This window comes from Diabrotica undecimpunctata, chromosome 6, assembly GCF_040954645.1.
Source record: "Diabrotica undecimpunctata isolate CICGRU chromosome 6, icDiaUnde3, whole genome shotgun sequence".
Lineage (NCBI taxonomy): Eukaryota > Metazoa > Arthropoda > Insecta > Coleoptera > Chrysomelidae > Diabrotica > Diabrotica undecimpunctata.
In genome coordinates, this window is record NC_092808.1 from 19,344,588 (window position 1) to 19,404,887 (window position 60,300).

At 32.2% G+C, this 60,300-nt stretch overlaps 4 protein-coding genes across 4 annotated transcripts; 3 read left to right on the forward strand and 1 right to left on the reverse strand.

The window, feature by feature from the left end:
* The first annotated feature begins 1,013 nt into the window (after positions 1-1,013).
* On the forward strand, positions 1,014-24,281 carry CD98hc (CD98 heavy chain). Its single transcript, XM_072534393.1, has 10 exons — positions 1,014-1,479; positions 1,532-1,714; positions 4,587-4,776; positions 8,055-8,134; positions 9,323-9,558; positions 11,690-12,013; positions 12,832-13,032; positions 13,980-14,167; positions 22,660-22,821; positions 24,109-24,281. Exons 1-10 carry the CDS (start codon positions 1,395-1,397, stop codon positions 24,188-24,190), a joined length of 1,731 nt encoding a protein of 576 aa, XP_072390494.1. The 5' UTR covers positions 1,014-1,394; the 3' UTR covers positions 24,191-24,281.
* Positions 24,282-29,117: 4,836 nt separating this feature from the next.
* Rae1 (ribonucleic acid export 1) lies at positions 29,118-41,358 on the reverse strand. The gene is made up of 3 exons (XM_072534396.1): positions 40,919-41,358; positions 29,998-30,362; positions 29,118-29,619 (listed from the first exon to the last, which is right to left on the reverse strand). The coding sequence occupies exons 1-3, from the start codon at positions 41,195-41,197 to the stop codon at positions 29,184-29,186; spliced, it is 1,080 nt and encodes a 359-aa protein (XP_072390497.1). The 5' UTR covers positions 41,198-41,358; the 3' UTR covers positions 29,118-29,183.
* Positions 41,359-41,813: 455 nt separating this feature from the next.
* RpL12 (ribosomal protein L12) lies at positions 41,814-43,687 on the forward strand. Its single transcript, XM_072534397.1, has 4 exons — positions 41,814-41,974; positions 42,061-42,134; positions 42,206-42,386; positions 43,456-43,687. The coding sequence occupies exons 1-4, from the start codon at positions 41,938-41,940 to the stop codon at positions 43,659-43,661; spliced, it is 498 nt and encodes a 165-aa protein (XP_072390498.1). The 5' UTR covers positions 41,814-41,937; the 3' UTR covers positions 43,662-43,687.
* A 1,798-nt stretch (positions 43,688-45,485) lies between these two features.
* Polr2E (DNA-directed RNA polymerases I, II, and III subunit Rpb5) lies at positions 45,486-52,499 on the forward strand. The gene is made up of 6 exons (XM_072536536.1): positions 45,486-45,678; positions 45,743-45,831; positions 45,889-46,067; positions 46,930-47,092; positions 47,573-47,651; positions 52,386-52,499. Exons 1-6 carry the CDS (start codon positions 45,622-45,624, stop codon positions 52,449-52,451), a joined length of 633 nt encoding a protein of 210 aa, XP_072392637.1. The 5' UTR covers positions 45,486-45,621; the 3' UTR covers positions 52,452-52,499.
* The last annotated feature ends 7,801 nt before the right edge of the window (positions 52,500-60,300 follow it).

Genomic DNA, 60,300 nt, shown 5'->3' on the forward strand with positions numbered 1-60,300 from the left:
TTCTTTAATGATGTCTTCTTTTGTTTCTTTGATTTCTCTTTTCATATCTTCCTTTGTCTCTTTGATTTCTCTTCTCATATCTTCTTTACTCACTGTTGATGTTTCTATTTTGATATAAGACACACGAGCAACTCTCTGTCTTCCTGACGGCGTTTCTCTTCAGCTTTCTTTTCTTACAGACGACGTTTTTCTTCAGTTTCCTTTTATTCCTGACTATGTCTCTCTTCAGCTTCTTTTTCTTTCTAACGACATATCCCTTCAGCTTATTTTTCTTCTCTTCGACGTTGTTCCATTGCGGCAATCATATCTCTAATTTCCTTCATCTAAGGTCCCACTTCTTGTTTTGACCATAAAAATTCTCGACAATAACTCCTTTCACTTAATCCCACTTTCTTGTGGTACCAATTGTTACGTTTTTGTGTGAGTTCAGAAATTAAGTGAAGTTCATAGTTTTTAGTTTAACTAATTTTATTTAACCCACTACTACTACTACTACTACTACAAATAAAAACTCACTAATAATAACTTAATAACAAATATCTCATTAATAATAAATTATCATATATCGCTTTACAAAATAAACACTTTGCCTATCGCATAAAAAGTAAACTTCAAACGCTGGATCACCGCCTTAAATAATCAGATCGTAATTTATAGATTTTGCGTTTCTATTAATACTGATACACAAGAACTGCTGACTAGAATTTTCGCTAAAGAAAAGAGCTTCGCCTAGTGAAGTACACGTAATTAGGGCCACATAACAATATAAAATAGGAAATTTACCTATTATATATTTGCCATATATTATAACGTATTATAAAAATATTTATATATATATATTTACTGAAAATGTATTTTAATAAGACCTTTTCATTTTAATAAAATATTTAAAATTGTTGGTATACCTATACAAGCATACCTACCGTATTACATCTAAATCCGAACCAAATCCAAACTTCGGATATTTGAATCTAAACTTTTGTTAAGTTAGAAGTATAACCTGCGGCTGAACTAATTCTTTAGGGAATTTTTTATTTTTGACTTGCTATTTGTACTTTTTTAATTCTTTTAATATTGTCAATTAGCATAATATTAACAGAAAAAATACTTTTATAGTTAATGTTATTAATATAATTAATTCTTTTGCAAACGTGATTTGTCTTACATCATCTCAAGCGAATGCAGAAAGAAAATCGATAAGACTCGGTATCCAGTGTAGTGCATGTGCTGTGGACAAAAAAAAAATAAAAAAAGCACAGCAGAGCAGAAGTTGAGACAAGAACACACAATCGTTGCTGCGATTTGACCTCTCACATTTTATAACGCCCAATATAACGACGGAAGCAGTACTTAAATTAATTTAATTGCTTAATTGTAATTGTGATTACACCAAGATGAATGGGAATAGTAAATTAGAAGATAAAAAGGAGTCGCCAGGCAGTGGTTCATATAAGCCTGTACCAGACAAGGAAATGGAGGGTATGTATTTCAGTGAAATTAAGAGAAAACCATGTAGGCACACTTTCTTTAGTTTTAGGAGATACAGTTATACGATCTAAAGGTGTAAGTAAGTCCAATAATAAAGAAACCGATGGAGCAGACGAGAGAATGCTGCCCAAAGAAGACATCAAAGTGTCCCCAAACTCAGAAATATCCTTAAAGGATGTGAAAATAGTAATGGGGGAGAAAAATGGTGATGCAAAACTCGACATTGGTAAGTAATAAGAAAATTTTATAATGACCTGAAAAAAACCTTTTCTAAAACTAAAATATCTTATCTAAAATATAGGTCTTCCTAAAAGTCTTTGCCACATAATAATGGCAATATGGCATCCATGTTCTTTCTCATAAGGTGTATATTGATTTTTGGTTTCCAATATGTGCCTTTTATTATATATTGATTTATTCTTACATAAATAATAATACTTAATGATGAGGTTAGTTATTTCATTACCTCAATCTGTTTTGGAAATAATTATTTGGAATATTTAGGAGATACCAAGCAGTAATTTGTTTTAACAAAAATATTTCGATTGATAACCTTTCTCTTACACAACTTTGACTAAATATTTATAATACAATATCTATAGTTCTTTCCTTGGACCTGTGTATTATTAATTAAGTTTATTAAATTCCACTCAAAATATAGGTACTAGACTCACAAAGCAGAAAACATAGACATAAAAATAATTTCTTGCTCAACATTCATTTTATGTAACAAATAGTTAGGCATTGTCTTTTAACAAAAGTTTCAACTTTAAACAAATACAAAAAGCTCATCCCCTTTGGAGGTCTTGCCAGGATACCATAAAGACAAAAATCCAAATATTCTAGTCGAATATGAAGTCTGTTTTAGTCTATAGATGGGAAAACTGGGTCGATTTTCACATTTGGTCCCATTGAAGATAGCTATAAGTGAGCTGTCAATTAAAGTTCATAGAATTCATGTTTTTTTAATAAATCGGGAAATAGCATGTGATTTATAATTAATAAAAATCCAATAGAACGTTAACAAACTAACAGTAAAAAAGAAATTCTTTAAAAAAATAATAAGAATAGTATTCAGGTACTTTCCACAGGCATCTGGTGACCATCTGTAACAATCTGGCAACTGGTGGTTTGAGGATTGCCAAATCTATTAGCTTATTATCAAAGGCAAATGCAAAAAAATGTTGTAATAATTAACTGCAATTAATATGAGAAGAAACGAGTATTTATTCGTTCGTGCTGTATATAAAAAAATAAAAAAATTGCATAATTCATATAGTAATATAATAAAAATGTATTTTTGAAAGCTTCTCTATTTGTAATTGAAGCCTACAACATATACATTATAAAGACATGACAACACAGTCAAACGTCAAAAATTTGTTTTGTGAATTTAATTCACAGCTCCTTTGTAGCTATCTTCAATGGGACCAAATGTGAAAATCGTCCGAAAACTGGATCTGGAAAGTGTAAAAAACCCTTATAGACAATTTGCAGGTCTTTGTTAACAAATGCCTAGGAAGAATTGTTGATCTTTTTTCGCCTAACACCATCAGAAATGATGATCTGATACACCTGTTTGATAGAAAAGGGATAGAGAAAGAAATAAAGTCCAGATAATGGTGTTGGATTGGCCTCACACTTTGCAAAAATAGGTTCTGTCTTGCAAAGCCAGCCCCAGATTGAAATCCCAAGGAAAAAGCAAACTTTGAGAAGATCAATTATGGACGAGATAAGAGGTCAAAGAAAGGTGAAGGTCTTGGCAAATAGAACTCGATGACCAATTTTAATTGTTAATATGCTTATGACAGAGTATGCGCTCATTTGTACAATAAAAATTCAAACTTGCAAAAATTTGTGGCATAAATCTTGTTTCTCTCCCTTCTATGTAATAATGATATATAAAATTTTATTTAGAAAATTTAAAAAGACACCTTTATTAAAAAACTTTTAAGAAAAGAAAGTAAAAATTTCTATTAGGCCTACTTTTTTGAGAGATCTAAAAATTCATTTGTTTGGTAATTTTGAGGTTTTAATAAATGTTTAAACAATGATCCCCTAAGATTAAACTGATAGTTTTATGAAAAAAAAAAACATTTCTTTTCACCTAAACCTTTATTGGTAAAAGGTCTTAATTTAAAGCCCAATCATACAAAAATAATTTATTTATTTTTTATTTTGATTGGGCTATTTAACAGTTTATTAGGATATTAAATGGTTTAGATTTAAAAGCGAACATTTCTTCTTTCCTAACTTTTACTTAAGATAGTCCTTGTGTTCACAGAATAACACTAGTTCATATTTAACAATTATTTTCAACTGATGTATGTCAAAACACCTAAAAGTTGCTTCAAAATTATCAAATAATGAAGAATTGTTTACTTTTTGTTTTAAATATTGATACTTATAAGTGTAAACATAATATATTATTATTCTTGCCCCATATTTTATTATTTTGTTCATTTCTATAACAGTAAAAGTGGTTTCTAACATGGATAATGCTGTTGAGGAATTTCAAGGTATTCTTAAATATTTATTTAATTTTTATAAAATATCTAAATGTACTTTCGACCTAATACCTAGATTCTTAGATCATTTTCTTCGTCACTAGTCTCGTATATTATGTTAGTTGTCACAAATTTTGTTTACTTGCTAGTTTTTCACTGTTTTGTACCTTTTTCAGCTTTATGCCTACAATTCTAGCTTTTCCAATTCTACTTATATGGTAATTTTAGGTATATTTTGATTTGTTATCCACCCATTTACATATTCCACAATTTTATGTTCCATAGGCAGTTCGTCTGGGCCAGGTTCTTTCCCATTTTTCATATTTTTGAGCTCATATGGTACTTCTCTTGTTATCTCTTGTCCATTTTTTATTTCTTTTTCAGAGGGTAGTAGTCTGTTTCTCTCGCACATGAATAGTTTTTCGACATATATTTTCCATGTCTTAAGTTTTGCTGCTGTATTCATCAATATATCTTCATTTTCATCATTGTCAATACATTAGCATTCTTTTTTATAATTACCCGTAATTTCTTAACTATTGTATGATCTTTTTAAAACCAAATTAACAGTTTCTCTTATTTTGTTTACAGTTGAGCCTAAGGCCACTTTTGGTGGTATGACCAAGGAAGAATTGATGAAGTATGCCAATGACCCATTTTGGGTACGTCTCCGTTGGTTCCTCTTCGTTACTTTTTGGTTACTATGGGCGGCTATGTTGATTGGAGCTATTATGATCATTTATGCCGCTCCCAAGTGTGATCCTCCACCACCGAGAACCTGGTAAGATTTAAGTTTATATTTCAATTTTTAATTTATATAATAAACAATTACATCATAAACACTGAAAAAGCTATAGAGAGAAAACTTAAAAAATTTGAAATTGATAAAATGTTTGCTACACTTATTAGTTTTATTATAAGTATGTTATCCTTAGTGGCACACCTTTCATACTCGTAGGTTACATTCATCTATATAAAAAGCAACTTCAGTAAAGATTTCAGGACGATCCGCTGAATGTTGAAAAAGTTATGTAGGGAAATGTAACTTATTCTTTAAAATACATGCAGTAAATTCCGCGATTTTTAAATGAAATTAACAATTCTTCGTCTTACAAACTATTAATTAATTAAAAAAATATAGCGCGAGGACATTCTAGTATACTGTTAAATAGTATATTTTTATTGAAAACAATTTAAAAAAATCATTTTAATCTAAAAATCAAAAAGTTGTCTGAAGGGAAATAAGTCATCTATGAAGTTAAAAATAATGGAGATTTCCTCATATATATATATATATATATATATATATATATATATATATATATATATATATATATATATATATATATATATGTACATTCCTGAGAGTCCTAAGAGGAACATAGGGCTTCCTATGTTCCATGAAGTATCTCTAGCAAACTCTATTTCTTGCTAGTGCTTTGATTTCAAGCCAGGATTTTTCCATTTCTTTCCTTTCCTCCAGTGTTGTCCTTTTATAAGTTTTCTTGTCAGTCACACTTTCTGTCGGTCCTCAAGATTCCAATGCAGCACTGTACTGGCAATGTCATCTGGTGTCTACTAAGTGTATGGCCCAGCCAGCTCCATTTTCTTCGCCTTATTTACTTTATGATATTTTCTGGTCTGGTTCCATAAATTTTCATTACATATTTGAAAATTTTAATTTCGTTTTAGTTGGGTAAATCCTGGAAGAGTTAGTAAAAAAATGATTTTTTGAAATTATCTAGGCAAATTATTGATGGATTTGAACTTGTGAAAATTCAAATTAACTGTCTCTTTATAACACAATAGTTTCTCAGTTCAAAAATTGCTCTTAAAAATACTACATTTTCGGACTTGGCATTTGTTTATAAAAAAAATAGAACCGGTCTGACCTTACCTGGATACATATTTTTCATTAACTGTATCTCCCCTATGACTTAAAACGATCAGTTACCTGTAATTTATTTTTTTTTACCTATTTTTTTCTCTAAACTGGGTTAAATCGATAATTCTAATTCTCAATGTGTAAGCCTTAATTTTTGCATATTTCTATTTTTGTTCACTAAAAAATCTAATCCACTATTCTAAATTTATAAGGTAGATTAAAAAAATATGTACATCGATTCTACAGTTCAAAGAATATATTCATAATTTTAATAACAATGTTTATTATCGACTTATGTAGTAGATAAACTTGTTATTAAAATACAGTAAACTCCATGAATATTTTATACTTAATTCTGTATTTTCCACTGTAAAATATTAAAAAAAAATAGATATTTCAGTGTTTTCCACGAGATAAGATTGTTGTCGGCATGTTTATTTCATATGAATTTCTCGTCAAAAGTTATGAATACACGATTCTTTTCAAATGAATGTTTGAAATAATTACTTATTTTCAAATAAATTAACACCGTGCATCTGCTTTATTTCAAAAGATGTCTAACTCAACATTCTTGTAAAAAATAAAAAAATTAACAGCGAGATAATCTCTTGCAACAACTGTTTCATTTAAAAAACTATAACAATAATTTTTTGATTCGTAGTGTGTCCTTCACGACTAAGAGTGTGTGACATTAGACGTGGCGATAACTTTTAACGATCAATTTATATCTACAAAGAAATTTATTTGATTGATTTTTATTTTGTGGTTAATACATTTTAATATAATTGAGTTAACACAAATAAATTAACTAAATGATTTTCATAGATATGAATCAAGGTAATGGGCTGACAAAGTGAACACAATTTACCTGTTTGACCACAGCAATTGGTCGTATTTGTAGTTTGCAGAACGAAGAAATTAGGAAAAAATTCCAAGAACAAATAAAGGGAAAACTATCAGGACAGAAAGTAGGACAAGAAATAACAGTAGGTGGGAACGACTCAGAGAAACGATTCAATCAACAGCCAATTTAGCACTACTAAAACTCTTTCAAAGAAGACAAAAAGATTGATATGATAATGATTGTAAGAGAGCGATTGGGGAGAGGAATAGAGCCAGAATCAATAGCATAAGGAAGAATAATTTGAACAATTTGAAACTATATGCTGAAAAGAGAAGGGAAGCAAAGAAAAGGGTGTACCTGGAAGAAAAATTAAATAATATTGAAGAAGATTTTGTAAATAACAAAGTCAGGAACTTCTACCAATAAATAAAAAAAGAATGAAGTCAATATAAAATCCCACCGAAATATAAAGATGAGAACTTACATTTAGTAGGAGGAATAGATGAATTTTATACCTCGATACATAGTTTTCATTAACTATGCCTCAACCCATGTGACTTTCAGCTATTAGATGACTATAATAAATTTTTCTGTGAAATATCATTTTTCATTACTAGACTGGGTTAGTTATTAGACCAAGCGATAAAGGTATAACATAGGAAAGTTATATGAAAAGACTTAGGAAACTAGATGTGTCATTGTTTTTTTTTATCAGATGAAAAATCGTTACTTTTGTTTGTTGCAATATTGTGAAAAAGCTATATATATATATATATATACAGGGTGATTGATTATTGTGAGGAAGCTCAGTATATCTGTTATAGTAAAAGATACAAAAAAATCATGTACAAAAATTGCAGATACCTTTACATATTTTAAAAGTTGCTACAATCTTACGGGGTGTTTCATAGCAGCATGCCAGATCAAAATTATATTTCTTTGTAAAAGGGATCCCATGTGTTTTATTTTAATTTTGAAATCTACTTCACACTGTAAGCTGTTATACTGGGTGTTTAAAAAGTTAGATCAAAGGAGTATGAGAACAATACTCTATTTCAACGATAATTTTTTAATAATTGTCAAAAATTTTAAGAATGATTAAGTTTGATAATATTTATGAAATAGAATTGAGGATATGTCTAAACTCAATTACATTATTTTCTTGGTTTATTTTAAATTGATCAACCTATATTTTAATTATAATCGAAAAATGCTATTGGCATAATTAAATTTTTATGAAGCAATGTTTTTATTGCAAATTTAAGCGGAAAATGAGCTTTTTTGTAAAAACTGGAGAAAAGCTATATAATCTATAATTTTCTATTTTTAGGTGGCAAGTTGGACCTTTGGCAACATTAGATCCTGATGCTAAACCTGAAAGTTTAGATTCTCTTAACAAAGACATTAAAGGTAAGTGTTAACACGAATTTTTATTTAAATAAAAACACAAGATGCAGGCAAGATGCAATAGATATAACGTTTCAAAAAACAACCTATACATTACAGGTTTAAAGTATCTTTCGAAGTGGACATTGGTTCACGAGAGGGATGGGTAGAGAAAATAGCAGGCTGCGGGGTTATACCTGGTACACAGGCGGGTCTAAAACTGTAGGAATATTCGGTAGTGGTGGAAACGGCATAGCATAGCCAAATTATATCGTATCTTAGGCTATTATAAATGCTTTAATATACTTACAGGAATTATTTTAAAGTAGGGAAAACTTTTGTATTGGCAATAAATAAATAAGTTCTTAAAAAAAATGCTTTACACTATCAAGACACGACCTAACGATTAACAAATCAACAAACCAAAAAACAGCTTTGCACAATAACTACTGTAACTCTTCATTCGACGGACGACGGAAAGGAAACACGAAGTGCGTGCCTGTTAGCCCAATAAAGTACATTCATTTAGCAAATTCCCATCTGTAAACACACACGTGTTGATATTCCCCTCTCATTCGTCAAGAGGCTATTAAATATAATTTATTGCCTTAAGCCAGACGGATTCTCATGGTACAGATCCAAACTTCCCAGTCTGTTTAAATTCAAATTGTAGCGTGTTGGTTTTTAAGTTAATATATTGTGTGTTATAGTTATTGTTAAGTTATTTACTGATCGTGTTATTTTTTAGAGTTTAGTTTAAGTGTGATTTAATGATTAAATTTCAAGAAATTCTTACACTAATAGTTTCAAAAGTAAATATTTTTAAAAATCATATGATACACCTCAGTACGACCCTGTTTGGCTTTCACGTGCGTCTGTTGACAATTGGGAATATGTAAAATGAATGTAGTTTAGTTCGATAATTTATGACCAATAGCCAATACTTTAGAGAGTGCCAAATTCGCTTTCAGTTCTTCTTCAAATATTCTTCATTAAAAAGGTTACCAATCATGATTGAAGCCTGTATTACAGAAGGTTTAATGCTGATTTAATAAATAGAAGACTTTGTAGACCAATAAAATTTGTGATGATTCGAGTTTCCAAAGTACTTTCTGTAGGCGAACTTGAGGGATTTTACATACGGTGATCTTGAAAATATGACAAAATATATTTAAATAATTCATAAATTAATATTAAAAATTATATTTCCAGGTGTAATAATTGTATGGCCAGAGGACTCATATAAACCATTTGATGAAACTCACGACACCATAAAACTTATTAAAAAAGCTAAAGAATTAGGCACGAACATTATTGTAGATTTGGATCCAGCAGCTACTGATCTGTGGTATACAGAGAGTGAAAATTCAAATGAGACCTTCAGTGATTATTATATTTGGTTACCTCCTTCATACAAAAACGGTGTGTTGACACCTCCTAATAATTGGGTAAGTCAAAGACAAAGATATTTTATTTCTTTTTCGGTCCATCATTATCTCTAATACTGGTAGTACATAGTATATAATCAGGCACGTTAGCCTTTATATTTTGTTACAAACTCCGATACTTTCAGACTTCTAACGCATGAATGATTTATTTTTAATATATAGAATAGGCAAAGTAATTAAGAAGTAAGTATAGATTATGTTACAGCTTGTAACGTATCATAATACTAATATTTCTTATTTAATAGTACAGAGTACCTCTCTGTACTATAATTCCCTTCATTATATTTATTTGTAAATGTATCTTTACTGCAAAAAAGGTCGAGATTTCGTTAAATGTCTTTTTTTACCTCATAAATCTCTCAAATTTTATTACCTCAGACTCTTTCAAAGGAAATATTTACATAATGAGGCATTCCGACGCAATATTTTCGTACAAAAAAAAAACAACTCCAACCGATTCTTTTGTTTACACCTGCATAAATTAGTCCATTTTTTATTTACACAATACTCGAAGTGCCAATCTTCGTCGTCAGTAATCTATGTTAAAAATTCATTTTATAGTCATGAAGAATAATTCAAGCCATACATCTGCATTTTTCCTAAATAAAGGTGTACAATTACATTATATTTTCACTAAAAGGGTTCTTAGTAGTCGATCACAAAAGATATTTTATTTCTTTGAAACTATAAGCCGTGAGAGTATTCTAATAAACTGTCACCACTCTAAGAAATGTTGTCACCATTGTAGAAGACGCCTGTCTCAATATCCTTGGATGCATCTACAATTCTTAGGGGATACTTATCCCTGCGAGCGGGGCAAGGCTTACTGGTCCCACTAGTCTGGACTGACTGGTTTCGCCCTCGCGGATTTACAAGAGGGTAGGGAGATTTGGGAGAAAGGGGATTAAGGACTTCTAGGTCTCAGGTCCTGTAAAGAGCGAGTCTATGGGCTTGCTTTAGAAGTCGGAGAACTGCATAAGCAAAAAATGTGTATCTCTTCTAGTCTCTACCTGTAACGGCCGGGAAGAACAATAAAACCAAATTTCGAGTTTACAATGTATTAAATAGACTGTATACTACAACTAAGATAACAAAATATCAGTTAAGACCAATAATGATTCGATCAGGAGCGAATGGAAACGAGAAGAGACAAAGCAAGGAATTAAAGAGTGGACAATTCCGTATTCTTGTATATTCCTTGGGTTAGTATATATATATATCTTAGTTACCTTCGCGTATTTAGGCTCTAACTAATGAATACGCCTCCAGTCCTACAGGAATTCAAGATCAGTCAGTTGAAGTACGGCGCGCTATCACGAACTTTCGAATCTCCAGATACCGGCACTTATACGTCACACTACCCCGTCGAGTTACAATAGTGCGCTCACTGGCTGCGTATCGTCTCGGGTGCCCGTGCTTCTTGCGTGGAGCGCTCTCAAGTGCCTCCTTCTCACTGGTCTCCGCTGGCCCGCTTCGTTCGGTTTTTTATGAGCCCGTATTCTCAATTTCCGATCGTAGTACCAAGGTCGAGTTATTTTTTTTTGCTGACTGAGTCCCCGTGTTATTTTCCAGCGAAGGTCTATGTTTTTAAACGTGATTTTTTTTTCTTTTAAACAACCGTGGCGACCTGATATTTGAGACTCGTGTAATACACTTAAACTAGGTCGAGTTTTCAATCTTTGTTTAATGTAAAATGTATACATTAACTATGTTACTAACTAGCTATGAATTATTTGTTCTTTAATCAATTGGGACTATATAATAATTACTTAAATAAGTATTACTCTTTTCTAGGCTAACTACCCCTTAATTTTTTCTTCTTTATTTCCTTGCTATGTTTACATTACAGTATCACAAAAAAATCTCCCTTTGTTTAGTAACAAACATTCATTCTCTCGTCCTACAAAAATGGTAGAAAGTGACTAATATTTTCAATGTAAACCTTTGCGAGTTTGAGGGGAAAGGAAATCGACGAGTCAAAGGCGTGCCTGTACGTGCTTCGACGAAGATTAATTATTCAGAGTCTTTCATAATGAACCACTTAAATGTTAGATTCTTGGAAAAAGGACATCCACAACGGATCTATATAACACATTATTTGTTACATTTTAACTTTTTTGTTTGTTTCCAGAACTATCTAAACAAGAACTCGTCATGGGAATATTCAAAGGTTCGCGAACGATTCTACTATGCTCCATTAGGCGTTCCTCATCTCAATTTCCGCGAAAAGGCAGTCGTACAAGAATTCTCCAAAATTATAAAGAAATTCATAGGACATGGTGCGTCAGGAATTCGAATTAGAAATGCTCCATTATTGCTGGTAGATCCCAAATTTCAAAACGAAGCCAAATTTGAACACAAGGATGGTGTCGAAATTGGGGATCCTGAATTCTTCACTCCTACCAAAACTATGAATTTATTGGATCTTGGCAAGCTGCTGTTGAACTGGAAAGAGGTTTGTATATTTTAATTGACTTTATTTATTAGGAACTTTTTCTTATCAGTGGCAAGGAGGTCCGTGTCGTCAGCATATCGGATGTTTTAATAGGTTTTTCATTCACCTTTATTCCTATGTCTATATCTTCTAAGGCATCTTGAAAAATGCATGCAGAATATAAATTGAACAGGAGTGGCGAAAGTATATACCGCTGTCATCGACTCGCTTTAGAATTTGAATATCCTATGTTGTCCTACTTCCTAGTTTTATGTGAACTAACTGGTTCCAATATAAGTTCTTGATAATAATAGATAAATGTTTAATATGTGTTTAACCAAAAGTCATTTTTATACAGATGTTACCTATTTTTTAAAACTGAGTCTATAAAAGATCCAAATCAGCTTCAGAATTAAACGAAATATCGCACAATATTTCACTTGTACAAACTTTTTATTATTTTTAAAATAGCAACCGTGGCAACACTGCCCTAAGAGCTTATGTTTGTCAAGGTTTGCGCGTTAAAAAAGATGCTGGACAAGAGAAACTCAGTGTATATGCATGAAACAAGTTACATGTCAATTCCATCAAGTTATACAGTCCACAATTATTGTTTCAATGTTAACCAATGAACCATTGAAAATAACATACACCACCTATACCAAAAATAAACAAAAAATCATTAAACCAACTCGTCATATCAACAAAAAGACAAAATTTTTCATTCTTTCTCATTTTACTTCCTTAGAACCCATATTTTCAATTAAATTTGCGATGCTAACAACTGTTTCATTGTTTTACTGAATTAATTACTTTAAAATCTTTTGTACCCTTTTCAGGTGGTAAAAAATAATACAGCGGATGGCCTCTTAATGGTAGCTGAAGAATTGGGTAAAATTCAATCTTACCAAGTTAACGACAGCTTAGTGGTGGATCTGCCTCTTATGACAAATGTGTTCTCCAAACCCAATGTCACAACCATCGTGAATCGATTAAATCACACATTCAAAATTGATAACGTCAAATGGCCCCTATGGAAGGTAAGTTACTTTGGTAAAAAATTAATTTTATTGAACTCATTGAAAAAGTATAATACTTTAAGGTCAAGCAGAAACATGGGCTACATCGTTTATTTACAGTTTTAGATATAGTTTTAAAAAAAGCTAATCAGAATATTGCTTATCATGTTATAGACCTGTGATGTTTTTCTTCCATTGCCTCACATATTTCATTCATCTATTATAAAATATTCTCTCATCCACTTACTATTTTTTATTCGGTAATTTTTATAATAGCTTTTAAATTCGTTCCACAGTTCTTCGAGATGTTATAGTTTTTCGATATTTAGTCCATATAAATAACGAATACCTTGCTAAAATAAAAATTAAAATTGAAAAAGCATGTGCGAAATATATAAAAATGAAAAAGTTTCATTGTAAGGGAGGTTTGACATTAGTCCTAAAATACGATTGACTAAATGTTCCTTATACAATGTGTTATATTGAAATTTAATCGTGGTAGCAGAAGTCGTGATGGATAACTAAGTCAACATTCTACCCCACGTAGTCAAGAGAAGAATAAATATGTTACTGTGGAAAGAGTGAAACAACAACGCACCGACTAGACTTTGATAAAGAACGGCATTTACTTTAAGATGGCCACTGAAGAGAATAATCAATCTATAGTTAATGGTGCGCAATTCGACAAATTTGGTTTTAAGTGTATTGGAGGTTGCCGACATTTCAGGTCTCCTTTATATTAGCTGTGATTTAGTAATACGGTTAATCATTAAACGTTTTACTTTTATTTATTATTTTATTAATTTAATGATATAATTTTGCACGTATTTTAAACTAACTTGTATTTTATTGATAAACAAATTCATTTAAGCATAGTTTAAGATTCTTCAGTGCCTTTCTTCCACCTCTTTCTATTACTTTCATTATTATAACTAACTTTCGATTGTAATAACTATTTTATTTTATAGGAAACAAGTTCTTCTCTTCCACCAGACGTCATCAGTATCGTGACAAGTCTTCTTCCAGGAGCAAGTTTGGTGAAATTAAATGATACTATAGACCACCAGCTTCTTCAAATTAGGGAATCGCCTTCGATCATGAGGGGCAATTGTGACATGTATGCAGTCAGCAATGATACCGTATTTGCTTTTGTCAGGTAATATAAATTCTGTATATTTTTATATTAATTCATGGTTTCGAGTCACTACAAATAACGGCAGTTTTTTAGAGGTATAGAACTTTAACTCCATTAACGGAGGTTGGTGACAACATTTCTAAAAGTTTCTCTGTCTTTTGCAACGTGGAATAATTCGTCTGCAGTCATGTTTGTCCAGTCTCGAATATTTCGCAGCCATGACTTCCTCTTTCTTCCTATTCCCTTTTTTTGCCATCGACTCTACCCTGCATGATGACCTGCAGAAGACTAAATTTATCATTCCTGTATGTTATGTGTCCCAGGTATGCAGTCTTGCGTACTTTTATTGTTCTCAATAATTTTTTGTCTCAACCCATCCTTCTCAGCACTTCCTCATTGGTGACCCTGGCAGTCCATGGAATTCTCAACATTCTCCAGTATATCCAAAGTTCAAAGGCTTCAAGCTTCTTAACTATTTGCGCTTTTAACGTCCATGTTTCTACCCCGTACAATAGTTGGGACCAGACGTAACATTCAACAAACATCAGTTTCAGCGCAGTATTCAGATTTTTGTCACAGAACATTTTCTTGAATTTTAAGAACGCTGCCCTTGCCATTTCTATTCGTAACCTGATCTCTTGGTCTGGATCTAATTCTGTTTTGATGTAAGCTTCCAGATATTTATATTTTGTCACTCTCTCTATTTGATGTCCACCAAGGGTTAGTTGTTCATTATTTATTGGACTCCTTGATACTATCATAAATGTGGTCTTATCTATGTTGATGTCAAGTCCCATTTGAATGCATTCACTATTTATTGCATCTAGTAAAGTTTGTAGTTCTTCTATACTCTCAGCCATAATTACCGTGTCATCTGCAAATCTCATGGTGTTTACGATTTCTCCACCAATTCTTATTCCCTCTTTTCTTTCCCATAAGGCTTTTCTGAATATGACCTGTGAGTACACGTTGAAAAGCGTCGGAGACAAGACGCATCCTTGCCTGACCCCTCTCGCAATCGGTATATTATTTGTTTCTATATCGTTCACCTTTACTACTGCTTTCTGGTTCCAGTATATAGCCTTAATAAACTCAATGTCTTTTTTGTCTAAATTGATGTTTTTTAATTCATCTATTAACTTCATATGCTGCACTCGGTCAAAGGCCTTCCTAAAGTCTATGAAGCATCATATGTATGCTTGTTATATTCCCGACATTTCTACAAGAGTACCGTCAACGCAAATAATGCCTCTCTTGTACCCATGCGTCCTCTGAAGCCAAACTGCGTTTCATCTATCTGCTCCTCACATTTCTTATAAATTCGGTTTTGAACAATTTTCAAGAGAATCTTTAAAGGGTGACACATTAGGCTTATCAATCTATAGTCATTACATGCTTTGGGATTGTTGTTTTTTGGTAGAGAAATTGACATCAAAGTGACCTAATTCGAAAGATAATAATTTTCTATGTCTATGTAAATATGATCTCTGGCAAATGGCTGCCGCAGTTGACTCGAATGTAGTCCAATCTAACGTTACAATCGATAACATTTGTGGCTGTATATAAGCAATAACGTGGCGAATGTTGTGCTGCAAGTCTATAATCTTTCTGGGTAATCGGCGTAGATTGGTAACTTTACATACCCCCACAGAAAATAGTCTAGTGGTGTTAGATCGGACGATCTTGGAGGCCAATGTACAGGTCTCAAACTTGAAAATATGCGGTCACCAGACATTTACTTCAATTAATCGATTGTATCATGAGCGGTGTGATACTTAACGTCGTCTTGTTGAAACCACAGCTACTCCACTTCAAGGTTATTCGATTCAGGAACCGAAACATCAGTGATTATGGCTCCATAGCGTTCACCATTGACTGTAACGTTATGGTCAGCATCGTTTTTGAAGAACTACTAACCAATGATTCCACCACCCCATAAAGCATACCAAACATCAGTTTTCTGGATATAACGGCTCTTAACATAATATGATTGAGTATGACCTTCACTCCAAATGTAGCAGTTTTGCTTATTAACGTAGTCATTCGACCAAAATAAACAAAATTCGTTAATAAAAATCAGGATTAAGAACAATCTCGTTTTGGACACAATCTTCGGTGACCTTGTTCGGTGATGGTGTACCTTTAATTCTCGCACAAGTTGGATTTTGTAAGCACAGAAACCCAAGATGCGATGGTGGATGGACACATTATGGTCTTCCTTCATGCTACGCTCTACAGCAGCTATAACTTCTTATGTATGCATTGTACGACGTACCATTTAGAGTAAACATGATGCGAAAATGTTCCATCGTTAATCGAATTTATTAATTCTGTGATGAACGATTTTGTGTGCCATACGATGGACATAGTGTAGATACGAATTTCGAACAGAATCATGATTTTAGAAATAAATTTGTACAATTTAGAAGCTTTGTAGGCATCATTCTATTCGTGTTGAAATGTCAAGCAAACCTAAACATAAAACATTTGACAGCTGTCAAAATAGCTGACATCAAAGAAAAATTTTTTTAATTGCCAACTTAAAGTTATATACCTCTAAAAAACGTTACTATAAAGGTTTAAATAATCTTTAATTAAATTAATAAAAGTCCAATTACGTTTTGGTGTCTCTAAAAAGTATGTAAATATCTCGATTATCATAATCTGAATCATCTGTGTGTGTCTCTTACCCGTTCATTTATGCACCAAACTCTAATGAATCACATAAAACTGTTGGTGCTGGCTACTTATTATATCACTCTTACAAAGGTTCATTGTATTTGTCTTTTCTTTGGTGATAGGTAACGTGTCCCATTGTTCTTGATAATATTACGGCTCCAATAATATTTTTTTGGGGTTAAATGCCTTTTGTCTCTCCTCATTGTTTTAATTTTTTTTAACATATTCATTTTAGAAATGAATGTGATCTGGATTATCTTTATAGTTAATACTCAATACAAGTAATTTTTTAACAGTTTACGTCCATTCATCGGTGTCTCCATTTTTATTTTTTATTGATAGGATTTTTAGCTTTTTTTTTTTTTCATAAAAACAATTTTCTGGCCCATCTCTTAATGTCTTATTTTTACTATTTCCGTCTATCTGAGAATGTACAAGGTACATACACTCGATCATAGGGTGGCTCAAAAAATATTGGCGGGAATATCTAGAGTTTGAACAGGGAACAAAACTTTTGAAACATTGACATTTGACTCTGACTCGAAACCATGGAATTAATGTTTATTAAAGACAATAATAAACTGTTTATAACGTTTCACGCTTACTTGATGATTTAGACAAAGGTATAGTATTTCTGAATTTAAATAATAAAGCCATAGTTCAAATATAGAAACGGTTATTATTTTTGTTAGGAATTAACTACAATTATAGTTTAAACCAGAGTTTCCCAAACTTATCTAAACCGCGACCCCTTTTTGCTAAAAAATTTGTTCGCGACCCCCCAATTTCCCCCCACTCATTTATTCAATATTATTTGACAGAAATATTGTGCCTAATTTACAATTATCTGATGGTTTCTCAAATTTAATTTTACTTTACTGTTTAAGTTTAAATCAAAAACAATTATTTTATTTTAATACAATTATTTTAATGATTGCGATCTGTCCCACTAGTAATTAGTAGTAGGTACTTCTGCCAGAATAGCATTTACAATAAAAATAAATAATAAGAAGTCGACTGCACATTGTACACCGCGACATATTAGCTTGTGTCTACATCGCAAAACTCTTCCATGATAATCGCGAAAGCGCTCGCTACTAGATGACACTCTGGAACGTTCTCGTAGCCTCGTTTTGGCTTTATATAAGCGGCCATGCGCAACGAAACCTCAGTTCGAATCCAAACAGCCTATGGTGGCGAACGCGGTGTTGAGTAATGAGTAAATATTTTACGATTTACGTATTCTCGTTTACGTATTTACATCTACGATAAATTATATACGTCTACTTCGACATTTAAATAGCAAACATCCAGATAAAAAAGACGAGCCCGTAGAATTCTTTGAAAGAAAGCTGAACGTCCTTCACAAACAGCAAGACAGTTTTCCCTTGGCAACCACTACTAATGAAAAAGTATTATTAGCAAGTTATAAAGTTGCTTATCGTGTTGCCAAAACTAGTAATCCGCACACAATTGCTGAAAATCTGATTTTTCCAGCAGGTGTTGAAATGGTACATATAATGTGTGGGGAAAGAGAGGCTGCAAAATTAAATACAATAGCTCTGTCAAATAATACTATCCAAAGAAGAATTAGTGATATGGCGCTCAAGTGCAAGTTGTGGAAAATCTGGCATTCAAGAAGATATTTTATTTTGTTCCCCAGTGGAGACCAATACCACTGGAAAATGTTAACTCGACACTTTTGTGAAACGTACACGTAAATATGATATTGACTGGGGTAAATGTATTGCTATATGCACAAATGGCGCTAAAGCTATGACAGGACATAAATCTGGTCTTGTCGTCAAATTACAAGAAATAATGCCTAATGCCAAATGGAGACATTGTTTTTTACATCGAGAAGCTCTTGCGTCCAAAGTTTTACCTCCTGAAATGGACTGTGTTATGAAAACCATCATTAAAGTGGTAAATTCCATTAAAGGAAAAGCTTTGCAGACCCGTATTTTTAGAAAAAATTGCGAAGACATGGGCGCTTTATTTGAAAATCTCTATCACACCGAAGTAAGGTGGCTTTCAAGGGGCAACGTCTTAAAAAGTGTATTTCACTTAAGAGCAGAGCTTTTAATGTATTTGAAAGATGAGAAGTCCCCATATGAAAATCAATTTTCCGATCCTATTTGGCTTCTGAAACTAGGTTTCCTTGCTGATATTTTCGAGCAATTAAATATTTTGAACAGTAATTTACAAGGTCGCGACATTAATATAATTACAGCCACAGATAAAATTAAGGCGTTTATTGGGGCGTTATTAAGGCGATTTATGGTCCACCTCACTTGGCAAAAAACAACTCGATTCATTCCAGTGCCTTCAGGAAATTATGGAAAATGTATCCAATTACAGTGCTACAAATTTTGAACAAGTTTTTGCTGACATGCATGTTATTTTTCTCAATTTAAAACAACAGCTCTGTGATTATTTCCCCGAAGAAATTCAAAACAGTTACGACAGTTGCAGATGGATACTAAATCCGTTTTTAGCCGATTCCTTTCAGCATGTTGAAATACCAATAAGCATGAAAGAAAAACTTATTGAAATATCAAGTGATGGAATGTTGTGGTCCGTGGAACGGACCAATTTTGGACCGAAAAGATGCAGGAATACCCCCAGTTGGCGAGTGAAGCTGTAAAATGTTTGGTTCCATTTGTAACATCATATTTGTGTGAGTTAAGTTTCTCGTCTATGACTGCCATTAAAGCAAGAGTTAAAAATCGTCTCATACTTGAAAATTATATAATTGTGTGTGTCTCAAATACACAGCCTAGATTTGAAAGATTAGTTTCACAAAAACAGGCGCATAGCTCTTGACTGCATTAAGATTATAATATTTGACTTTGTTTTACTCTTTTATTTTTACGGACTTTAATATTTAGTTTTATATTTCGTCTGATAATTAATTGTTAATTTCTATTTACGGCGTTGTTAAAATAAAAATACATGATCTAACAAAGTGGTGCCTTTGTCTTATTTTGAAAATGTTCGGCGACCCCCCTAGTACCTCATGGCGACCCCCCAGGGGGTCGCGACCCCCACTTTGGGAAACACTGGTTTAAACTATATTTGTTCGGAATATTCTTACAATGTATAAATTATTGATATTTTGTTTGATGTGGAAAATCGAGTTTTGGGTGGTTTATCGTTAACCCCTTAATGTACTGGTACTACTGGTAATTTTGTATAAGCTCGGCTGGAAGACGGGCGACCATTAAATTTTAATCCTTAAATTTTTCAAGCCCCTGCGAATGTGGTATTTGTATAGAAACGTATAAATGCTTAAATAGTGGTTTTATTTGCCCAGCCAGTGTTGAGTCATTGTAAAATTATATTTATTTACTTACAATCAATTTAATTATACCACCGGTTTGGCATACTACAATTTGCTATCCATCTTCAGGTCTAACGGTACCTGGTAAATTAAATGATGCCGGTACAAGAATTATTAATTAGTGATTTGGGAAACATAGTTCAAACTATCCTGGATTGCTGGTGATGGGTGATCATCGGTTTTATTGTAACTGTTTAACATGACATCATTTAATTTACCAGGTACCGTTAGACCTGAAGATACATAGCAAATTGTAGTATGCGAAACCGGTCGTTGGTCGTATAATTAAATTGATTGTGAGTAAGTCTTATTTTATTTCTTTTTACCTATTTATATTTATTTATCTAATAACTCGCATTGATAATTGATAGGGATTCAAAATTTTCTTATTATACAAAGCGTTAGTGTATCTGAAGCGAATGATGTTTTTTCTTTACTCTTAGAACCATAATGTGCCTTATTTTCATCAGAATTGTTTGGTAAGTGAATTGTGTATTATAATAATCGGGCAGATATGTACGTAATATCCATTTTTTATTTTACCAAATTTATTTCATTATAATTTCTATAGGCAGCGGAATAAGACAAGTGGATTCATTGAGCCCCATGCTCTTCAATTTGATCATAGATGAAATCATCAGAAGCGTTAACAAAGGAAGAGGATACAGAATGGGAAACAAATACTCTGTTGATAGTCTGCAAAGACTGGTCCACAGATTTAACATAAGAGCAAAAGAATTTAATATGACAATCTCATCTCAGAAAACTAAAACAATAGTAGTCAGCAAAGAACCAACCCGATGTAAAATAGAAATTGATGGCATCATATGGCGAAACAGACACATTAGCACTGAGATGAAGTCAAGAATTTATAAAGCCGGTGTAAGGCCAATAAATATGCCTCAGAATCAAGACCCGACACAGCCACAACGCAAAGGCTACTGGAAACGGCAGAGATGAGAGTACTGAGAAGAATTACAGGAAATACGATGTGAGATCGAAAGAGAAGTGAAAACATTAGAAGAAAATGTAAAGTACAGTGTATAAATGAATGGACACAAAATAGACAAAAAGAATGAAATAACCACAGAAGCAGAATGGAGCAGACCCGTGTAGTCAAAATAGCAAGAGATAAGTCACCAATCGGCAGAAGAAGTATCGGACGACCGCTCAAAAGATGAAGTGACAACCTTCCATAGAGGTATTAATCCGCCAATGGACAAGCAGAATTGCTTATAAAGAGGAAGAAGATTATTTCTATATGTCCCCTCAGTCCGCAGACATAATCAACAAAAAAACAAATACATACGGAATTTTTCGTGTGAATCACAAAGAAAAAGTTGAAGAATGGAGAAACGATTTTGTTTCTTCTTCTTCTAGTGCCGTCTTCACTAATATAATAATTTGCAATATAACCATTGCAAATGGTTATATTGCAAATATAACTTAAGAGCGTCTGTGTGTTTAACCCGGTCCAGTCGCGAATGTTTTTAATCCAGGATATTTGTAATCTACCAGGACCCCTTTTTGATTCGATTTTACCCTTCAGAATCAGCTGTAACAACTCGTACTTATCATTTCTAAGTATGTGCCCCAAATATGCTGTCTTTCGCCTTTTAATGGTGGTCAAAAGTTCTCTGTCTCTTCCCATTCTGTGCAACACCATTTCGTTCGTAATATGATAGGTCCATGGTATCTTCAAAATTCTCCTAAAAAGCCACATCTCAAAAGCTTCCAGTTTTCTCATTAAGTCAACATTAACAGTCCAGGTTTCGACACCATAAAGAAGAATAGAGTGGATATAACATTTGGATTGGACATTTGGATTTTGTTTCAAATGGGCTAAAATGAAAGGATAAGAAAGACGTTTATCTTTCATGCACGGTTCATAATCCACAAATGGAGGCAACAAGAAGAAGGGATAGAGAAGGAAATGTTATTTCTAAACCGAAAGTCGTCATTGACTATAATGATACAATGGAACTACCGAACCACGAGACAGAGGAAGAAAATAATACAAAAAATATTTTTTCATTTATTGGATATTTCAGCATGGAACACATTTGTGTTGTGTTAAATGTTTATATTACTATTATATGAAAGAAAATACGATTTAATAATTCGCCTCACCTCAAGTAAATTAAAGGTGCTACGTCACTGAAATTATCTTTTTTTTTTTTTCAATTTAATTATATACGATTTTCACTTAAAAAAAATTCGATCATTTTTTGACAGAAACTTAATGTGTACATTAAGGGGTTAATATCTTGGTCATATCAGAAATGTTTAAACTATTAAAAACCTGTGCATCTGATAACCATTTATTTGTTCAGCAAAACAAAAAAAATATGTTACACAAAAATCGCGGACCAATGAGTAAGTCTACAGATAACGGTAACAGCGTGGTTCTGCTGCAGAAGCAACAATCTTATTTTCTAAATACGTTTTATGTGATATATAGTTTTATTCTTAATTTTGAATTGTTTTTTAGGGAAATATCAGGAAATCCAGGAGTTCTCGTTCTTCTAAACACAGGTGATCAGAAGGTGACTTTAAATGTCAAACAAAACATCGCCGCCTTGTCCGAATTAGACGAGGTGACAATACAATATTATAGTAAGAACTATAATGAAACTAGTCATAAGGACATTAAGTAAGTAAATATTTCTGATTTCTTTTACGAGGTACGTGGTACGATATTAATCTAGCTTAGTAAAAAAAAAAGAAAAGTTTTTGAAGCTATTTTTCTCATTTCTTTTTTAATTTTTATCAATTTCGAAAATAAATTTCGCTCATTCTTTGCAAAACGACATTCTTCTAGCCATTTGTTTAAGTTTGGGAACATGATATAGTAACACAGGGCTAAATCTGATGAATACTGTGGATGTTTGATCAATTTGTATCCTAGTTGGTGTAAGTTTGCCCGTTCAATAGCCGCCTTGTGAACTTTTGCTTGTCTTTATGGAAGAGTATTTTTGCGGCACTTACCAATCTCTTTTTTCAAATCGGCGTCGAAACAATTCAATAAAATTGCATAGTACACACATTTATTGCAATATCTTTTTTTCAAATTATCAATCAGAATATCTTTAGCATACCATATAACAATCATCGCTATTTTTGTTATTGATCGATGTTTTCCTTCCTTAGTGCAGAAAAAGGACCTACGTCGCTTTTTCTGCACTGGTTTTATTGTTCCTTTGTCACAGGCTCATAGAAATGGATCAATTTCATCAACCTCTACTAATTAGAAAAATACTCATCTAATGAGTTTTAGCATTTATTTAGCATAAACGTGTTCATGTTCTTATTAAAATGCTTGTGCGTGATTTTATTGCGCACACTCACTTGACGTGTTCAGAGTACGTTGATCATTTTTAAGGTATTGATCGTTTCTAAGGCACCTGGACGAATCATCAAACACACTCTTACGACCATGAACAAATTCAGTTTTCCAAAATTTCAGTATTGCTAATGACAGTTCAGACTCCATACATTGATTTTGTACGGCAATTTTTGCCTTTCGAGTAAAGGTACTTGTTAAATAAGCAATATTCGATTTTTTCCATTTGTAAGAACATAATAAATTTTGTATAAAAAATATGCATGAAAGGATTGTTTCATGCATATTTTAAAACACCGCATACCATATAGGTTAGGTATACGTGCTCAGCGCGGTGAGAGCGAACCGAGGCAGCTTTTGCTTGACATCATGTAATGATATGTGTATGACAGATATCAAAATCGAGACCAATTCATTCGCATGAAACGCCATCTCTCAAGGACTAGATTAATATCAAATCTTCCCATATTGTTTCATGTATATTTTGTGTTCATATTAACTGATTAGTATTATTCCAGTTTTGCTTCAAGCTTAATTGGCTTTATGTACGTATTTGTTTGTAAATACATCTGACTGAATCTCTTATTTATTTTGCAGTGCCAAGAAAGATTCGACGGATATACCGATATCACCGAAATCTGTGTTGGTTCTCCAGTACGTTCCAAAGAAGAAGCAGTAAATGGAGGCAGAAGGGGAAGACTGGTTATTCCGAAATATTTAACAATTTCAATTGCCATTAAAAATATTTATGAATAAATGATAAGCAGCAATGTTGTAGTTTTTGTATTGAATGTAAGTAATAGAGAAAAGTCAGGCATTGATACCTTCTGGTGTACAGCGCCCTCTAGAAATTACATTCTTCATTTTAAATAATAGATACTAGCTAAACTGAACAGAAAGTGGAAATATGTACCATTAAAGTGGATAAAAAGTAGATAGAAATATTCAATTCCTTGAATATATCAATACAAAAGAGCCACAAACCAAAATCACAGTTTTTTCTTTTATTTTATATCATTTATATGCAAGTTAAATATTGCTAGAATGGAAAATTTAAAGAACTTATTTCATAATTTATTTTAGTCATTGTTTTTGTCATTAATTTACGTAGATTTTAGTAAGATTCTTACAAAAAAATATGACATCAGTCTATAAAAATAACAAAAGTTAATTCTAAAACTAAATAGTAGTATTGGAGTTACGAAAGTCAAGCCAAAAAAGAGTTTTTAAAAAATTATTTTCGTAACAAAATTTATTTATTAGGAACGTACAAGTATGGTAACAACTACAAAATCCAAAAATTCTTAATCTAATTAAACGCTGGTATATAATATAGCTTCTCTATATGTCGTCACACATTAGATAATCCAAGGACGTAACTCCTCCGCTCTTAGAAAGAAGCTTATCCTTGGGGAGTGCTTCTTTACACAATAAATCCTTGGGTTTCTTCTTTTCTTTTTTTTCCTTGTTTTCTTTCTTCTTGTGATCTTTTTTTCGAAATATGCACATGACAATGTGCATATTTCTATTGCTATAGCTAAATTCATTAAGTGCAAGGAAAGGTTTGTAAGGTAAATGAATAAAACAATTTGAGTTGTTCATAGGAATCAGAATAGTTGGTAATGATCATTATATTTCCAATTCAACTAATGGAATCTAATACAAATGTAATTCTAGAATTTACTGAATAGCTCGTAATATTTAATATTTTCTCGTACTGAATTATTTTTTTAGTGTAGTATCAAAAGGCATTAATTTTGACTTTGTCTGAGATTTTGCTTTCTTTATTTCAATTAAAAGTTCAACTGGATTTACTATAGAATTGTGCAAGGTATTTATTTTGGCGAACGAGATTGCAGTTTCTATTTTGTCAAAAATATCATAAATTGTTTGATAAAGTGATAATTTGATTTATTATTATTCCTTGTTCCTAGAATATTTAAAAGTCCTCTTTTTATTCTCTTTTCTTCCTTATACAAAGGTGGATTAATTTGATATATCTGTTCTTCTTCTTCTATTTTCTAATTCTGGGTCCTGATTCTAATTGAGATTTCGACTCAAAACATGTCGAAATTAATATGGCGACGTCGAAATGCGACTTTGCGAACCTTGTGGATTTCAGCTGAACTAACCAAACGACGTCACTAGTTTTCGACTTATCGAAATTAATTTCAACCACAAGAAAGTGGTTGAAATTTCATTTCGAGTCGAAATTAATCTGACACGACTGACTGGACTGGGAGAAGTGAACTTAGGTTCAGTTTAAGTAGGCGGAGGCGGTGTTTTGATCCTTGCAAGGAAAACTGAGGCAAAAAGTATCAATATGGCTGTGTTTTACGGACATTTGCTAGTTTTGGAGGAATTAGAGAGGTTAGATATCCGACGTTCATAACGGAGGATAAGAAGAATGTTACGGGTACGGGATACTCAAAATTCTTTTTCACTAAGTGATGCTCAATTTAGGCAGCAATTCCGGCTTAATAAACAAGCTGCAAATTATTTAATAAGGGTATTAGAACCATATTTGGAAGAAGGTGTTTATGCCTCTAGGATACCCAAAATGTTTAGGGTTAGTATTACCCTAGAATAACGTTTTTCTCTGGTATTACTAAGCTGCAGTAAATTTAAAAATATATTAGAATATAACCACTAAGTCAAATCTTAGTGGTTATAACTTAAGGATCTCCCACATCGCCTTTTTTTTTCTTGCCATCTTTTCTTTCCATTCAAAATATAATTGAGAATGGCCAATATTTATGATTTAACAACTCAAACAAGAAAAAAAAGACGTTCACGTAACGTAAACAAAACAAACATTCAACAAGCGTAGTGCAGCCAATAAACAACAGGGCCAACCCAAATTTTCAGCAGTGTCAAAATGATAAAGTAAATATCCCCAGTTTTAACTACAATCGAAATGAATGAGAATCGCTAGCGATTGCGACTGTCATGGCGTAGTCGCTTTTAAATTTCGACATTGAAATGAAATAGAATCAGGGCCCTGGATAATAACTTGTTTGATTTCTGAAACTTTTTAAGTTATCTCTTGCGTTGATAGAGTTGACTGCTCCGAAGATTCCAACGATAAATCTGAAATATTAGGCATTCTTTTTATTCTTGGGATTTTCAATTTCTATTTTCCCATTTTCTAATATTTGCATAAGTATATATGGTCCGGTATATTTTCTACTTAAGTTTCCACCGCGAGTTTTTGATTTTCTTCTTGTATACTTTTATAGAGAGCTTGAGTATTATTTTGATGTTCCTTAACATATTGAGTATAAGCTTGTGCTGGAATAAGTCTCATGGGATCTTTACTGTCTGTATGTCCCGATACTAATTCGAAAGATGTATGGCCAGTTGTTGAGTGTATAGTACTATTATAGGTAATAAGACCATAAGGCATAATGGAAATATTATCTGCATTTTTATCTTTTTCTTTTAGTAATCTTAAGTGCTCAGTTAAGGTAGAATGGAATCTTTCTACCGGGGAATTGGATTCGTGATGATATGGAGCAGTAAAATGTATTTTTGATTAAGTATTTTTAGTAATTCATCTACAACTTCATTTTTGAATTCGCCGCCACTGTCTGCAACAAAATATGGTAACGCTTCTCCATATTTGGAAAATTTATCTATAATTGTTAAAAATCTTTGATTGCCAACTTTATAAGTGTCTATATGTATTATTTCAAATGGCTTGGAGGGTGTGTAGGTTAATATTAAAGGTTCTTTATGTCGATTTCTATAATATTTTGATCTATGGCATATTTCACATTCGTTTATATATTTTCTCTATCCTTTTTCATTGATTTCCAATGCTCCAAGAGTCTCTGAAATTCCTTGATGATTCGTTTTGCCGTCGTGCTTATATTTTATTAGTTGATTTCTTTCTTCTGGTAATACATTGTTAACTAATTTTGTACATTCCATCAATTTTAATTTTGTAAAATATTTACGCCATACATTCTAAAATATTGGTCGCAATTCTTGAGATAAGAAACAAATGTATAAAGTATTTTTGCACGCATTTTCTTTTAAGAACTGGGTCAGTCTTCATCAGCTGAAATAGTAGTTCTTATTATTTTATGTGCTTTAAAATTCTCACATTCGCTTTTTAGATAATTTGCAAAAGGCATTCTTTTAGTGATAAATTGATAGGCATTATTGTTTATAATTTCATTTAACAATGAGAACCTATTTTCATTTGAAGATTCAGCACTATGGGCTCTGTCTGTGTTATCCACCTCGACATTTTCATTGTTCTCATTTCCTGTTGATATTATTTTATTTACTTGTGGGTTTTCTGTAACCTCATTGTTATCGAGAATTTGCAAAGGTTCATTTATTACAGTTTCATCAACTATGTCTGGGTTAAATTCAGCTAAAAATTGGTTGATATCAAAATCTATGTCACAGGATTATTAATATTTGATTCTGTTTCAATTGCATTAATATTTATTTGATCTAAATACTCTTCATCTTGATAAAAAGTCTTATATGAAAATTTGTTAATTTTTTGTTTTTTAATGTGAATTATGTATATTTCACACCATTTCAACCTCCATCTCCATCTTCTGTTAGTTGTGTAGTTTCCACAAGCAAGTTGTTTGAGATCAAAAAAACTTTCATGGGTCAGTTCTTTCACTGAATAAATTGACCCTTTTTTCTTTGCAGTTTTTATTAATGTTATACTTATATTGGTCAGGCACATAAATTGGAGAAGATTTCAAAGCTCTGAACACATTTCTTTGAATTGTAGAATGAACCGCATCGCCCTCATTTTGAGTGTGTCCTTTAATTAGAAATTTTTTGGGAATGTATTTACGGCATATTGATACATTGCCACCATATATTTATTTTCTTGCTGATCACAGCAATTATTGCTATAAAACAATGTCGAAATCATCAGTTGCTTTGTTATGTAAACATTCCAAATACATAAACACACATGAGCCAATTTTATTTACTTCCCATACTCCTTCTCCTTCATGCCATGCAAAACAAGTTGTCGCTTTAGAACCCAGTTCGGTTCTAAAGCTACAACTATTATATTTATATTCTAATAATAATATTATTAGAATCTATGGAAATTAATTAATAAAAAACACAGACATAATTCTGAATGACCAACTTAGACAAACAGTTCTCTCCTCCTCAACCTTTTTTGTTAAAGACTATTAAGTGTAAATAGATACCAAAAATAGATCACTTGAGAAAGGCACTCTGCTGACACAGTTGTAGCGATAAGATTTTATAATAAATTTTGTGGAAGTTTTGAAAACAAAGTTTTCAGTATTTTATTGTTATATAAAATGAATTTCCATCAAATAACTGTTGAATACATCACTTATTTCCTTTTTGTATATTGGTATTGTAATGTTGGTACTCTACCTGTCTAGTACATGTCATCATCAGCACTTTCTTTTTCTGCTTCTGTAGATCTAATACTGTCCCCATTGTTAGTTCTTGTTTCAAGATATTCATTGTTTTGCTTCTATTTTGTTTAGATGTTTAGATTTCTCATGCTTCTAGCCGTTTTTATTTCTTTTTTGCCAAGCTCCATGATTGATTAGCTTGTCGACATCTGAATGAAAAATACGACAACTACTCAAGCAATTTATTTTATAGAGATAGGGATATACACATAAAAAATTAAAACTAGTGAATTATTAAGACGAAGTTCTTGGTTTTAGTTCATCATAACATGGTCTCAGGAAAATATAATTCTTCTTATGAGTATTATAAAACTCATGCCCTTTGCTCCAGTCATAACTAACAGAATAAGCAAATATCTGCCCATTGTGGTTAAAGGCGCATCTACTTATGGGTTGTTCCATTAATTCAGAAGGTTTCAATTTGGTCCTAGCATCTTTGTCCCAAAAACTGAATGAACCATCTGCACCCACAGTTGCTAAAGTACCGTGAACGGGATGGAATGCAATATCGTTCACAGCGTAGATATCTTGATAGCCGTTTGGTGTGCCGTTTGAACGATGGCATTTGAAGGTGAAGTTATCTTTTGGGTTAGTAGGATTTACGTATTGAATGGCCACTCTACCCTCTACTGAACCTAGAGCGTAACCCGTTGGCTGCTTCTTTTTATCTCTGAAAAAATAAAATATTGCTGTATACTGTTCAATGTCATGTTTAAATTATATAATAATTTGAATAACAAGTTCAACATCTGCAGAATACTTTTTTGACATTTTTGTCCACAGAAAACCAAACAGAATACCTTCCTGTTTGATTTTTCTTGAGTTATATTATCAAATAATTTAAAATCTATTTTAGGTAGACATAATCACAACGTTTAATTAAATACCTTAAATACATTCAAATATATGAACTATTGTAGTTAATTAAGTTTTGTAAGTATTGAAAAAATTGTACACTTATGTAATTAATAACCTTATATAGTTGATGCGACTTTATTCATTGTGAAATTAAAAGAAATACCTTATACCTAAGAATTATAAAACTTACTTAAATATAGCAACACATCTATGCTGATATTTCAAAGGACTGTCAAGCTTTCTATATTCTTGAGGCTTACTATCCAATTGATAGACAATGATCTGTCTTCCTGCTGTTCCCACTACAGCCATAGGATAATCCACGTCAGCACAGTAACATCTTTCTGGCAAGTTGATACTCATCATAGGATTAGGACTTCGAGTATCCCAAAATTTTAGTGTTTTATCCCAAGAACCTGTCATCAAGCAAGAATAATTGGAAGCTTTGATCCAATGACATGTTTTGATTGGAGCATCATGCATGGCAACCTGCACAACTTGGTTACTGGCCAAATCCCACATCTTTGCTTGTTTGTCACACCCAGCCATAAAAACCTAAATAAATAGTATAATAATAGTTTATAATATGAAAACATCTTAAGGTTTAAAAAAAATACATGTGACTGAACTAAGAATAGATAAATATAGGTGGCAGGTGTAAATGCTTTAAATATTTGGAAATGGTTAGGCTAGGTTGTTAGGAGCAAGGAATTACATAATAAAGGAAATAAGAAGAAAAGTTGTGGTTAGTATACATCTGCAGATAAAAAAAGTTAGAATTAGCTAATCATCCAGCTAAAACAATTTTCATATAAAAGCAGCTACAATTTCCACAGGAGTATATACCTCTTGTTAATCAATACAAATAATGCATGGTGTATCTTAAAGCATTCTAACTGTAGTTCATAAATCCTATTGGTTTTATGAAATAGATGGTGATATTCTTGCCTTACATTCACAACTAGTTAGAGCCTCTGACTGAAACAATGTCTTTTTTAAATAATTATACACATCAGAAATTAGCTTAGAATCAGAAGTCCTTATTATTTGTGAGAACCTTTCAAATTTGTCACTGCCTACTACAACTTGCTTGTTCCATCTTGCAGAATAACACAATTAAGGCTTATCCTCGAAAATCCTAACGGTAAAATTCAGTGCGATATCTATTTCAAAAATATCTTTCTTTACGAAAACACGAAGAATATTCTACATGTCACCTTGTACTAAAGTTGAGCTTTTTACCTACTTACAACCGGACACCCACCCCCTGTAGTGAAAAGTCTTGGGTCTATACAATACAGCGAGCGGGAGGTCTTCTATTCAGTGCGGTTATGGGGTAATTAGAATAATACGAGTATACCAGAGTAATATTATTTATTAAATAATTAATTCATAACTTAGCAAAGGTACATACAGGTATGTATAACAAGATATTTTGAGGTCACAGTATTGCCGAATTCGTTTTTTATGTCTTATATTTTCTTTTGTTTTTTTTTTGTTACTTTTTTACTGACAAATTGGCTTTTAACGCAGAATTACAGTTTGATGATAAATATTCTGAAATGGAAAATGTTGAGATGTGGCGAATAAAAACATTCGTGAAATTGAAATGAAAGGATTTACGTCTATTAATAGTGCGATTTATAAAATTAGTACTTGAAGCCCAAATCGCGGGAGGAATATGTGCATCAGTTTTTAAATATTTATTATTTACTATATAATTTCTAAATTGAACCACTTTCACTTCTTTAGGTAATAATGTATCTGTTTTGACAACTAAATAGGTAATTAGACAAAATAATGAGTATTATTTTGAAATTATTAATTTCAAAACAGGAGTTTAAACAATTAGAAGGAGGTAGTCCGGGCCCAGTTGAACGGTCAAGCTTATTCCAGTGGAAGCAATAAGGAGGATTATTTTTCATTTTGGCCCAGCTGACATGCTCTCTCTAGCACTACAACCCATGAAACTGTGGTAAAAAGCATGCTTTTATTTACACAGTTGTGAAACGAGACTATTAACAGAGACATCGAAGAAAGATATGAAGCCGAACTGGATGCAATAAAGTATGAGAATAGTAGGTACAGTCATGAATGGCATACAACGAAAACAGCTCAAATGGTACGGACATGTCCAATGAATGAAAGAAAGTACCTGTATGAACACCTACAGGAATTCAGAAGAGAGGACTACTTTAGAAAACACGGATGGAAGGAATAAGAACCTCAATGAGCTCGAAAGAACTTAAAGAACAATGGAACAACAACAAAAAATATTAATACAAAAATGCTATAATCTAATTAGATTTATTCACCATTGATAGATGCCTGAAAAATATATGGAAAATTAAATCAAAATGTGATATTTTACTGGTTTTATATATAAACTACATAGAAACAATATAATTATAAATTTTGCTTAGATTTTGAATTTCTGACCTTTTGTTTAAATTATGGGATCTAGTCGTTCACCCATTCTAAGTAGCTATGTCATGGATTATGTTATCAGTGATTTTATCAACAATTGCACTTTTTTCATTTCTTTTATTAAAAGATATGTAGATGATTTAGTTTTGGCACTTCCTAAACACAAAATTCTTGAAACAGTCAACATTTTCAACAATCATAATCAACATATACAATTTACAGTTGAGGAAGAGGTAGATAATTCCCTACCATTCCTTGACATGAGAATTGTAAGAAATACAGACAATATGTTGAAAACCAGATGGTTCAGAAAACCCATATATAGTAATAGATTTATAAGCTATTACTCTCAACATCCAAATAAGATGAAAATGAACCTTATAACAGAATTAAAAGAACGTGTTTTAAAGCTTTCTCATCCAGATTATCTACAAGAAGATCTTCAAAGAATATTGTTGGTCAATATCAATGCGGATTTACTGCTGCAAAATCAATTATACATCAAATTCAAGCACATGGGCAGATTCCAGAAAAGTCACTAGAATATAACATAGATACACACTATCTCTTCGTCGACTTCAAAGCAGCCTATGACAGTGTTAAAAGAATTGCATAATATAATGCAATGATAGACTTTGTTTGGGATCCCACCGAAGTTATTTAAGGTCGTGCGTTAGAATTGAAGGCGTCAATGAGGTTCCTTAATTATTATAATCAAATTAGCTGTGAATTAACAAAAAAACATGGCTAACTTTGGCCCAAATTAACCTAGGCCAATTTTTTTTATTGAAAATTCGGGTGACAATACTATCTTTTCGAATGTAAAAAAAGATTTTTTTCTAGGGACAATGTTTTTAAAGTTATTCTAAATGTTTATAAACTACATAATTTCAAAAATTTGACATCAGGATTTTTGACTATAATAAATTATTCTTTTATTTTTTTTAATGCATATTGATAGTATAAGTCTTTTGCTTTCATTTGTCACCCACAGAATTACCCTGTCTTTATTATTTTCTATCTTATGTTATTGTAAAAAAAAAATCTCTGAGATAAACAAATACAATAACTTTTAAACTAATTAATATATCGGTCCCAAATTTTGAGGGTTTGTTAAGTACCCCAATACCCAACTTTGGGCGGAACTCTAAAGTTTAAAGTTTAAGTTTACTAAAAGTTTTTAACAAATATCAATTGTCACTTATTTTTAGTGTTGCCCAAAATCGGTCTTGGTCTTGCAGTCTTGGTCTTGTTCTTGCGTTTTTGCAAGACCAAGACCAAGACCAAGACCGCCTAATTTTAGCAAGACCAAGACCAAGACTGACCGTGCAAGACTTAAGCAAGAACAAGACTAAGCCTGCGAGACTCTTGCGTCTTGCAGTTAGTACTGAGTGTGGTTTTAGCGAGTATAGTAGTTCGGGTATATGCTTAAAGACTCTATGAGACGCAAAAAAATATGTAATAAAAATTTGAAAAACTGGACTTATGCGCTTACAAACAATACCATAAACATACATACCTACCGAATCAAAATATTCGTTAAAAAAACACATTTGACACGTGCTCAGAGATCATAATTACAATGTAAAAATAAAATATTTTGTACATTCTTTTCCAACAGACGACTTCTTCGCTCTGAAATTAATTGTCCATATTTTGAGAATAGCCGCCCTCTAATCATAAAAATAATCTTGCATTGCGCCGCCGACAGTAATATCGTATCGATAATAATTCAATTTTTTTCTCATTATAATTTAGTCTGGAGGAATCTAAATAAACAAATCTTATCGGCCTAGAACTATAAATTGTGTCTGCTAAGTGTGCGATGAGATCATTGCACGAGACAAATTAATAGCAGATAATGTAACGACGGGGAAAATATTGCTGGCAAACTAAAAAAGAAAGAAAGGACTCATTGTTTTATTGTGCGGAGTGACCTGAACATCTAGGATTGTTTAGACTATTGTTTTAGACGTTTTCATGAATAAATTGAAAATTAGGTAATTAGTTTGTTTTCTTGATGTTGTTGCTATTTAATAATTACTTATGTTAGTTATCTAGGTTCATAATTATATTTTTTCTCAACCAGATTATTATTTTTTTTAAATTTAACCAAGACATTTTCTGCCCTTGTGACCAAATTAATTTTTTTTTGTACCCATATTTATTATAAATGACTTTTTAAAGGGTACTTTAAAATTAGTTTACATGAATACATCTTAGTGGCCCACTGTTTTCTCTTCAAAAAAGCGACGGAGCTGAACGTGTTGAGTAGGATCTCCTTAATTTAAAATAATTTCTTTTGATTACCACTGTTTTTTTACTATTCTTAATTTTTTCAAGTTAGTTTTTTTATATAAAAGTAGAGATAAGATTGGTAAAAACATTTATTTTGCTTTAATAAGTGGATTATAGTTTGTTATCTTATCACCTAAAAAATCTGTGCCCTTAATACATGTATGTGGATTTTTTGCCCATCATGTCCATCAATCCCTTTCTAGGCAGATAATGTTCTTTAAAATACAGGCATGTTTATGTCATTTATTTACTTTATTTGTATTTCAACCATGTTTTAGCACATGTAATCTTAGTAAATGCAAACATTTATTAAGAAACAGATTGACTTCCGTGGGGCCTGGTAGATAGCTGAGTTAGTTAGAACATAGGCACAGATAGCTTAGATCGTGCCTTCAAACCCCACCAGGTGTCTTTTTTTTAGGACATTTATGAATTTGGTTAGTCTTTATTATGGCCATGTTAATTCAAGCTTAAAATGTACTTACTCTGTTACGTTGTTCTAAGATCTAAAGTAACGTTTAATAAATAGCAATAGGCAATAGGGTAACTGCAAGACTTGCAAGACTCTTGCTGCAAGACCAAGACCAAGACCAAGACCGGGAGTGCAATACCAAGACCAAGACCAAGACCAGGTGTATTGGCGCAAGACCAAGACCAAGACTGTCTAAGTCTCGTCTTGTTCTTGCATTTGGGCAACACTACTTATTTTGCAGTTTGCGAAGCAACAAATTGACTTTTCAACTTTCAAAAATCGGCATTTTGAAGCTTTGCCAATATTCTAAAAAATAAAATTTTGTAATTTTATGTCAAGTATTTAGCTTTCTAATGGGGTGCAAAAAATAGAAAAAATCGCGTTTTTTGCATTAAATTGTTAATCATAATATTGTTAATCAATAAAAAACGGCTCCGAACTTTAGGCAGGAAACAGATAGGTTTTCTTCTTATAGGTCTACAATAACTAAAAAAGTTGTCAGCTACCTGGATTATTGAGTGTCACGAGAAAATCCTTATTACCCTGGACTAATATGATTGGACAAGCAAGTGACGAAACAAACTTCATATATTATGTAAACTTTACTAACAAAAACGTTTAAAATAAATATTCCAATAACTATAAATAATCAAATTCCATATTCACATACTGCAAAATATTTGGGTATTGTCCAATAAATATAAATAATCAAATTCCATATTCAAATACTGCAAAATATTTGGGTATTACTCTTTAATAAGCCCTAATAATGTTAGTCAACATTATTTATGAGAGGGTGTCTATTTCTTACCTACCTATCGGCGAGAATCCAGAAGCTATCGACAAAGACAGCCTGTACTGACCGAGAGAGAGTAACATTTAGCAGAACTTTGAGATTTTTTAAAAAGTTTATACCAAACAGCTGCTTTGTGTTACACTTTATGTTAAAAATAAAAACAGATTCGGAAAGTGGGTCAAATTCTGTAGTGCCCTATTTCAAAAAAAAAAAATTTTTACTTTTATTTTAACCAAAAATTGTTGAAAAAAAAATATTGTTTAAACTAATAGTGCTAAACTAACAAATAGTGCACTAGAACTTTTTAAGGCCTTTCATATAAAAAAAGAATCATCTCAATATCTGCCATAGTTTTTGTGTTATTTGATATAAACTTTTACATTGGAATTTAGCTATGCCCAGAATCGCGAGGAACGGCCTTAAACAAAAAAAAAATAAACAATATATAGCTAAACACACAAAAAGGCAACTGCTGCTGGTACTAGTCTATCATAAATTACAATAATCTTTATGAAACCTTTTTGTGAACAATGACTTGAACCTGTTGACCAAGCATATAACTAATTGCATTTTTTTTAGGTAGCAATAGAACATTCTCGGTGAATGGATCATGCCAACAGAAAATGTCACAATCCTTCAACATATATAAAAGTTAAAATATCAAAATGATTTTTTCAAATATATAGAAATAATATATCAAAAGCAATTATATTCTTTGTGGATTTTGATCGTTAACAGTCAGTTTTTATTTTACCTACTTAAGTAAGCAAAAGTCTGCCACATCTTCCCAGGCCACTTTCTGAAAGATGATATCTATCATACTTAATAATGCCTTCTATGTTTTTGTTGACATTCCATACACTTCTTTCATAACATGTCCTAAATATATCATCCTTGTTATTTCAACAGATTTCCTAATATCTATCTTTTTACATTTACTGAAAAACTTGTTATTCTTTGGGTATAATATGCAGTATATTCCAACATATCGCACATGCTAAAGAAAAGTGACACTATACGAAATTTACGTATTTTGTACAGATGGCGGCATCTACTACAAAATTTAGAAATACACAATACAATAAAAATATCATTTTTCTAGTACAACTATTGCCGACTAGATGGCAGAAATCCGTTTTGTCATTTTCTGAAAGATGATCTTCTACAATATTGAAAACCGTCATTATGTCAGTGGTGACGAACGTGATTACTACAACTTAACATTCAAATTGTGAAATAACGTCTTCTTCAGTTTAAGGACACTTTACCTGTATCAGTTTTAAGGTTAGTATTGACTTTGCAATTAGGAATAACGTCACTTTATTTTTAATGTCACTATGGCTTTTGGTTTGTAGTATTAATAGCTAAATTAGCCGCTTCCAAAAGCGACATTTATTGTTTAGTGCCACTGTTCCGTATACATCTTGTAAATATAATTGACTTTGTGGTTAGCAATAACGCCACTTTGTCTTTAGTGACATTGTAGCTGTTAATTTATAATATTAATAGCTGCAGCAAGTGCTACCATAGCGTCATGTTTTGTTTAGTGACATTGTTGTTTATACGATTATTTAAATATATGATTACATTTGGCTTTTATGTCGTAATTTACTGCAAACTTGAGACTGTTAATTATTAAAATTTTTAAACACCATAGTTGTGTCGTCGTTTTTTTTATTTGGTTTATTCAATCTATTAATATGAATTTTCATTTGGTAACAAAGATAATAACATACTAATCATATAGATACTAATATAATCATTTTTAAAATCGGTTCTTTGTAAATAAAATCTGAGAAAAACTGTAAAAATAGTTATTTTGACTATAAGTTCACCTTTATACTTCTGATGCTCAATATTTTCTTTTAGACTTCAGAATGCCGTTTCGTGGACGAATATTGGTAGAGCTAGCTAATAAATCTGTCGATCCACCTAACTCAACACAAATATACGAGAATTGTGATATTGCACATGATCCAATGCCAACGGAAAAGCAAATTATTAACGAGGAGGTTTTACTGTCAACAGCATCTAATGTGGAAGACCCCAATTCAAATACTCCCATATTATTGAATAATACAGATCTAAGTGAACACAATAATAATACTGTGGACAATGTTTCCGATTTTTCTCCAGTGTCAGACGACGATAAAGAATATTTGCCATATTATTCGTCCAACACAAAGAAACGCCGTTACAAAAATTTGCTGGCACCATCCAATACAAAAAAACTACGCAGGGCGTCTTCTAGCTCCGACTCCTCTTCAAGCTCTGATACTTCTTCTAGCACCACTTCGTCTTGCACAAGCTCATCTTCCAACTCAGGTTTGTCAACTAGTTCAATATCAGGCACTCATAAAAGCGAATCAGAAGAACATCCCGTTTATGTTGCTACGGAAAACAACATTTCTGTCGAAAGCATTAACATGCGACAAAATGCTCTTGAAAATTATAATGATATTTTAGGTTTGGTACAACCCGACAATCAATTAGCGCTACCAGCAGTTACCCCGTCAAATTTTGCTACAGGCATTGAAAATCTGTCCTCCAAACAAGCAGACGATTGCGTTGTGCCAAAAATAGTTAGAAGACCTGGACAAAGTAGGAAGGCAGTTGCTAAAACATTGAGAAATTCAGGAAAGGAATACCTGTCAGCTTCTCGTAACCGTAGGGTTATACCTGCAAGAAAAATGGGATCTCCATGTACAACTCAATGCCGTTTAAAATGTGCTGACCACATTTCAGAAGAAATTCGAAAACAGATATTTGATAGCTATTGGGCTATGGGATCGCTGACACGTCAGAGAGAATTTATTGCAAGGAGTATGGTACCTGTTATCCCAAAATATCAGTACAAAATGGTTAACAGTAACAGGAAACTTAAACAATCTTTTCATTTGAAAGTAGATACATCTAAGACAGTGCGAGTATGTAAAATTTTTTTTAAGAATACTCTTGGAATATCTGATCGTCCAATACGTACTGTAATATCAAAGATAGACAACAAAGGAATAATTGATACAGAACAGAGAGGAAAACATGGAAAACATGCAAAATTAAATGATAGCTTATTATCTGCTGTACGAAATCACATAAATGGAATTCCACGAATAGAAAGTCACTATTTAAGGCAGCAAACCACCAGGGAATTCATTGATGGAGGTAAAACAGTTTCAGACCTCTATAGAGATTATAAAGAAGATTGTATTAGAAAAAGTCTTTCATTTGTGGATATTCAAATTTATAGAAAAATTTTTAAAACTGACTTTAACATTAGCTTCTTTGTCCCAAAAAAAGATCAATGTGATCTTTGTGCAGCATACAACATCGCTCAAGCAGGTAATAAGGAAGCTCTTCAAGAAAAATATAATATTCATATTTCTGAAAAAGAGAAAAGTCGAGAAGAAAAGAATAACGATAAACTATTGGTATGCGACAATGTAATAGTAGCATGTTACGACCTACAAGCTGTTTTGCCCTGTCCAAGAGGTGATGTCTCAGTCTTTTACTACAAAAGTAAAATGAATTGTTTTAATTTCACTATATCAGCAATAGGAAGAGACCAGACTGAGTGTTTTTTCTGGAATGAGGTAGAGGGCCAACGTGGAGCAAATGAAATAGCAAGTTGTGTTCTTAAATATATTAGAAAGATGTCAGAAATGACTGTATCTACTAACCTCAATATAATTTTCTACTCAGATAACTGCAGTGGTCAACAAAAGAACCAATTTATGATTTCTTTGTACGTTTATTGCTTGCTAACTTTAAAAAACTTGACTTCAATTACACATAAGTTTCTAATAAAAGGGCATACACAAAATGAAGGTGACGCTGCCCACTCTACAATCGAAAGAGAAGTAAAGAAAACGTTAAGGTCCGGTCCTATTTATGTGCCTTCGCAATACATTACCGCAATACGAAAAGCAAAGAAAAAAGGCAATCCTTATACTGTAAATGAATTATGTTATAAAGATTTTTACGATATCAAGGAACTTGCAAATCTAGTTAACTTACAACGAAACAAAGAAGGTGAAACTGTAAAACTGACTGATATTAAAGTAATAAGAATTGAAAGAGATGAAGATAATATTAAAGTAACTTACAAAAATTCGTACTACGAAGACTATAAAGAAATTGATATAGATGGTTCTAACAGGTGTAAAACACGGAAAAATCGACCAATGAATCAGCAGTTCCCATTAAAGCAATTATATCCCACACGACTTTCTTTGAGCGAATTAAAGAAAAAACACATACAAAGCATGATAGACCAAAATATAATACCTGAATATTATAGTGTAACGTATTATAATAATATTTTATAATTTTTTCTAATTTGTTTCTGACTTTTTATGTTAATTTCATTCCGATAATTTTTCAACTGTGTAGCCAACGGTATAAATTAAGTTTTTTTATATTTTTAAGAATGTTGTAACTTGTTATTTTCAATAAAAAATTATGTAACTATAAAAATATTTCACTGCTTATACTATATTAAATGATTTTATTAATTTTTTTACTAGTATCAGACTTGGAAACAGAAAAACTACATAATTAAGTGTATAAGGTAATAAATAAGGTTTTTTAAAAAAATATATTTCAGTCACTAACTTTATTTCTAAAGGATCATATTTCGCAACAAAGTATGTCAAAAACTTTAAACGCTGATTCTGTAAAATTGATTATTTTGGATAGTGTCACTTTTCTTTAGCATGTGCGATATATCAATAACAGAACATTTCAAATGCTTTCCCACTTTTGTTGTTTGTTATTTACAGATTTTCATACCTTAGAGTCAAAAAAGATAGTATTTTAGAGTAAGGGTTTGAATGAACCATGGAAGTAATCATTACCTCCATATAATAGGTTATTGATTTGTATTCCATCTAGCAAGATACTTACTTCTCCTAGAACTTCACTACATACTACCATCTTCATTATTTGTTTTCCTCCAAATCTTCTTGAGCCAGATTATGCAGTGTTGAGCAATTTGATACTATCTGTTTTCTTGAAGTTAATATGTTTTAGGATTGTGAAATGCCTTAGATTGCTTATACAAATCACTTTACAATATTGTGAAACAACATACATATTCAAAAATTCATTCTTCCAACTTACCTTCGATCCATCATCACTCCAACAAACATCTAGCACAGGTGCTCCACAAGTTTGCATAGATTTTGGAACACTTGTGCCATTGTGTTCAATCTCCCAACATCTAACGTTATTGTCCCAACTACCAGCTATCAAAAAATTCTGGGGTAACGTTGCTGGAGAAAATGCCATGGAACTAATGGAATCTTCTGGTGGCTGAACTACTTCAAAATCTTTCATGGGGTTTGCTGCGCTTGGAGTGGAAGCTGCACCAAATGTACCTAACCCGCCTTGATTAAACATTTTTGAAGTTTAAATATATCTCTCAAAGGATTTAAAACATACAAAAATCAAATAAACTGCAGTTTACCAAATGATGTATTTACATTTACAAGTACAAGGTATTTCAAACTAAAAAATATATTCGCTTATTATCGTTAGTTATCGTCGTTCGGTTTGACAGTGACAGTTATATAAAGGTTTTTTTACTCTTCTTTTAATGATATAAGTATATTCCAGTTTGATTTTCGTCATATATGTTTATGCTTTTTCCTGTGCTTTTTCTCAACTTCAATAACTTTCTAAGGATTTTCTTGATAGTTAGATTTACTTAGAAAGTTTCTATATGCTGTAGTCGTATAAATAAAAAGGCATGGTGGAACTTTATTATTTCTATTAAAACGCTATATATAGTTATAAAGTGTAATGAGTGTAATAGAAGGAGAATATGTTATGTTGACGTGTTTTAATATTTTACAATAGCACGTAATATATTAAAACCATTATTATTAGTTAAAACTTAAATAAAACTTTTTTTAAATACTGTTTAAAAGTGATGAAAATCCTAACTTATTAACTTAACCTTCTATAGACTGTTGAATGAAACGAACAGAAGATGAATGAAGAGGTCAATTGTCATGTCATGTGTCAAATTTCTTTTTCGAATTTACCATTGTGAAAATATTTTCACATTGTAAAAATCTGTAAACATCGGCGTAGAATCGCCTTTAATATATAAGTATTTTATATAGAATTAATTCAAAATGCCACCCAAATTCGATCCCACAGAAATTAAATATGGTAAGTATTCAAAATAATAAAAAACTAAATAAAATATAACCTATGTTTGTGTTATATACTAAAATATGAATTATATTTGTTTTCAGTTTACATGAGATGTGTCGGAGGTGAAGTGGGAGCTACTTCTTCTTTGGCTCCTAAAATCGGTCCTCTAGGTTTGGTAAGTTAATTTCTATAAAATGATGCATATCTCAAAACATTTGTTTTGTTAACTTTGTGCTTCCATTACAGTCTCCCAAAAAAGTTGGTGACGATATTGCCAAAGGTACTGCTGATTGGAAAGGTCTAAAAATCACAGTTCAATTGAAAATCCAAAATCGTCAAGCTACTATTTCTGTAGTTCCATCTGCCTCTTCCCTGATTATTAGGGCTCTTAAAGAACCACCACGAGACAGGAAGAAGCAAAAGAACAGTAAGTAAATAACAGCAAACATACATCATTTAAATGATTTGTTGAATGTATAAGATGTGAGGCTGTTTTATGTCTGCATATTTCTGTACAAGCTGTGTATGTCTGCATATTTCTGTACAAGCTGCAAAGTTTGTACTTAACTGCATTATATCTACTTTAAGAATTAGTAGCATGTCACAACAAAATTATGAATGAAAACTTTGGCCTAATAATTACAATTCTTGACACCTTAATAGATACAAAATTTTGAAAGTATTTGGCAAAAAAGTTTTTGAATTCTGTTTTTACTGTATATTATTATTTTTCTCCTTTATTTATTATATAATTCAATTTTTTACAATAAAGAATTGGTTTTGACCATTAGGTCTTACTCTATGTTTAGTGCCTTGTTCCCTGTACCAAGCCAATATAACAACTAACTCTTTTACGAAATTCTGTTTTTTCACTAGGTGCTCATTGTTTAATATTGTTTCTCATGTGCTTCTGAAGGCACATGATCTTTGTTCTTATGTTTTGACTAGTTTTATTACTGCTTTTTATATATACTGATGTTTGAAAGCAATATTCCCCTTGATTGTATGGTAATTTCTTGTTTACTTGGAAATTAGACATCTTTATTTCGATAACATTTCTCATGTATGCCATAAAGGCACAACTTCTTCAATTTTATAAATATTAATTAGTAAAACCTGTCATGCATTTTTCATTATTGAAAACAATGTTCTAATTAAGTAAAGTCTTCAATTGGCTATCCTTTAACTGTTAAGTTATACAATCAAAATACCACTGAGTCAGAGAATATTGCATGTTGTATTTATATTTGTTTTGTACACATTTCTATTATTTAGTCATGTTCGGTAATTATGTAAGTTATAGTAGGAAATTTGTACAAATATGGGTATCTTTTAGTAACTTACATTGTTTAATACAAAAATAGCAGTACCATGCTGATATAATTAATTTAAATAAGATTGAATTGTGTAGGAAAGCAGTCATATAAGATCTAATTCAGCAAAACTGTTAAATGGATGTGTATTGTAATTATATTAATACCTATTTTTACTTTTAGTTAAACACAGTGGTAACATTACTTTTGATGAAATCATTGCTATTGCCAGACAAATGAGGCCCAGATCAATGGCCAAACAGTTATCTGGAACTGTAAAAGAAGTTTTAGGAACAGCCCAATCAGTTGGATGTACAATTGATGGTAAAGCAGCACATGATGTTATTGACGAGGTTAATGAAGGAACCATAGAAGTACCAGATGAATAAACTATTAGAATATTTTTTCTAAGTTATCAGTTGTTTTATTTAACCTTTAACGCCCAAATGTAACACGTTTGAATTTGTTTAGAACATGTACACCTTATTTCAGTTAATGTTCATTTTGTGTGATTATGGTGATAATACATGTTACTGACTAAGCTGAAACATAATGGTTCTCTTTCTATATCACCTAACAAATATTAAAGTTTTGAAGCTGTGACTACTGTAATATTTTTCAAAATGATTACAATATGCTCTTAATATTAGATCACCATAATATGTTAGTGGGACTTCATAAAAGAATAATCCACTTGTAGTAGCAGAGACATCTAGAAAATTGTTTAGTTTTCTGAAGCTTTAGGGCATGTTTTTCATTCTAACCAGAAGATTGAAATATTCTTTGTTTCTTACTTTTGGTTTGGAATATTTCCCCAGCAGCCTGCACTCACAGGAATAAAAAACTGAACTTATTCGACCTTGGGCTTGCTCTAGCTCGTTTTCATTGGATAAATAGTAATTACAGTTCTTAGCTAATGAAAAAAAAAAAAGAACAGCACAAACAAGCTCATATAATATCAATCACAAAAGTTTCGGTAAGATATCCACCTCCCTTGCAACATCACAATATTATTCTTTGTAGACGCTTCTAAGGTGCACTAAGGTCTTTTTTCCTGTTAGACACATTTTAGCACAAAAATGTATAATAAGCACAAGGATACCTACATATTGTGATTTAAGCAATGTCGTTTTGTAACAACACCTATAACTCATATACCTGTATGATGAGATTTAGTGAGAGTTTGAAACCAACTTTTTCAGTTATAATGTCTGTGAAGATCTTCATGTATTGCTTTATTTCAACTCTTAAAATCCCTAGACTGGTACACAAGTTTTAGATATTAAATTTGTGTTCCTTATCATCCTTACATTTATATGTAGAGGGTGGCAGAATCTAGCATTAGCTTTAATGCTTAAAGTGGGGTATGGTCTTATTGGAACCATGATACTATAACCAACGTGTTTGTTATAGTATCATGATTGCCCCCACGATTCCTACACAAGCGATGAGTCTGCGCTTTTTGAAAATATATCATTGCCTTTTGCCACGATTTTTTTTCTTATCCGTCTTTTTATTTTTAACTGTATACCAAGAATATTAATTTTTAAAGTGTTATTTATTTGGAACTCAAATTTTAAATGTATGTGCTAATGTTAAAAAAAGATGGCACAGTAAGCGGTACAGTAGAATAGCGCGAAGCTTCATGCTGTATTTTTAAAATTGAATAAAGTAAGTAGTTTTAGTATTTATTTATTATCCATATTTTAAACATATATAATTCAATAAATTATTCTGTTTGCTCCTAACGCCACCTGCTAACGTATTAACAAAGCAAACGTTGTTTAGTTTTGACAGATCCGTTAAACTCAGACGAAATATTAAATTAATATAATAATAATGTAAATAAATATCATTTGATAGTAAATTTGATTATTATAAAGATGTTTAAAAATAATTATTGTATTTATATGAAATTATTTTAAAACGAGTACCTTTTAACATATATTCTTTTAATTTTTTACTTCTCATTTAATGTATGTATTTTAATAATTATTTTTCATGCAGTTTTTAATTTACACTTACTTAGAGTAAATATATGATGACTAGAAACAAATAGATTGAGGGTAGTTAAGAACCGCTATTTTCTTACGGTACGCGTGGCCCTAGTTACGTGACGCTCTTCTCGGCGTTTTACTATAGAGAGTATGATAATGATATTTGCTGGATTTTTATTCTGTCGCTCATAAGGTAAACAGAAGAAGATTTAAACCACTAAAAACTTTTCAGGTTAGATCTTGTAGTGAAAATAAGACAAGCATCAACAAAAGTACTGTACTATTTTGGAAACTTTATTTCCAAATTATACATTTCATATTAAAATTCTGAATTTGCATTGTTAAATAAATAATGGATGATGAAGCTGAAACGTATAAACTATGGAGAATCAGAAAAACTGTCATGCAGGTAAGATGATTATTTTATTTAATAAAATACATATTTAAAATTGGTCATAACTTTCTTTTTATAGTTATGTCACGATAGAGGCTACCTAGTAACTCAAGATGAATTGGATCAAACATTAGAACAATTTAAGGAACAGTTTGGAGACAAACCCAGGTAAACATTAACTAACTTATGTAGTTCTGAGTAACTAACTTAAATATTTATTTTCAGCGAGAAAAGGCCGTCAAGAAGTGATTTAATTGTATTGGTAGCTCACAATGACGATCCTACAGACCAGTTGTTTGTATTTTTTCCAGATGAACCAAAAATTGGAATAAAAACTATTAAAACCTATTGTTCTCGTATGCAGGAAGAAAATATTCATAGAGCTATTATTGTTGTTCAAGCAGGTAAGTAGAAACGATTAAATATACATTGTACCAAGAAAAGACAGCTTTTTCATCATTTGTTCCAAAGATCATACCTTACCTTATAAGTGTTATTGATCTCTTTACTTTAATATGTTTAAACATTCATACTCTTTAGTCTCTTACTCAACTTCATACTCTTTTAGTATGTCGTAGTGAGACTGACTGAATTTAAAATTCCTCAGTACCTTAATAAAATGTATATGCCTTTAATACATTGCTTTTTTGATTCCTTGAGGGATTAAATACCTACTTCTCTACCTGCCTCATTTTTACAACTATTCTGTGACATATTTTTAATATGTTGACCCTGTGTGTACCACACTGGTACACACTAGTTGTATCTGAGACTGAGCCTGAGCATACCTATCAGGCTACAGTATAGAGTAGATCTTTTATAGGTAGGTATAGTGTTTTGTTCTGATAGAGAAACCATTTTATAATGGCCCACGCTTACATGTTAAAGTACAAATATATTTAGTTTCAATTCAGTTTTTGAAACTGCAGAATTCCATTTGCTAGAAAATATATTCCTGGACATGTCTTGGATGTGTCTCTGGTTAATTTATATATTAACACAATGTTGTGCAATATTTTTGTTTATTTGTTTACTATATTAGCCATGCAGTTATTTAACAACTTCGCTGTCCAATGAATCATATATGATTTAAATAATCTAAGTGAGTACTTAATACATATTCTATCCATGAATCAAATGTGATTCAAGGGTAGATTTTATTTTCATCTTAAAATAGCATTAGATGCAGTAGACTCCTGGTATATTTTACCATGGGAACAGTGACATTATTAACTTACTTGTATTTGTACTTGTTTTTTTTTGTAGGTATGACACCATCTGCTAAGCAGTCACTAGTTGATATGGCTCCAAAATATATATTGGAACAATTTTTGGAATCCGAGTTGTTGATCAATATTACTGAACATGAATTGGTACCAGAACATGTGGTAATGACACCAGAAGAAAAACAAGAGTTGTTGGCGAGATAGTATCCTTTTTTATATAGATTTTATGTTCATAAACCAAAGATAGATAACATAAAGATTGGCTGCTTGTGATTTGTCTTTAATCTGTTTTTATGATATAACTTTTATTGTTTGGTGCATTTTAGCCTGTATTTGTAGTTACATTTTAAACTCTCTTGCACTTTTTGATTCTTAACTATATTCGTTTACACAACATTTCTGTTGTTTTCTTTAAATTTTCAAATTGTTTTTTCCATAATTTTTTTTAAATGTTTCCTTATCATATTTATGTTTCCAGACCATAGTAGTTAGTATTCTTATTCTGTTTTATTCTTTTAGTTAATAAATGTATTCTACTTAGATATTTTATTGGTATTTTCTATTCTATTTTCCATTTGTTATTCATAGCTTTTTTAATAGTTTATTTCAAGAGTCAGTAAAATAGATTTTATTCGGGGATTATAAATATTTTGATATAAAAATTTCCTTAACATATTCTGTAGTAAATTAAAGGAAAATATGTTAATGAGAATCCAAGCTGGTGATCCAGTTGCAAGATATTTTGGACTAAAAAGAGGACAGGTGAGTGTTACCTTTATATAATTATCCTTAGTTTAAATTAGTTTAAAGAAGCATCAACTACTCTGCCTTCAATACAACCTTCTTGAGAAATTATGAATACAACATTATAGTATTGGAAATTATATTGAAATCTAAATGTATACATCAGCAGAGTTGCTAAGACAACATTTCTGGTTTTTTAGACTGAATTTTTTAATCTTTTATATATATTATATCATTTAATAAATTCTTGGCTTGATGAGCCAAGTAATTGATTGCATTCTATTATTACATATGTTAGTAGAAGTAGAAGCCAAGTAAAATTACAGTTATTCTAGATAGAAGTTTATAAGTTCCACTGTGAATAAAATTTACACATCACTCTAAAAGTATCATCAAATGGTCCATTATTTCAATGGATCCATCAAATTATATTGATACAGAAACTAATTGCCAAAGTATATGATTTTGTTTTAGAAGATTGGCATATAAAATTATGTGAAATTTGCAAATTCTCAAAGAATACCAAAAAAAAAAACATATTAGGCTTTTTCATCAAAATTGAACATGAAGAAGCTTTGCAGAAGAGTGCTACATTTTCACAATGTGGATGACACACACATTTCCTGAACAGTGCTTTGTGCATTGAAAAGTCACTTTTTACATCCATATTGTACAATATGTATATGAAACATGCCAATTCTACAGCTCCAAAGAAGGCCAGGACTTGCCATCAGCAGATAAGGTCACAGCATCAGTTCTTTTTTAATATGAAGTGAGTCTTTCTGGTTGTACATTACTGAAACTGGATTCAAGCAGTCATGGAATCAGGCTGGCTTCATAAAGTAATCCTTTTTCATTAGAACAAATGCACCTTTTTACAATAGTCTGTTGCCAATGGGCAAATTGAGTGATCTGTACTATGAACTCTGTTGGAACATCCACTCTATTTCCAATATTTTCTTCCTGGTATTTTATACATAAACACATAAAGATAGGACGTCTGAGGTGGGTAGGCCATGTAATGCGGATGGAGCAAACCAACCCAGCTAGAAAAACGCTCCTTGATAGACCCATCGGTCAAAGAAGAAGAGGAAGACCCAGAACAAGATTCCTAGATAACATCGATGAAGACATGAGAAATATCGAAATACATGCTTGGCGGAGGAAGGCGATGGATAGGGACGACTGGAGAAAAATTCTTGGGGAGGCTAGGACCCATACAGGGTTGTAAAGCCAAAATGATGATGATGATTTTATACATACAAAAGTTAAGACATACATTGCAGGTCAATTGTCAGTAGTAATATCCCTAGGACATTGATAACAGACGAGATAATTTCATGACAATAGAAAGCTCGTTCCTTGGTAACAGCCCGAAGCTGAAGGCTGAGTGCTGTTACCAAGTAACGAGCTTGAGAAATTTGTCATGAAATTATGAGGCATTCATCAATGTCCGAGGGATATTCGGCGGATAATTTTTCGAAAAAAAAAAAATCATAACTCAACATAACGAAACATTTATTTATTAAAAGTACAGTTAGTGAAAGTAAAATTATTAAAATTTAAGTTAACATTACATTTTGACATTTTGAAATTTATTTGAATGAAGTTGTCAAACTCGATCGTGTTGTCATAGGGATTGAAAATTGCACTGAATGCAATTATCAGTCTAATGTTGACATGATTGGGTGAAATTGTTCCACATGACACAAAATGACGAAATTTGAATGGTTGTTAGAACAGTCGAAAAATTATCCAATTAATAATCCATTGTTTCTGTAGATGATTACATTGCAATAATTCAAGAGAAACTCTACAAAGAAGGTATAACTGCATTTGGAATATATTCTTCGTATGTATTGATATTAGAGGGTATAAAAGTATTAAAAAATAAAAAAATTTTACTGCTATTACGCTGAATTGCTTGTGTTCAATTTTTAATTTCAAAATGTTTTTCAAAATTATTGCAAACTTATACTTTAATTCATAAATATCGTGCAAAGCAATGTCATTCCAAAGATTTCTGTATGGTACCAATGCAGTAAGGAAACTGAAATTGAAATATGATTATAATACAGGATGAGATGCCCAACAGTAGAAACTTTTTTTGTTTATAGTGAAAATGTCATTCTTGAAAAAAAGTTTTCTCAAACTTCATAAAAGAAATTAAACTTTGTTTTTCAAAACCTGCTTCATTTTATAGTCAATTTTATGTAAATCCCTGAGTTTTTGCACTAAGTTTGGAAATGTGATGATAATAATATAATGATTGAAGTTTCCATCAATAATCTAGTGAGTGGCATTTACAATGCACCTAAGTTACTGTGAACTCCGGTAAACAATTTTAAAATTGTCATTCTTTTTTAACAGTACTAACTCTTCATTAAATAATACATCTTGTAAAGGGCTGTGGTATTAGGGCAGTTTCGTACAGGTATTAAATATTAAACAAATTTAATGAGACATGATCTTTTGAAGATAAAAAAAATTGAAAAAGATGTACAGCTGGTTCCTAAAAAAACTGATACGACTCTTAGTAAGATTTGATCATTTTGAGCAGCGTATTTGATTGGTCTGACATTATATTGTATTTATTATGACAGACAAATAATAAAATAAACAAACAAACAATTACATATGTTAATTCATAAATTCTAATAATTATTAAGGTCTAAATTTTGATATTATTTTGAATTCCTGCATTTTATAAAGAGTATATAAAAATGATAGTTTTTACATAAAATAGGGTTGTTATTATTTTTATTATTATTAAGGAATAAAACGACTTAACTCAACAATATATTAAAGCAAGAATTGTAACCAAATTAAAAGATAACTTGGCACTATCAGAGGCAGCAAAACATTTTAAGATAAGCAGAACCACAGTTTTTCTATTAATAAAAAATTGAGGTAACAAGAAACTCTTGAAAGAAAGCGAGGGTCTAGAAGAGCAAAACTGTACTAAATTTAGGTTTGTAAAAATAAAATTAATATCTTGTAATATATCGATCAGCATTGATAACAGCTTGTAGTCTTCGGTCCATCTGTGTGAAAGGAACTATGAAATTGTCTTCTTCAGAGAGCTCTTCCCAAACCTGTTGTATACCGCGCCACAGCTCTTCAGCATTTTGAGGTATAAAATTACGCCGAGACAACTGTTTTATAATAACCCTCCATACATTCTCGATTGGGTTTAAATCTGGACTGTAGCTGGGCCATGATAAGGTTCCGATGTTGTTATTCTGGAGCCACTGGTTTATTATATTTGCAGTGTGAACAAGACAATTATCTTGTTGGAGGATAAAATTATTTTCTGGATACAACTGTTCTACACTGGAAAACATGATGTTTTCTAGAATATTCAGATAAGTCTGCCCAACAAACCTGCCATCAACACGCCATACCATTCCCATTCCTCTAGATGAAGTCCATCCACATACATTGGCGCTGAAATGACCAGCTGCTCGATATCCGTCAACATATACAGGATTAAATCTATTATTATCTGGTCTATACGCCCCAATTTTGCCCTTTTTAGATTGAAAAATTTTCTCATCTGTAAATATTACCCTGTCCCAAAAATCTTGATTTTGTAGCTGATGGTTTAAAGCAAATATAAGTCTTGATTGCTTCTTTTGTGGTGTAAGAGCTTGTTTTTTTGCTGCAGTTCGGTACCTAAGACGGGATGCTTTAATTCTGCGCCAAGTTGTTGTCTTTCTTCCCGGAAACTCTGACACAATTCTTGCAGTTTTTGCATCTTCAAACGGATTCTCTTTTAATCTCTCCAAAAGCGTACGATCTTCATGAGCGGTAGATATTTTTGGTCTTCCAGAACCTTGCTTTCTTTGGAGAGTTTCTTGTTCTCTCCATCTTTTATTAATATTAAAAACTGTTGTTCTGCTTACGTTAAAATGGTTCGCTATGGCAGATAGTGACCAACCATCTTTTAATTTCGATACAATTCTTGCTTTAAGTTCTTTGCCAGCATGTGAAGCCTTTTGTTGAGGTTGAACAGAATAAGTTATCTCACAAATTTTAAGATTTGGCAGTGACAGTGACAGTATGTAAATAATAAGTATTTATCCTTCAAAATACGCTACTCAATTTTCTACAAAATACGCTTTAAGAATCGTATCAGTTTTTTAGGAACCAGCTGTCCGATGAGGATGATGATAGCATTATTGCATAGCTGTCCTAGCTATGCAATACTGCAAAATCATAGGCTAAGTTTACAAAAAGAGCAGCTGGAAGTTGGTTTTATCGAGAGCCACTTACTTGCAAAAAATATTCATGCAAAAAGCAGAATGCATCAAACCTAAATTTATCGAGACCTTCCAAGATTATGATCCTGATATGAGGCTTGACTAATTACTATTTAACTGTACGTTTAAAGTACGTTTATTGACATTTCAATTTCCACTTCGGAAATCTTAATATTATTAAATCTTATTATATATTATCTTATGGCTTATTCCTAGTTAAATAGTAATTACTTTAAAATGCCACAAGAAAATAGCTTCAGAACAATATGAGGCTTGACTTTTGTGCATTCATTGGTAAAAACTTATGAATGACTGGTTCATTTGTATTGAGAGTGCACTGCATATATGGTTTTAGGACAAACATTTTTTTTTATCAATAATGACATTTTTTGTTAAAAATAATAATAAAAAAGTTTCTCCTCTTGGAGAAACATCATTCGTGGACACATCGTATATCTTATCTTTAACTCTTTAATATTTTTTGTTACAGGTTGTAAAAATTATTCGGTCTTCCGAGACAGCAGGACGTTATATTTCTTACCGATTAGTTTGTTAAGTATTTTTTATAGTATGAATGTAATTTTAATAAATAAAATCTGTATAATGGTTTATTTCTTTTCAAAATTACCTTACCTTATATGTAGATAACCAAAATGTATGGATTATCCGCAATACTTTGGACATACGGACTTTGGACTAAAAATTATTCGGTCTTCCGATACAGCAGGACGTTATATTTTTTACCGATTAGCTTGTTAAGTATTTTTTATAGTATGAATGTAATTTTAATAAATAATCTTTATAATGGTTTATTTCTTTCCAAAGTTACCTTACCTTATATGTAGATAACCAAAATGTATGGATTATCCGCAATACTTTGGAGACTATAATAATACAAAATCAATTTGAAGAAACGGGTTACATAAATGATTACAAACAACATACAATTATAAGAGAAGAATCATCTATCATGTATAAATTGACCATTTGCTATAAATAATATTGAGATATTCTACAACTCTAAAAAAATTATATTTTTGCATAACTGTTTCAAATATTTTGAGACGTTATAATTTATAATAACACTGAATTGTCTTCATTTGGAATTTTAATATGACCTCCTCCTCCTCCTAAGTGCCTTCTCTGTTGAGGTTGGCGATAAATATGGCAAATTTCACTCTATTCTGAGCTTGATGAATTAATTCATTTCCTTTTGTGTGGGTACAATCTCTGATGTTTCGTAGCCAAGATTTTTCTTTCGTCCTATGCCCCTTTTACCTTTAATCTTGCCTTCTAATATTACTTGGAGCTGCTCAAATTCCCTATGGCGCATTATGTGTCCTAGTATGACGTCCTTCTAATTTTGATAGTATTGACCAGATGAGGGCGTGTGTTCATTGCTCTCAGTACTTCTTCATTCGTAGTTCTGCTGGTCCAGCTTATTCTTAGCATTCGGCGGTACATCCACATTTCAAATGAATTTAATTTGTTGACGTCATACTGTTTTAATGTCCAGGTCTCACAGCCATATAGTAATAGAGACCACACATAACACTTTAGTGTTCTCAATCTTATTGAGACTGATAGCTTGGGGTTACAGAGCATTTTACGCATATTAATGAAACCAGATCTTGCTATTTCAATGCGTCTTCTAATTTCTTTTGAGTGGTCTAGTTGACTATATTAGTTCTCTGCCCAGGTATATGAAGCTTTGGGAATTCTGAAGGGGGATACCATTTATTTATATGTTAGGTGTAACTTGTTCGTGGGGGTTTTTGTGGAATACCAGAATTTTGGTTTTGGAAAAGTTAATGTCCAAGCCCAGCCTGTGACTTTCTTCTGATAATATGTTCATTAATATATTTAGCTGGTCTTCTGTTTCTGCTAATACTATTACGGCATATACATTAAATAATAGGGGGATAAAATGCACCCTTAACACACTCCTCGTTCTATGTTGATGTACTTGGTGTTTCCGTTCTCTGTTCGAACGAATCCTGTGTGGTTCCAGTATGTATTACTTATGATAGCTATGTCATGTCCGTCCAACCCTACTTCTTTTAGCACCTCGATCAATTTTACGTGTTTGATGCGGTTAAAGGCCTTTCTATAATCGACAAAGCACACATACAGCCGTTTTTGAACCTCAAGATACTTTTCCGCCATCAGTGTCAATCCCATAATTGCTTCTCTAGTGCCTTTACCCTTTCTAAAGCCATATTGAGAACGACTCAGGTATTCTTCACACTTATTTTGAATTCGGTTATAAATTATTCGCATAAAAATCTTAGCGGCATGACTCATTAGGGATACAGTTCGATGGTCTTCACATTTCCTTGCTTTTTGTATCTTAGGAAGAGCTATATATGTGGATGTTAGCCAGTCATGCGGTATTATGCCATGTTCATATATAATGTTGTAGAGGGATGTTAATTTCCTGACAGCATTATCACTTAGGTGTTTAAAATGTTCGGTTGTTATTAGGTCTTCGCCGGGTGCCTTGTTCTTTGCGTCTTTTATTGCCTGCAGAACTTCTTCGGTGAGAATGTTTAATTTTTCATCTGTATCTATTTTTGGGGGCTCTTCTGTTCTCTGATCACCAAACAAATCTTTAAGATATTGCTCCCATATTTCTTTTTGTTTTTCAGGGTCAATTTTTATTTTTTTTTTTTGTTTGTTACAATCGATAAGTGTTTGGGTTTCCATATTCCAGCTACTTCTTTAACCTTTCTGTGTAGTTCTCTATCTTTATGCTTCATTTGCAGATCTTCTACCTCTTTACATTTTTCTTTCATCCACTCTTCCTTAGCTACATTTATTTTTTTCTCAGTTTCCCTGTTAAGTTCTTTGTATCTTGTTAGGTTTTTCTTTTTTACCATCCGTCTCCTCTCCATAATTTGTAATATTTCGTTTGTCATCCATGGTTTTCTATGTTTACGGTTTTATTTCTGTATACTTTGGTCTACTGCCTCCAAGACAGTATTTTTAATTTTAATTTTCCCCCACATATCTTCAATGTTTTCTTTTACTGTCTTCTCTTTAGCGGGAGCTATTGTCTTAGACTCTAACTGCGTGTCTACCATGTCTTCATACTTCTGTTGCTGTCCTTGGTTAGCACTACTCCATGCTATTCTCTGACTGGGTTTAGCCTTGTCTACTCTTTTAAGTTTTAATCGGATGGTTGCGACTACAGGATTGTGGTCTGAATTTATGTCACAGCTTGGGTACGTTTTTACATTTAGAATACCATTACGGAACCTTTTGTTAATTGTAATGTAGTCGATTTGGTTCCTCACAATATTTCCTTCGCAATCTTGAGCAGACCTCCACGTATATAGACGTCTTTTAGGTAATTTAAACCATGTGTTAAGAACCACCAGGTTGTTCTCTTAGCAAAATTCAACAAAGCGTGTGCCTCGTTCGTTCCTGGTCCCTAAACCATATGGGCCGATGATATGACCACCAGGCATTAAATATGAACAGGACTCTTTTTAAAACTCTCTCTAGGTGAAGTGAGTAACGTTACGTCTTGATATATGTTGGGTGGGGATTGAAAGAAGCAGGGATCCACATAGAAAACCTTTTCATGGTTAAACAACATCAGAGATTGGACCGGTCTCAATACTTAATCCTTACTGAGAGCCGCACAGGATAGAGAAAGATTTCTCAAATCGGCTCGCCATAGGAGATTGTTTGGTTGTTAGTAATATCTATCATCTCTGAGCAAGATGTACATACGTCTGTTGAGCAGAGTATTATTAAAATTTCGTCGCAGAAGGGCGTAAAACCTGCCGAAATTTTACATCAACTAACTGCACAGTTCACTGAAAAAACTCTTTCAAAAAACAGAAATCTACGACTGGCATAAATGATTTTCCGATGGTCTAGTCAGTACAAAATGAGACCTATGCACACCGACAGCGGACAAGCACAAAAAACAATATGGGAATCAATAATTTCAAATGATTTGGGTAACAGCAAGGTGGATTCCTCGCCTGTTAACGAAAGATTATAAAGTAAACCATCTTGCCGCACGTGAAAGACTTTTGACACGATATCGAACAGAGGGAGATGACTTCTTGAGGCACATTGTCGTCTGTAATCAGACGTGGGTGCATCATTACATCCCACAGTCTAAGCAAGCAAAGGCGAAAATGCCCTATTTCTGCTGGGAAAATTCTTGCAACAAGTATTTGTGATTGCAGAGGCATACTACTCGTTGAAGGTGCCACAAGGAAGAGTGCATCAGCTTCAAAAACATTAATTAAAAAGTTGACAGCATACACAACGATGGTATTAGAATTTATTGCACTTGGAACCTTCCGGACAACTCCCACCGAAAGCACACTGAGCGAAGCCGGCGAACCACCTCTACACTACCGAAGAATACACTTAACTTTAGTTCATGCCACATCTATAGTTTCTATAGCCTCAAATATAAACAAACATCTCTTCTGTAATACTTTTATCAACAAGTACATCAATTATTACAACAATAACCTCTGTGCCCCCAAATCTTACTACGAGAGAATCCGATTATGTAATTAGTAATACATTGAATAAAAACCCTTCACTTTCCCAAGGATCGAGAACTTTTAATTTAGATAAAACCGGGCTCACCACTGTTCAGAACCCTAAAAAGATTATTGCAACAAAGGATGTCAAGCACGTAAACCATTGTACGAGTGGTGAACGAGGTGAGCTGGTTACAATGTGTGCCATTGTTTCTGCTGCTGGAATTTCACTGGCACCAGTCCTAGTATTTCCTAGGAAATCTTTTTAGCCGCATATGTTACAAGGTGCTCCTTCCGATACATTAGGGTTAGCAGCACAAAGCGGCTGGATGAATTCCGAATTATTTGTCGAGGTATTGGAACATTTTATCATACAAACAAATAGTTCAATAAATAATCCTTCTCTATTGATTTATGATAATGCAGAGTGTCACATATCTGCAAAAATAGTTAACAGGGTGATGTGATATTAACCTCCTTAGTATTGCTTTGGTTGTAGACTTCTAATATTGTAGGCAACTTTATGCTGTCAGTGTTTGACAGAAGTCACTGTCACTGCCACCTTATATCCTAGGTTTTGCTTCATCATTTCAATTTAATCAACATAATTTATATTTAAATGGGAATAAGCCACAATTAAAGGTTAAAATACGTTTATTGACGTTTCAATTTTCACTTCGGAAATCGTTCTCAAAATACAAACATTAGTAAATTAAACAAATTTTGTTTTTTTTACTAATGTTTGTATTTTGAGAACGATTTCCGAAGTGGAAATTGAAACGTCAATAAACGTATTTTAACCTTTAATTGTGGCTTATTCCCATTTAAATATAAATTAATTTAAAATGCCACAAGAAAATAGCTTCAGAACAATATTAATCAACATAAATTGTACATATAATGTTAACAAAAACAATAGAAATTAATATGGCAGTGACAGTGACTTCTGTCAAACACTGACAGCATAAAGTTGCTTACAATATTAGAAGTCTACAGCCAAAGCAATACTAAGGAGGTTAATATCACATCATTCTCCCACACTATAATCTTCCAAATACCGTGGTAACTGACGAATTCTTTCAGATCTTCTAGGTAGTGCTGAAGGAGGCGATAAGCTCTGTTGTCTCCTGCCAGGGGCTGCATGTTTTGCGTGGTTGTATTGGATGAGGAATCATTAAGACTCGAATGTAACTCATGTGGGTCTTCTACGAACACTGATTCTTGACCTGGTATCTCTAGTATTTCCCCTTCACCTCGTTTAACAAAAGAGTATTCAGGATTTGAATCTCTAAAGAAGTGGCGCCATTTTCTTATAGGGAAGCCTTTCAAAATCATTACTGATCAAAAGTCTGTAACATTTATGTTCAACACGAAGCATTCCAGCAAGATTAAAAATGAGAAAATACAAAGATGGCGACTTGAATTGGCACCTTATAAATATGACATTGTGTATCGACCAGGAAAAGACAACCAAGCAGCGGATGCTTTATCGCGCATCTGCTCTGATGCTACTACCACGGCGGCAGGTGCATCAAAACTCAAGTCACTTCACACTGCACTTTGTCATCCAGGAGTAACACGTATGTTTCATGGGATAAAATCAAAGAATTTGCCTTCTCTCTCAATGAAGTCAAGACTATGACTCGTGACTGTGGGGTATGTGCTAAAATTAAGCTGAGGTACTTTAAGAACGAGGGGCTTTTTCCAAAGCTTATAAAAGCCACATCTCCCTTCGAACGCCTTAGTATTGAGTTTGTAAATTATGCCTTTCGTTTCTTTCCCGATATTTTTATTTCTCCAAATTGTTTCGTTTAGGCAGCCTGCGGCTCTGTTTGCTCTATTCACTTGATCTTCCACTTCGGTTTCGAGCTTTCCGTAGCTAGATAATGTGATGCCTAGATATTTAAACTCCATCACTTGTTCTATTATCTGACCTTCCAGCTCCAATTTACATCTTAGTAAATTTGCTGTTATAACCATGCATTTTGTCTTTGTTGGGGAAATTAACATGTTAAATTTTCTGGCGGTTATATTAAATTGGTGCAGCATATGTTGTAAATCATCTTCACTTTGAGAGAGTAGTATTGCGTCGTCTGCATAGCAGATTATTTTAAGTTGGTTTTCTCCCATTTGGTATCCTTTTTTAGTTCTTACTTTTTTTATTATTTCGTCCATAATCAGGTTGAACATTAGAGGACTCAGGGAATCTCCCTGTCTTATCCCATTGCCAGCTTCAATAGGGTCGGTTAGTTCTTCTTCTACTTTTACTTTTATTGTGTTGTTTTGGTAGATATTTTTGATCGTTTTGATTATTCCTAGACGTATGTCTCTTGCATTCAGTAAGTGGATAACGTCTTTTAATTTTATCCGGTCAAATGCCTTTGTAAGATCCACGAAACATGATATGCCGGTTTGTTGTATTCTAATGACTTCTCTTGCACTTGCCTCATTATAAATATAGTGTCGGTGCATGATCTTCCCGACTTAAAACCTTGTTGTTCTTCTGCTAGTGTTATAACTTCATTCAATTTATTTGTTATCACTTTGGTTGTTAATTTGAGTGTTGTGTTTAATAAATTAATTCCTCTGTAATTTTCCGGGTCCGATTTGTCTCCCTTTTTGAAGCGAGGTATTAGGATGAAATTACTTATTGAAGAAAAAGAACAAAAGAAGGCAATGAGCCAAAAAACTAAAACCTATTATATGAATGAATTAAAATCGTTAAAAAAGGGAAAAACGTGAAGGTACCATCGAAAAGCAGAAATATTTCCCAAGAAAGTGATACAAGTCAAAGTTAAGAGGAAGTCGAATATAAAGAGGAATCCTTAAACATGGAAATGGATAAAGAAAATTTTATGCTGGATCAAGATTCGAATATTCCAATAACAGAAGGAATATTTGTGCTCATACGGTTTCCTGGTAGAATAGACTATGTTGGAAAAGTTACAGGTAACAATATAGCTATAATACCTCGTATTATTGCATATTTTTTAATTTTTCTTTTAATTACCGAAGTTAAAATACAGGATAAAGAGTTCAAAGTGCTGTGTTTGATTAGTGTCTGTTATAAGAAAGCCAGATGTGGTATTTGTGCTTCCAGATCCAGACAATGCAACATTATTAAATTTGGTATAAAATTTTCGGGACTCAATGTTCGATAAGGAAACTGAAATACCCTTGTCTCACTGTGTACTGTATACAGGTACACAGTGAGACAGTTTTCATGAAAAAAAAAATAAACACTTGTTCACAATTTGTGTTAGGATTTTTTTAGTTTTAATCTATTGTGTTGTTGGTGCAAATAGGCATCTAAACCGCAGTTAAGGAATTCAATTAAATTTTTGAAATTTCCGAGTTCTATTTGAATAGATAGACCGACCGCACTTCCTGATAGACCGACCTAACTATGTAATTCAAAGACCTTAAAATTTTCTAAATAACCTTAAAGCATTACTTAATAAAAATTTTATTCCGGACAATTTATTAGGTTACTTAAAATGTAAAAACATGTTAAGTACACACAAATTAAATTGTTACAAATGTCACAAAAATATTGCTAGTAACCTTCGGATGGATGCAACTTTGTTCTTAAATATTAAAAAAAATAATCTTTCATTTAATACATTCAGATAAATATTGTTTTGGCATATTCCAATTTTTTCAAAGTCTTTAGAAATTTATCTTCTTATGATAATAAAATTTTCTTATCTTTTTCTTTTCCGTACGAAGAGTCTCTAAGTTATTACACTTCAATGTCTTTTTCTACGACTACCTGCTTCGATTATTGTCGTCGAGGCACATATTGTTCAGACCTTTTAAAACGATTATCTCTAATACAAAAGCTTTAGAGATTCACTCACATTCAAAGCCATATATCGACAGAGTTGAAAA

What these genes read in the sequence shown, in the direction of transcription:
- CD98hc (XM_072534393.1), top strand. Translation starts at nt 1,395, where the DNA reads ATGAATGGGAATAGTAAATTAGAAGATAAAAAGGAGTCGCCAGGCAGT. An exon ending in TGACACCTCCTAATAATTGG is followed by an intron (nt 9,559 to 11,689) that starts GTAAGTCAAAGA and finishes GTTTGTTTCCAG; the next exon opens with AACTATCTAAACAAGAACTC. An exon ending in TCAAATGGCCCCTATGGAAG is followed by an intron (nt 13,033 to 13,979) that starts GTAAGTTACTTT and finishes TTTATTTTATAG; the next exon opens with GAAACAAGTTCTTCTCTTCC.
- Rae1 (XM_072534396.1), bottom strand. Translation starts at nt 41,197, where the DNA reads ATGTTTAATCAAGGCGGGTTAGGTACATTTGGTGCAGCTTCCACTCCA. An exon ending in GGAGTGATGATGGATCGAAG is followed by an intron (nt 30,363 to 40,918) that starts GTAAGTTGGAAG and finishes CTATTTATTTAG; the next exon opens with GTTTTTATGGCTGGGTGTGA. An exon ending in AGATGTGTTGCTATATTTAA is followed by an intron (nt 29,620 to 29,997) that starts GTAAGTTTTATA and finishes TTATTTTTTCAG; the next exon opens with AGATAAAAAGAAGCAGCCAA.
- RpL12 (XM_072534397.1), top strand. Translation starts at nt 41,938, where the DNA reads ATGCCACCCAAATTCGATCCCACAGAAATTAAATATG. An exon ending in TCCCACAGAAATTAAATATG is followed by an intron (nt 41,975 to 42,060) that starts GTAAGTATTCAA and finishes ATTTGTTTTCAG; the next exon opens with TTTACATGAGATGTGTCGGA. An exon ending in CAGGAAGAAGCAAAAGAACA is followed by an intron (nt 42,387 to 43,455) that starts GTAAGTAAATAA and finishes TTTTACTTTTAG; the next exon opens with TTAAACACAGTGGTAACATT.
- Polr2E (XM_072536536.1), top strand. Translation starts at nt 45,622, where the DNA reads ATGGATGATGAAGCTGAAACGTATAAACTATGGAGAATCAGAAAAACT. An exon ending in TATTATTGTTGTTCAAGCAG is followed by an intron (nt 46,068 to 46,929) that starts GTAAGTAGAAAC and finishes TTTTTTTTGTAG; the next exon opens with GTATGACACCATCTGCTAAG. An exon ending in CAAGAGTTGTTGGCGAGATA is followed by an intron (nt 47,093 to 47,572) that starts GTATCCTTTTTT and finishes CATATTCTGTAG; the next exon opens with TAAATTAAAGGAAAATATGT.